At 37.3% G+C, this 61,387-nt stretch overlaps 5 protein-coding genes across 6 annotated transcripts; 1 reads left to right on the top strand and 4 right to left on the bottom strand.

Moving 5' to 3' along the window:
• Positions 1-3,210: 3,210 nt before the first annotated feature.
• LOC129755042 (serine protease inhibitor swm-1-like) lies at positions 3,211-30,634 on the bottom strand. Of its 2 annotated transcripts, none has more exons than XM_055751342.1 (3): positions 30,507-30,634; positions 30,233-30,433; positions 3,211-3,436 (listed from the first exon to the last, which is right to left on the bottom strand). In XM_055751342.1, exons 1-3 carry the CDS (start codon positions 30,583-30,585, stop codon positions 3,234-3,236), a joined length of 483 nt encoding a protein of 160 aa, XP_055607317.1. In that variant the 5' UTR covers positions 30,586-30,634; the 3' UTR covers positions 3,211-3,233. The 2 variants fall into 2 exon arrangements, with proteins under 2 accessions (XP_055607317.1, XP_055607318.1); XM_055751343.1 differs by lacking the exons at positions 30,233-30,433; positions 30,507-30,634 and adding exons at positions 29,348-29,545; positions 29,616-29,721.
• Positions 30,635-37,477: 6,843 nt separating this feature from the next.
• Positions 37,478-40,383, top strand: LOC129752667 (uncharacterized). Its single transcript, XM_055748435.1, has 5 exons — positions 37,478-37,822; positions 37,857-38,196; positions 38,258-38,383; positions 38,900-39,162; positions 39,623-40,383. Exons 1-5 carry the CDS (start codon positions 37,478-37,480, stop codon positions 40,283-40,285), a joined length of 1,737 nt encoding a protein of 578 aa, XP_055604410.1. The 3' UTR covers positions 40,286-40,383.
• A 357-nt stretch (positions 40,384-40,740) lies between these two features.
• LOC129752669 (uncharacterized) lies at positions 40,741-42,590 on the bottom strand. Its single transcript, XM_055748436.1, has 2 exons — positions 40,837-42,590; positions 40,741-40,790 (listed from the first exon to the last, which is right to left on the bottom strand). The coding sequence occupies exons 1-2, from the start codon at positions 42,344-42,346 to the stop codon at positions 40,741-40,743; spliced, it is 1,560 nt and encodes a 519-aa protein (XP_055604411.1). The 5' UTR covers positions 42,347-42,590.
• Positions 42,591-47,079: 4,489 nt separating this feature from the next.
• Positions 47,080-53,138, bottom strand: LOC129755118 (patj homolog). The gene is made up of 3 exons (XM_055751449.1): positions 52,417-53,138; positions 50,692-52,177; positions 47,080-50,631 (listed from the first exon to the last, which is right to left on the bottom strand). The coding sequence occupies exons 1-3, from the start codon at positions 52,939-52,941 to the stop codon at positions 49,886-49,888; spliced, it is 2,757 nt and encodes a 918-aa protein (XP_055607424.1). The 5' UTR covers positions 52,942-53,138; the 3' UTR covers positions 47,080-49,885.
• A 2,216-nt stretch (positions 53,139-55,354) lies between these two features.
• LOC129756429 (dnaJ protein homolog 1-like) lies at positions 55,355-57,688 on the bottom strand. Its single transcript, XM_055753304.1, has 2 exons — positions 57,471-57,688; positions 55,355-57,403 (listed from the first exon to the last, which is right to left on the bottom strand). The coding sequence occupies exon 2, from the start codon at positions 57,362-57,364 to the stop codon at positions 56,291-56,293; it is 1,074 nt and encodes a 357-aa protein (XP_055609279.1). The 5' UTR covers positions 57,365-57,403; positions 57,471-57,688; the 3' UTR covers positions 55,355-56,290.
• Positions 57,689-61,387: the final 3,699 nt, after the last annotated feature.

Genomic DNA, 61,387 nt, shown 5'->3' on the forward strand with positions numbered 1-61,387 from the left:
CCTCATTTTGAAGGTGTGTGTGTGTGTGTGTGTGTGTGTGTGTAGAATTTTGCTCCTATTTTGATTTTCGAATTCACTCTTCAGTTGTCAAAATGCCGCCCAAGGAATAAGAGCAGGGTATCAAAATTTTGCTCACGCATTGCGAAAATCCGAGCTACTCGCCCGCAAAGCTGGAAAAATCGCTAAAAGTTGCCAAATCAACCGTTACAAATGTAATTAAAGTGTTTGGGGAAAGTTTGTCGACAGCCAGGAAGTCTGGATCGGGGGGAATCGGAAGCCGCTGAGACGACAAAGAGAGTTGCCGGTAGTTTCAAGCGAAACCCTAACCTCTCTCTCCGAGATGTCGCAAATAAGCTGGGTGTATCGTCTTCAACCGTGCATCGAGCCAAAAAAACGAGCCGGACTATCGACTTACAAGAAGGTATTGACTCCAAATCGCGATGATAAACAAAATACGACGGCCAAAGCGCGATCCCGGAGGCTGTACACGACGATGCTGACGAAGTTTTACTGCGTGGTAATGGACGACGAAACCTACGTCAAAGCCGACTACAAGCAGCTTCCGGGACAGGAGTTTTATACGGCAAAAGGAAGGGGAAAGGTAGCAGATATTTTCAAGCACATGAAACTTTCAAAGTTCGCGAAGAAATATCTGGTTTGGCAAACCAAGAAATTTATGTGAAAGAGTGTTTGAATAATCGTCTGCTGCCTTTCCTGAAGAAACACGGTTGTTCCGTACTGTTTTGGCCGGATTTGGCATCTTGTCATTACGGTAAAAAGGTCATGGAGTGGTACGCCGCCAACAACGTGCAGGTGGTTCCCAAGGACAAGAACCCTCCCAAAACGCCAGAGCTCCGCCCAATTGAGAAATACTGGGCTATTGTCAAGCGGAACCTAAAGAAGACCAAAAAAACTGCTAAGGACGAGCAGCAGTTCAAGGCAAACTGGCTTTCTGCGGCGAAGAAGGTGGACAAGGTAGCTGTCAAAATCTGATGGCAGGGGTTAAACATAAGGCCCGGCAATTCGGATTTTTAAAAACGGAAGCCTAACTGAATATTTTTCCTGAATTTTATACTAAATAAACTTGAAAAAGAAATTTAATTTGATTTTTTAAACAAACGATTTCACCGATTTACACGCGTTTTCCCTTGACCAAATTTTGACCGTATCACCCTTTAAAGCTCCAAATGCAAAAAAAACAGATTTTTCTTGAGTTATACTCAAAAAACTGTACAGTGGTCCTTCCAGGGACACAGGTTTGATCATTTTCGCGGAACAGGCTGGATAGTTTTTGAGGGATTTTTTTTTTTTGCTGTAGAATGCCTTTGCTGACCCTACTTGGGCAATTTTTGGTAATTAAGTGACTTAGGGTTAGTTGCCCTACTTTGGACCCTTTAAGCGATGGTTATGAAATAATCATGATTTCCTCAAAAATGGACGGGAAATTTATATCCTTAAGGGAATTCATTTATAAGTCATGATCTTATCTGCAAGTTTCAATGAAAATTTTCAACATATGTTTCGCCGTTATTGAGAGATTCGCAAAGATATGGATGATCCAAAGTTCCAACATTGAACCTACTGTTCCTATTTTGGTACTGGACCGGTTCCTTTAAATGGACCTAGAACTAAAATTCATATCAAAGTATGATTTTTCGAAAATAAATAAACAAATTTATTGAAAATGTAATCTGCAATCAATTATTATCATACAAAAGTATTACAGCTTATTAACCTTTAGAAAAAATTAAATTTCTGTTATGAATATCACAAACACTTTCATTCCCCGTCAACTCTATCAGCAGAACAATAGCTGAAACTTGTTTGTGTCTACTTACTTGTAGTTTATGTGCGTTGAGCTGGCAAAAACTGTTAGAAATATTCAATATTGGGTCGGAATTAGGCCTCAGTCAAACATTTGCACCTTTGTTGATTTGTTGGTATTGATACAAAGTTTTGGTGATGATAGGTCTAAGCATGGACCATCAAAGTCGGAAGTTTCCTATATTTGGACCCGTTGCAAATTTTCCGAGTTTTCCATTTATTTTCATGAATTTTAAGAAAAATTGGTAGGATGGCTCATAAACTTCACAGTGAAAGTAATTTTCCTTTAAACTTTGGCGTGGAAAGAAAAAAATCGTATTTTATCCTTTAACACTCTATTTTTTCAAAACGCGCCCCACTAATTGTGCTGTCTGATTTACTACTGATGAGGGGGTACATTTTTAGTAACGTTGAAAATTTAATCAACAAAGTTTTTAATGTCAAAAAACGGTATGGTTGGGTTTAGGAAGAATAAGAGTTCATTGTGTGCATAGGAATATATTAATTCTATGCCAGCAAAAAGAATAATTTACAATTTTCGACATTTTAGGACTAAAGTAGGCTCTAGGTCCAAAGTAGGAGCACTCACCCTAGTTTTGAAAATTTTGGCTTTGGTGAAGAAAACACTGTGAATTGTTGTAGTAGTGAGCAGTGTCGACAAAATGATTCCACTTTCTAGCTTGTGAAGTATTCATAAAAAATGTACGGGAAATTTATTGTCATCCTGTAGAAACAGGATCTTCTTAGGAATTTCGGACAATATTAATGTTAAAATCAACTCTTATGTTACAAACTAAATGATGATGGACATTATCATTTTTAATCAATTATATTGACATTCACACGTTTGCTGGCATTCCTGTGGCTTAACGCATTTGTTTTCATGGTTGCGAATGTATCCCTCCTGGCAGACACATCCGATGAAGCAACTCAACACGCATACCGTTGCATTTTGGGTGTAATACTCCCTGCAATTTGCCGGACAAGGCGATCCACAGCTGCTGAAGACCTCGTTTTCACCACATGCTGTAGATAAGAAATCGAAAAAAAGTCATAATAACCAACATTGCAGTAAAGTTAACGGCCTCGGGATTTCTCATGCTGCTTGTCGATTTGAGGTAATATTTGAATTTGTCAAACAGTTGCGTCTCAAAAACATTATTTTGGTTCAAAACTCATACATGATTTTTTGCAGATTTGTGGAAAATCATGGTTAAATTTTGAACCCAAACGAAGCTTTTTAGACCCCAAGGTGTGAAATATTCAAAAATGGCCCTAAATCGACTCAGTCTAATGGACATGCCAAAATCTCAGCTGAGTTAACCTATGATTTGAGATGGATATCGGATAATGATTGGATGCTGAAAATTATTCATACCATCAGATAATTTTATTAATTCATAACACGATCAATTGTATTGACATTCACATTTCTGTTTGCACTGCTTCGGTTTCACACACTTATTTTCATGATTGCGGATGTACCCTTCTTGGCAAACACATCCGATGAAGCAACTGAAGTTGCATGCCGTAGCGTTTTGCGTGAAATATTCCTTACAGTTTGCCGGACAGGATGATCCACATGTAGTGTAGACCTCATTTTCGCCACATGCTGTTAAAAAGAAAAATTGAAAAATAAAAATATAACTGAAAAGAAGTAGCAAAAATCAATTTAATTATTGCATCGGATCCCCTAAAGGAATAAGAAACAAACTTGAAATATTGATCTCTTGCACTGGCAAACAACATATCTGAATCATTTTACAAAAAATAACCTTTTCTTGTTTCCTCTTCGAGGCAGATAACTTTTTTATGGATCAATTTTTATAAAAGCAGCTAAATTTGATTTACTCCTACAGCTGGCCTTACACACAGGGATGTATCATTGGCAAAAATGACACATGAGCAAAAATTGAATCAGAACTCCAATGTAGGGTACACACATTATTGGGAACAATCTTTCGTCCAGCTCGAAAATGAACGACTGTGTGAGGTTACGGGTGCAAAAATAAATCTACCTTGTGTTTCCACATCCGAATAATCGAATCGCTTTTTCCCAGTTTATAAATCATATTTTATCCTCAGATTACTGTCATTCGGGCCGAGTAAAAATCCACCCTCCCTTATGCGGATCACAGAACCAAGAGAAAATTCATCCCCTTGCCCGGAGCACAGATAAAGTGGTCTGAGTGTTTGGTTTTTTGCCATTGTAAACGCTGGACCAACATTCGTTTTACTTTTCTACTAAATCCGAAGGGGAAACAAGGTGTTGATAGGTGGTTGTTAATTAAATGTGCATTTTTCATGCGCCCCCTCATTGTTGCACATTTTAGTGCGCTCGTTTTGGCGATCCACAACTACCGACGGCAAAATTTTCTATGAATATCCAGTTTTAAAAAATGTGGAAAAATCAATAAATATTTAGCTTCAATATGTTCAACTCCGCCTTTAGACAGGGTCATAAAACCGCTTCGAATAGATTTTTTTTTTATAAATTCTTTATTTGAAACGGCTCATACCTTGAGGCTTTAAGGAGCCAAACTCGTTTTGTATTTTTACAATGGTTTTCTTAGGTCTACATCACTTTATAACTTTTAAAAGAGAACAGAAAATAGATAGGGAAATATGAAAATAAAAAGAATTATGAACGAAGATCAATAGCTTTTAGAAAAAGGTATAGGTATTTCGAACATGTAATCAATGTCTATCATCGAATAGATAGTTTTACAAATTTTTTTTATTAAATGGTTAACAATATGTTTATATATCAATCCTTTTAACTGAAAACTTTTTGACAAGCAGATGTCAAAAGTTACAGCTGAGACTGAAAGAAGTTTAAAAACATGAAAAAACTGATAATTGACTTATTTTTCGAAAAACGATTAATTTGGAAGACTCAGAGATCCTTGGTCAATGTGTTTTTAGATCTAAAAATAATGATTGACAGTTAGGTCAAAGAAGAACCGCCATAGCTATGTATATAGCTATGGGTCAGTGTTAAAATTCTTCAAAATATTAAGAAAAATTAATTGAAGTGCGTAAAAGCTACAACCAAAAAGTACTGAAAGTCAAATTCCTTAGCCCCTGTGCTCATGCAAATTCCCAAAAAAAATGTCAAACATATTTTTTCTTTCTATTAAGTTTGTCGTAGAATAAAAGGATAAAAGTACCACCTACTGTTTGACTAATTGTACGACCTCAAATCATGAAATGTAACAACTGCTTAGCAAAGAAAAGGAGGTAGCTTGCTGGCCAAGTTCAAATCAAATCTCTCAAATCTGGTATCGAACAATCTATCCAACTGTTAAAAAAATAACAAAGTAATTGGTAAACTATCAACCCAGACATTTTTGGGCGAGAGTACCTGAGCAAGTCTAATAATTGCTCCATCAAGTCATGGCCGTAGGAACGGGGGGGGTTTTGGGGGTTAAACCCCCCCCATGAAGGACCAAAAATACCAAGTGAATTTTTTTTGCTAAACATAAAATTTGAAATTTCTAATCAAATTTTGATGAACAACTAACATCATTCAAGAGTAGCAATAGTGCAACAATCTCGACTCAAAACCTCATTCTAAACCTCATTCGAAGACCACAATTTCACAACAGTTTTTAAAAAAATTTCAAAAAAACCACAAATTCAGAATCAAATAAATTATTTCTGGTTTAGGATTCTGATACAAATTTCGCTTTTTGAATTGAAATTTAAAAAATTTCATGTCTGGAATTTAGATCAAGGTTCTGAATTTGAGTTCAAAATGCAGAATTAAGACTTGGAACTAAAATTCAAGCTTTGTATTCGGGTTTAGGTCAAATTTAAGTTTCATATTCAATTTTAAAATATCAAGAATTAAATTAAACGAGATCGCAGTTTCATAACTTTGATTTTTGATTCAAAATAAAAATTGTGAATTCATTCAAAGTCAGTTTAGAAACATAAACCTGGTGAAAATCACATATAAAAAATAAGATTTGGATTCATTTCAAATAATTTGTTTTTTGAATAATCTAGAATAAAATTTTGAAAACATTAATCACAGGATTAAAATTATGAAATATAAAATAATCAATGATAATTTTTTAACCCGTTTTTTTTATCTTCAAGTAAAACTTAAGCTGGAATTTTCATTTAACATTTTTTACATATATTGCAGATTCTTCAAAATCAAACGTTCTATCTAAAATCTTCAACTTTATTCGGTTTGCAAGAGTAGAGAATAAACCTTATTTGAACAGTAAACCTTATTTTTTACTTTTATTTCTGAATATTTGATACATTTTCACCCATGTTTCAAATAGTTATGCTTCTGGTTCAAAAGAAATAGCTTACTAATGTCTGTGAGTAAAAAAGATGTTTTTTTCTAAATAAAGCGTTCGAAATCCTTTTTTTTAAGTTTCGATTATAGTCGTTTCCACATCATTTTTCAACTCTCGACTTTTCTCAACGATGCAGTTGGCACACCAATAATTGAGAACTATCTGGAACAACTGTGTTCGATGTTTACTCGTGGGCTCAAACTCACGGACATCACCACAGAAGGCAATTGATTTACCAACTGAATTATTTCACAAATCCCTATATTTTTTAAAGCTTCATAAAAAAATTGCCATCTCCTAAGATTATTTATAAAATAATTAACTTTGAATGCAAAACAACTTTTACTTAATACTTTGTATTTAGAACCTACATACCTATACATTTTTTTCACTTGTGTGTACATTGTTCAAGTAAAAATGTTATGGGAAAAAAATTGTCATCAAAACCCCCCCCATGAGCCGGTTCTTCCTACGGCCCTGCATCAAGTGATATGTCACACACAACGTCCAAGTTGTGTTCGATTATAGAAACTATCTCAACGCGCCATACAACCACCAAATTAAAAAAAAAGACATTGGATCATTGTAAATAAGGTCTCAAAAAAGCGTGGAGAAATGCAGCCATTCAAAGCTTATTCATATTTTGGTCAAGTGTCGCACTGCCATTTTCATTACATACTAGAAATGGTACAAAATAGCGTATCTTGTACATACAGTTTTTTTTGCGAAAAGCTTGCGTTTACATACTAAAATTTCTGATACTTTTTCTTCCACTTTGAATAACGTTAAAATAAATAATTGTTGCTGAATATTGCCTTAGTTCAGCGTTACATATTTCAGTCTCGTAACAAGCTTCCCAAAGCTATAATTATTGTAAAAATCGGTTGAGAAGCAAAAAAATTTTAGTTGTAGTTAAGAAACAATCATAAAGGGTGATACGGTCAAAATTTGGTCAAGGGAAAACGCGTGTAAATCGGTGAAATCGTTTATTTAAAAAATCAAATTAAATTTCTTTTTCAAGTTTAATTAGTAAAAAATTTAGGAAAAATATTCAGTTATTCTTCCGCTTTTCCAAATCCGAATTGCCGGGCCTTATGCTTAACCCATGCCATCAGATTTTGTACAGCCACCTTGTCCACCTTCTTCGCCGCAGAAAGCCAGTTTGCCTTGAACTGCTGCTCGTCCTTAGAAGTTTTGTTGTTCTTCTTTAGGTTCCGCTTGATAATAGCCCAGTATTTCTCAATTGGGCGGAGCTCTGGCGTATTGGGAGGGTTCTTGTCCTTGGGAACCACCTGCAAGTTGTTGGCGGCGTACCACTCCATGGCCTTTTTACCGTAATGGCAAGATGCCAAATCCGGCCAAAACAGTACGGAACAACCGTGTTTCTTCAGGAAAGACATCAGACGTTTATTCAAACACTCTTTCACGTAAATTTCTTGGTTGACAGTCCCGGAAGCTATGAAAATGCTGCTTTTCAAGCCACAGGTACAGATGGCTTGCCAAACCAGATATTTCTTCGCGATCTTTGACAGTTTCATGTGCTTGAAAATATCTGCTATCTTTCCCCTATCTTTTGCCGTATAAAACTCCTGTCTCGGAAGCTGCTTGTAGTCGGCTTTGACGTAGGTTTCGTCGTCCATTTCCACGCATTCAAATTTCGTCAGCATCGTCGTGTACAGCCTCCGGGATCACGCTTCGGCCGTCGTATTTTGTTTATCATCGCGATTTGGAGTCACTACCTTCTTGTAAGTCGATAGTTCGGCTCGTTTTTTGGCTCGATGCACGGTTGTAGACAATACACCCAGCTTATTTACGGCATCTCGGAGAGAGAGGTTAGGGTTTCGCTTCAAACTACCGGCAGCTCTCTTTGTCGTTTCAGCAGCTTTCGGTTTTCGATTTCCCTCCGATCCTGACTTCCTGGCTGTCGACAAACGTTCCCCAAACACTTTAATTTCATTTGTAACGGTTTGATTTGGCAACTTTTAACGATTTTGCCAGCTTTGCGTGCGAGTAACTCGGATTTTCGCGATGCGCGAGCAAAATTTTGATACGCTTGATCTTCTTCCTTGGACGGCATTTTGACAACTGAAGAGTGAATTCCAAAATCAAAATAGGAGCAACATTCTACACACACACCTTCAAAACGAGGGGTGTTCAGGTTTTTTAAATGCAAAATTGAAAGAAATACGTCAAGTTGATATTGACCAAATTTTGACCGTATCACCCTTTAGTCCTCTCAAATTGGAGAACAGATGCGAGGAACCGAGTGAATTGGAGGAATATTGGAATATTGTTCAATTGGTTATGTCGGGAGACGGCAAACCATGTAAAAAAAAATAGTCTTAAGTAGCTTCTACACACTAATTCTGAGTTTTAGCGGCTCGAGACCACGATCCTTCGAATCACAGGAGAGTTGCTCGGATTACACGAAGTTCGTTAAAAAACAGGAAGGGTTTCTAAGATACAGGAAGATATCCATGCGAATCTCGTAACAATCGTTTGATTCTGAATTACGAAGGAATCCCCTTTAGAATGCTCAGGAAATCGAACAGATTCAGAAGAGAAATCACCTGTATCTCGTTTCGTTGCTAAAATGACATTGGAATTTCGTATTCGTTTTTGTTTGCAAACATTTTACTAGTTCCGTCGTGGAAGTGAAAGTATGTGGCTTTTTAAATTAAATACCTTTTACAATAATACGAATTTGGTACCTTTCTTAGCCGTTCATGGAACAACAAATTGGGTGCTGTGTTCAGCCTACCCGAAATAGCGGAGTCGCAGAAGGCCTTGCTGGAAGAACGCTCTTTCCGAAGCATCCTCCGAGGGAGTTATACACTAAACTCAACCCCCCGGGGGAGTGGGATTGTAACGTTCAACTTGCGGCTTATTTCGTGACACGGTTCCATTAGAATCAGAACCAAGAGTGTTGTTATAACCTGGTCAATAATTAGTTTTCATAATGAATCATAAATTACTTAGAATTTGACGTTTTTACACTTTCTTTTTCAGAGATAATAATAAACGCCTAAACGTGTCATCTGGACCATTAGCGACGTCATCAAAATAAATACATATCGAAAAAAGTTTAATTATAACAAATAAAAATTTGTTGTTATTTTTTTATTGCAGAATAAAATTTCAGAAGCAAACTGTCGTGAGCCTACAGGATAATGTTTAAACTCCCTGCTATTCACAGGAAAATCCCGCTTTGATTATACAGGTCATTTTTCCACTTTTTTTTCGAGTTTTTTTTCTGTCCTGAAAACGTCCTGTATTTTCAGCTGTTGAAAATACAGGACAAAATCATCTCGACCACAGGAGAATAGATTAATTGTGTAGAGCGACGAAATGAGTTTTAGTGTAAGAACCTTATTCTTAAAAAATTATTTGACAATGTGTTACTTTTTTCCTGTCAAATGTCGTGGAATTGCCGTGAAATCTAACGAAATGATTATTATAAAAATTACATAAAAAAAAGATTTTTTTAATAGACCTTACACTACAAAATGTCGAATTTAACAAACTTCTTGTTTTTTTTTTTCAATAATTCGTTTTTTTTAAACGGCTCAAACCTATAAACTGTAGACATTTGCTCGATTTGTTCATTCTAGAATATTTTTGTCAAACATGAGAAGGATGACTCTCTTAAGTGTTTTATGATTCTGAACTAGGAACACTTAAGCATTGATTATTTAGAGCTAAGGATTTTTTTTTTATCAGAGCAATGTTTTTCCGCTCATTTTCACCATCTTTAATTTCTTTTTGCTTTCAATCCGTCTATAAAATTTCATAATCTCGAGATGATCTTACTAAAAAAGACATCACTTTTCACCGATAAGACTGATAAATTAAAAAACAAAATGTTTGCTACTGTCAGTACATGGTATAATGCCGCATGCCGTATCCCAAACACAACAAATTTCGGTTTGCCGTGATTTGTTCATTTTGCTGTTCCATTACTTCTTTCCTCCATAATATAAAAATCGCATCAGAATGTTCACTAAAGTAATCCAATTTTATTGAAAAACAATTCTATCGGCTTCGGAATCGAACCTCGACCTTCGTGATGACAATGGAACACCCTAACACAAGGCCACCCCTAGATTTTGTTCCAGATGAAACAAAACCCCGAAGTGGTAATATGACTTTGTAGCATACCTGCAGGCGCGAACGCCCATCTAGCCAGTCAGCCAGCAAGAATGAAAGCACATCAATGCACTTTTTGTGACTTGTTTTGAATTCCATTTTGACTGCTTTTGTGCACTTTTTGTGACTTTAGTCCCCTACAACGTACATATTGATCGCTTTTGCAACTTTAAAGTCCATAATGAATAGGGGAGCGTGGGGTAACGTGGGCTACGGGGAAACGTGGACCACTCTACATATCTGAGCTGTGTATTGAGATAAAAATCTTAATCCAACTGTCATCGTCGGAATTTGAAATTTTCCTTAAATTATCAATAAGTCACTAAAACGTAACCAATTTGCAAATCATATACCGTGTTTTTTTCACCTCAGAGGCAACCTAGGCTCGCTCTAACTGCTGTCATCGTGCTCATTTATTGCTCTAGAGCAGGGGTGAGCAACCTTTTGAATCAACGGGCCAATTTAAATTTGAAATCTTGTCGGCGGGCCGCACTTAATTTTTTTTTTTTTGATAATTATCAGAACTTCACATCATTTTTCATAATAACAAATTTTTGGCGAAAACAAATCTGAAAAGATAAAACGAATTCACGTGTTCAGAAACAGTAATTCAACACGGCTTTTTAAATACCCGATATTGAATAGGTAGGGGAGATGAGGGCATAACGAGCACCCGAGGCATAATGAGAACTACGCTTTTCTAAGAAAGTGCGTATTTTCTTAAATAAGTTTTCATGAGGATTTGTTTCGTATTTCCTATAGTATTAATTTTTTACAAAAAAAGGAATCTCCTTATCATCTTTACAGAGATATTTTAAAAAAACAAGCTTGGTTCTCAAGTTACGAAAATATTATAATTTTTGAGCACCACGAAATAAGCTCTTATGATCTAAAAATAACCTTGATCTATAATGTACGCACTGCCACATGATGTACACATTGTTTCTCAATTTTTACCATCAAAAAATTTTTGATTTTTCACTTTTATCAATTTTAAAACACGTTTTTACTTAAATTTGTGGACTAGGGGCATATAGAGCACCATATTATCGAGGCATAATGAGCATTTTCTGCCGTAGAATCTAGCAGCGAATTAAAATTGATTTATAGCGCCACACCTTGACTAGTTTTCATCCGAAAATTTAGCCTATTGGTAAGGTGTCGGAGAGGTAATCAAAAGACTAGAGTTAGATTTCTGTTCGAGGTGAATTTTTTCCATTCACAATTCATGATCGATTTTTTTTATTGTAACATTATACGGCTAGTAGCATCATCCTCCAAACAAAGCACATAATGTATGAGCGTGCGTGAATTGTTTGTATTCTACAAACAGACCTAGATTATTTTGTTATTGCTTTGTTTGATGAATCTACGACTCACCTGACTTCATCGAATTGAATTCGCTGCTAGATTCCCCGGCAAAAACGCACATCTTGCTCTGATTAATGGTGCTCATACTGCCTCAGGGGGGGTTCTCATTATGCCTCCACAGTGGCTGGTTTTCAGCTTTTGGCAAAATTTTTTAAAATGCATTTTTTAACGTTTTCATCTAGTTTTTCACGTTTCAGCCCGTTAGGGAATAGGCTTTTCAAGTGTCTGAACACGAAACAAAAATGTAACCTCCATATTATAGCTATTTTCTATGGTTAAATAACCGTTTTCCTTAAGGTGGCCATTATGCCCCCATCTCCCCTACCTCGCTAAATCTCTGTCTTTTTTTAATTCTATCAAGTTTTTAATAGTACTTCTTGGCGAATATTCGTTCTTACAACATTCTTGTTTATGCCGATGATACTATTCGTTATCACTTCCATTTAAAAATCTTTTGGAGCTTACCACAGTGATAACTAACAGTGTGGTAAATATATGTTTAAAGAAATCACAGTCTTCTTAGCTCTGGACGTTGAATCGCTATTTGACTTTCTGTGATTTTTTCACTATTAAAACTTGCCGTGGCCGTTGAAAGATCTCACGGAAAAACACTGATTGTGTCAGACTCGGCAAGCTGTTTACAAGCTTTTGAAAAAGGTAACAACAGACACGCTCTCATACAAATAATTGAAAAAGAGTCATGGGGCAAGCAAATTACTTTTATGTGGGTGCCTAGTCATTCAGGAATACAAGGAAACGAGCAAGCTGATGTGATGGCGAATACTGGAAGAACAAGTCCACTGTGGAATATCCCCATTCCTGCTTCTGACGTTGTGAGATGGGTGAAGAAGGAAATTATGTCCAATCAACAACAAATTTGGATACAAAGACCTTTTCAAGGACTCCGCAAACTGAAATTCATACTAGAACCATGGGTAGACCAGCCAAATCGTAAGGAACAAGTAATACTAACAAGATGTCGGATTGGTCACACCAGATTGACACAGAAACATCTTGTGGAAAGGAATTGCATCAATGTCTGCGACGCATGTAATATCGATTTAACCATCGACCACATATTTACCATTTGCAGTAAATACGAAATATTACGCCGACAGAGTGGAATCGTTGGAGATCTTCCATCCATTTTGGCAAACGTCAAGGGAAAAGAAAGAAAAGTGATAAAATTTCTAAGAAAATGTAAATTGTTTGAAGAATTGTAACTACTCCTAATCCAGAGGGGGAATGACCCTGCGTGGTTAAACTCCTCTTTAAATAAATAAAATTATCTATCTATCACTATTAAAACTTGTCCTCAAAGCTTAGATTTTTTTTTTCCTACACACGTAAAAAAACTCGTTTCTTTACATTGAAGTTCTGCATTGGATCATTGCATTCAGATGTTCAGCAAGGTGGGCGAAATAACAGAAAAATGTACAGATTATGTATTTTTGAGCAACTATCTTCAAAACTTCATTCTTGGTTTTAGAACTTTTATTCACATTTTAATAATTTTTAATCTTATTTTGATATCATTGCGATAGGATTTCTTAAGCTATATTTTGACTCTGGTAATGTGGATTGCGAATTATAAATGAAATAACTCAATTCATCGATGTTTGTGATAAATTTTCTATTAATTTCTGAAAAAAGCATCACAGATAATCGTCAAAGATATTTTGGGTGCTATCACAGAATTTTAGATATCAATTGTTTTTATAAACAACTAATAATTTTTGTGGGTTGATTCATGTTGATAAATAATCTTAAATCGTTCACCCAGGCTTTATACTTTAACTTTCGTAATTTTCGTCAATATTCAGAAATAAAAAATATATCACAAGTTTTTGGTTTAATTTTTTTCCAGTATTTGAATGCTAACAGAACAAGCCTTTTAGTCGTGGGCATATTTTTTATCATTCCACTTTATATTTTTGCTTGAAATGAAAATAGGTAATGACTTCACTAAACCGACTTCGAAATTTCTTCGACCATGTATTTTTTAACCCTTCATTTCATGATTTTTTATTTTTTCTCGAAAAAAATCTCAATAGTGCGCCATGATGAATACATGAAGGGAAAAATAAGGAAAAAATATTATTTTCACATATTTCGGTTATTTAGCAAAAATATTAATTGTTGCAAATTTGCAACAACATGAAACGGTTACACCTTTTTTTCTTCACACTCGACAACTGGAAATAAATGCTTATTCCTAATTTCTTTTGCACTAATCATAGTTTTCGCACAGGAACTTCGCAAATCTAGATTTCTGGACACCGGAAAGTTAAGAATTTATCTGGGAGTAGTTATGTATGTTGGTTTTCCACCATGGGTGCACGGATTCACCGCAGTTTCTGCCTAAGTATGTGCTCACATGCATTCTTGGACCGACCCCATGGTTTCGTATGTAGGTATATTTTGGAAGAACGAGTCAATCAGGTTACTTAGAGGTATTCCGGCATCCGTGCATATACCTGGCCAGCTGGCAGCTGGTTAAACATTCATATAATCAGTTATAAGAAAAAACACATCTTACCTGTCGGCTTCTTATGGGATTCGAACCCAAAAGTTGTCTCGCCGCTAACGGGAATCGAACCCAGCCTGGCACATCGGAACCAGACTCGCACCAGCTTATCCACTAGACTACAAAGATTCTCGAGAAATTAGCTAGGAGTAGTTATGCGATAATATACCACCTACTGAGGAAATTATTCCTTACGTTTGCTTGAAGGTGCTAAAAAAAACGAACACACACGTATAGGATCTCAGTGAAACTTCATGTTTCATTGAAGAGATCTAATTTACTTAACTCTAAGGCGTACATCTTTCAAGGATTTTATGGCTAGCATCTTACCACCAGACCACGGAAAGAGCATTATATGTGCCGTGATCGGGATTCGATCTCATGGACTCTGGCTTAGATGACTGGAACGCTATCCTCTAGGCCACGACCGGCGGCAAAATGGAAAGCTTCTTACCTATACAACTTTTCTGAACATAACCTTGAACAAATCAACACAAATCAATTCCGAAAACGTATTTAAATTGGTTCTGATAAAGATTCTTAATCTTAAATCATACCATAACTATATGTCAGTTTTAATAAACAAACTTGATATTGAAGAGCAAAGTCTCAATTTAGTTTTGAAGGAATGATCCAATTACAAATTACATTAAACTATTAAATATCATTTGTTGGCAAAATTAAAAGAACAATAAAGATTTCTGTACCAACACGTGAAAAGGATCTATCTCCAAAAGTAAACAAAAACCATTTTCAGTACCTCGCGATAGGCCAACACTTGCACTACTTAAAGGTAAAACCCTTTTGAGAAAATAATATTCCGTTACATTAAAAACTCAATTTGAGTAAAGGATCTATAAACATTCTTAAACCAGAACTGCCATTACATGGATATACATCCTTTACTCCGAAACCATTTTTCGCTACTACTCCGCCAACAAACTCAAAATAATCAATTTAACTCTTTATTCAACATAAAAACATAGTTACAAATGAATGCGAGCTTGAACCTTAGGCTAAAAATAAGAAAATAGCAAAGGGTGTATAAACAGGTTAGACAAAATGTTACGTGAAGTAGGTTCTATCTACGATAGCGCGTTATTTTTTCGTGAAAATTGATATTCCTCTATTCCAACATATAGAGGATGCTTCTAAAAATCGTTTGTCTTTCATAAAAATCAAAAATTTCAAGTTATTTTTAATTAGCGATTTGAAATAGGTTGTATTTTTTTCAAATGCGTTTTTCTCAATACGCCATCATGGATATAGATCCTTTTTGTGTGTTGTTAAATATTTAACACTTTATTCAAAATAAAAACATAGTTGCAAATGAACGCGAGCTTAAAACTAAAGCTAGGAATGAGAAAATAGCAAAGGGTGTATAAACAAGGGAGATAAAATATAGGTGAGCTAGGTTCTATCTACGATAGCGCGTTGTTTTTTCATGAAAATTGATATTCCTCTATTCCAACATATAGAGGATGCTCCTAAAAATCATTAAGCTATCATAAAAATCAAAAATTGCAAGTAATTTTTAATTAGCGATTTAAAATAGGTTGTATTTTTTTCAAACGCGTTTTTCTCGGTTCGCCATATATGGAGATAGATCCTTTTCACGTGTTTGTACAGATTTCTTCGGAATGAGCATTAGAATTTGGAACATGATTCTAAAATTTGAATTCAAACTTGAAATCAGTTTAAGAATAAAAAAGAAATAAAAATAAAACTAAATTCGAGAACAAAAAGTTTCAATTTAAAATCAACTTCCAGAGCTTCCAGGAAAAGGTTGAATAGTATAAATAAAGAGCATTTTTCGTCGATCGATAATAAGAAACGGCTCATACTTTAGTAAAAAATAATGAGCATTGTAATTTTCAATCAAATCATTCATTCATCTCTAAGAAAAAAAAAGGCAAAACAATACTTCAAACCTCGGTTATCGAATGTTGGCAGATAGTACTGAATTTTCAAGTGGAAAAATAAAAAAGCGTATTCGTTGTTTGTTTTTAGATTTTTAAACTCTCTGGATAAAGCCCCGTACTTGAGTTTGAATCACGTTGAATAATATAGAACTTTTGAAAATTGGTGTATGCTTATTTTGCAAGTTATGAAGGCATCCGACATTTTTTTTATTCAAAATATGTATTTGTTATACCAATGGGCCGCGGAAAAAAAATCAAAATAATGTGTTTTACATACGCTGAATTACAAATCCTAAATAAGTTAATTATTCGGACCCGTCCTAGTTTAAAGTTTGATAAATTTTGAACTTTTTATAATATTTTTCTAGTTTTGATAACGGTTTAGAGCAAAACTTTAATTTTTTTCACCTCGGGGCCCTCTTTATTCAGGGGGGGGGGGGCAATTTTTCTCATCCCTCCCCCCTCTTAATACGGCCTGAACATGATAATAAATCATTAATAACGAAAACATTGTCGTCGGGAAACAAATACACTGTTTAACGATGCAAGTTTCGAAAACACACTATGAAACCCATATAACTAGCTAAGGTACTACCGTTGCATGGTGTTGCATATTTGCAACAGTTATTGAAAACCCATTATATCAGAGAAAAAACAAAAAAAAAATCTCAAATTTTGTTTATTATGTAAATTACTTTAGTGGGAATACGAAAATATTTTTTTTGAGTCGAAAAAAAATTCTCAATATGAATTACACTAGGCCAAAAATTTGAAAAATTAGGCTTTTTCCACATTCCATATTTTTCAGATTCAAGTGGGTTTTTTTGGTTCCTATAAACACTAAAAATATTTTTTTTTGATTGAACGTGATCTTGAAATTATAAATATTATTCCCATCGAAAAAAAAAATTTACTTTTTAGCTAAATGTGAAGTTTAGAACAGTTTTAATTAATTGTTGCATATTTGTAACTTTATGAAACGAAGGGTTAATGTTCTTCCGACTCACTTTAATGGATTTTGCTCTCAAAGTGGTAGGAGTTTAATAATAAAAAAAAAAGTATGCTGAATAAAAAAACACTCCAATATTACGTTATGCCAATAAACAATATTGCATTTAAGCCTTGAACAGATCATAATAAACTCTTAAAATGCCAGAAAACAGTTAATAATCTGAATTTTTCTTTACTATTCATTGTAGAAAAAAGGCATAAAAATTTGAAAAAAGCTTCGCGGGCCGCACACAAGGGTCTTGCGGGCCGCGGGTTGCTCACCCCTGCTCTATAGGCAATCCAGTTTCGCTCGAAAAACGGACGGAGTCGCCTTGAGAAGAAAGTCAGTTTTGGGAGAGGTTCACCAATACTCTCAACGTTGTTGTCAAAACAATTAACAGCTGTTTCTGACTGAAAGCAAAACAATTGAAATAGTGAACCGAAAAATTATTATTGCCGCGATTTTGAACCTCTCAGCCAAGCAAAATCGTACTATCTGCTGTCCAGTGCAATCCGGATACTAAAAAAGACATTCCGGATGTGAAGAACCGAGTGAAGAAATCCAGAAGGGAAAACAAAATAACAGCTGCATGTAGGTAAACATTGCGCTCGTTCTCACGCACACCTACCTGTGGAATAACTCGAAAATCTAAAGTCGCTTTTTTATACGAATGGATCCAGACTCCAGAGGCAAATCCAGAATAAAAAAAACACGCTAATAGTTCGTGAGGAATCATGGGCCACATAATATGGGGTATCTTGGGCCACCTATATTTTGGTGTTTATATACACGTTCATCACTTAAAATACATTCATCCTATCTGTAAGGCTTTCTCATGCCAAATGAAGTGTTATAAAATATTCTATCAATTTAGACAAACATAAATCCTGTATAAGGAGTTTTGCCAAAACGTTCGCGAGCCAGGTTATTGAAATTATTCGACCATACACAGCTCTCTTTTGTATTTCCTCACCTGAAATTACATTCAAATAACAACATGAATTATGAAATTACAGTTTTGAGTGAACTCATAAACTATGCATGTTATATGATCAGTTCGGATATGGTGGCCCACGATTTTCCACAAAAAAATACTTTTTTTTAACAGTCAGAACTCGGGAAATAGATTTACTTAAAAAATAAAAAATTGCTTAATACCATTTATCTTTTTTATTTTATCTTTTATAATAAAAAGTTATGGATCAAAGAAAAAAGTGGCCCGTGACTCCCCACTCTCCTCTACGTATAATTCACAAAAGAGAGTTGGGCAGTTGTTTCTTTTCTTCAGCCAATACCTATGCATTTTTGAAAGCCTTCATTTAAGTAAACATGTGACTTTTGGTTGCTTGGGTTGCTTCTTTTTAAATAATCAAAAACTAAAATTCAAACATCGTTAAAATGCATTCAGTTTTCAAAATTTGACATAGGGGAGATGGGGGCATAATGGCCACCTTAAGGAAAACGGTTATTTAACCATAGAAAATAGCTATTATATGGAGGTTACATTATTGTTTCGTGTTCAGACACTTGGAAAGCCTATTCCCTAACGGGCTGAAACGTGAAAAACTAGATGAAAACGTTAAAAAATGCATTTTAAAAAATTTTGCCAAAAGCTGAAAACCTGCCACTGTGGAGGCATAATGAGAACCCCCCCTGAGGCAGTATGAGCACCATTAATCAGAGCAAGATGTGCGTTTTTGCCGGGGAATCTAGCAGCGAATTCAATTCCATGAAGTCAGGTGAGTCGTAGATTCATCAAACAAAGCATCAAACAAAATAATCTAGGTCTGTTTGTAGAATACAAACAATTCACGCACGCTCATACATTAAGTGTTTTGTTCGGAGGATGATGCTACTAGCCGTATAATGTAACAATAAAAAAATCGATCATGAATTGTGAATGGAAAAAAATCACCTCGAACAGAAATCTAACTCTAGTCTTTTGATTACCTCTCCGACACCTTACCAATAGGCTAAATCGTCGGATGAAAACTAGTCAAGGTGTGGCGCTATAAATCAATTTTAATTCGCTGCTAGATTCTACGGCAGAAAATGCTCATTATGCCTCGATAATATGGTGCTCTATATGCCCCTAGTCAACAAATTTAAGTAAAAACGTGTTTTGAAATTGATAAAAGTGAAAAATAAAAAATTTTATGATGGTAAAAATTGAGAAACAATGTGTACATCATGTTGCAGTGCGTACATTATAGATCAAGGTTATTTTAAGATCATAAGAGCTTATTTCGTGGTGCTCAAAAATTATAATTTTTTCGTAACTTGAGAACCAAGCTAGTTTTTTTTAATATCTCTGTAAAGATGATAAGGAGATTCCTTTTTTTGTGAAAAATTAATACTATAGGAAGTACGAAGCAAATCCTCATGAAAATTTATTTAAGAAAATACGCACTTTCGTAGAAAAGCGTAGTTCTCATTATGCCTCGGGTGCTCGTTATGCCCTCATCTCCCCTACAGGTGATAGAAAAAAGGTTGATTATACTTTTTTTTTCTACATTTTTTGTAAAGAAGGAAACTTTGAAAAATATCAATTTATTGTATACCTTCCAATTTCAGTTCAAATAATACATTCTAAAATACTCGGAAAGTTTAATGAACAGATATTTGGGTTATTGGTGAAATAAGATTTTTAAATTTTATTTTTACCTGAGGTGTAACGCGACCTTATGCGAAAAAAAGAAACTACATGACAAAGGCAATGCATTGTCTGCAGTCAGTGAAAAAAAAATTGTCTCTCAGTAGCTCAAATTTCTCAATTGAAAAAAAGATAAATGGTCAAAAATTCAAACTTAATACTCGATAACTAAGTAACTCGATCATAGTTATTTGGTGTAATTCGGCGCAGTGGGTTGCAGTTACAGCTGCTTAAGTCCGAGTGAAGGACCGTGAATCGGAGTAAGATTGATCACTTTTTTCAATATTTTCCGATTATTTTTTCTGTTAAAAGGAATGTGGCATGTTTTATATGACTGATTCAGAATTCGGAACCAAAATTACGATTCAAATTTCATATGCATAATTCAGATATATTGATTTATTACTTATGATGGGAAGACATAAAATTAAACCAGATAAAACGCTGTTGCTTTCTAGAACTTTTAAAAATTGCCCTTTGCATCCATAAAATTTCTTAAGAATCAAGTAAATCTTACATGGAATCAAACTGACCCCAGAACTCTTCTGGATGCATTTCACAAATGGCCATGGGAATTATGCAGGATACTCATGTGCTGTTAACCTACGTAAAATTCTACGATCTTTGTCAACCGAAAATGACGAGAGCGGTAAATAATATTTCCGTCCCAATGGCCACAATCCGGTGAAGTTTGTCTATCCACCACGAGGGCATCAGAAAGCATCCGGTAGCCGCAAACCAACCCTAGAGTTGTCAACAAGCAATGCAAATCGGCTTATTTTCTATTTCCTATTATTGTGATTATATTGTACCTTGATATTTCGAGCAGAATTTATATATCTCTGCGGCACATGCACACGACCCATGGCCCATCATTAGCACTTCATATTTGCCCGAAGCCCGAAGGGACTATCAAAACCGGATCAGCAGACGAGGAAGAGACCGAGTGTCATTTTCATCCCTTCCGGGAAGAACCCCTGATAGGCATCATCATCATCATCACCATCGTTCCCCGGACAGACGAGAAGGGATGACCTCGAGTCATATTTTACGCTTTTGCGAAACAGATTCAATTTTCCCCTTCGTCTCTCCCGGGCGAGGGAATAAAATCCGGAACGGCCCGGATGGCAGGTTCTTAACGAACCATTCGCCTGACGGCGGGGGATGCGGAGACAGTTTTCGGAAGCCGCTTTGCCAATCGGGAGGAATGTGAAAATCCGTGAACGATGATGACAATTGAAATTTAATGGGATTCGGGGGATTTCGGTTGGGGAAACTTGGGATTTGGGAATTTGTGATCTGGTAATACGATTGAACAGGTGATTTTTGCCTCAGCTGCAATCTGAAACTAAAGATTTATGTGCTACGATTGTTTAAGCTCTGGCCTGCATGGTTGTAGAGAACATATAAATTGTGCTCCACAAAATTTACTAAATTTTAAAATACAGACCCCGTTCGTTTTTGGCAAACACGCTCGAACATTTTGTGTTGCCAAAATCGAATGTTGGCAAAATCGAATGTTGGCAAAATAGAACGGTTTTTTTTCTAAAATTTTTTTTTCTATTATTTTTACCAAAAAAAAATCTTTTTTTGTTATTATAAACGATATTTTAAGTCAATTTCCGACCATTTTCAGTATTTTTTTAATATTTTTTCTCATGTTTAGATGCGTTTTGCACTATTCTTGTTTTGTTTATAATATTTTTGTTTTTTGTCTTATTCGCTGTTTTTGCCATTCTTCATCATTTTTCAGTAGTTGCTTGTCATTTTTATGGCGTATTTTTTTTTGATTCCGGATTTGGCTCTGGAACCGTCAGAATAAAAAAGCAAGTTTCGGGTTTCGAGTTATTCCATACGTAGGTGTGCGTGAGAACGAGCGCAATGTTTACATGCAGCTGTCATTTTGTTCTCCCTTCTGGATTTCTTCATTCGGTTCTTCACATCCGGATTGCCGTTTTTCGTGTCCGGATTGCACTGGACTGCAGATAGTACGATTTTGCTTGGCTGAGAGGTTCAAAATCGCGGCAATAATCATTTGCCCGTTCATTATTTCAACTGTTTTGTTTTCAGCCAAAAACAGCTGTTTAATGTTTTGACAACAACGTTGAGAGTATTGGTGAACTTCTCGCAAAACTGACTTTTTTCTCAGGGCGACTCCGTCCCTTTTTCGAGCGAACCTAGGTTGCCTCTCGAGCAATAAATGAGCACGATGACAGCAGTTAGAGCGAACCTAGGTTGCCTCTAGTTTGCCTCCAGGTGAAAAAAAATACGGTATTAGTCTTTCGCTTGTATTTGTTTTTTAATTTGTTTAATTTTTCATCTTTCAGTAATTTTAAGTACTTTATAAAGGGTGATACGGTCAAAATTTGGTCAAGGGAAAACGCGTGTAAATCGGTGAAATCGTTTATTTAAAAAATTAAATTAAATTTCTTTTTCAAGTTTAATTAATATAACATTCAGGAAAAATATTCAGATAGGCTTCCGCTTTTCCAAATCCGAATTGCGGGCCTTACGCTTAACCCCTGCCATCAGATTTTGTACAGCCACCTTGTCCACATTCTTCGCCGCAGAAAGCCAGTTTGCCTTAAACTGCTGCTCGTCCTTAGCAGTTTTTTGGGCTTCTTTAGGTTCCGCTTGACAATAGCCCAGTATTTCTCAATTGGGCGGAGCTCTGGCGTGTTGGGAGGATTCTTGTCCTTGGGAACCACCTGCATGTTGTTGGCGGCGTACCACTCCATGGCCTTTTTACCGTAATGGCAAGAGGCCAAATCCGGCCAAAATAGTACGGAACAACCGTGTTTCTTCAGGAAAGGCAGCAGACGTTTATTTAAACACATTTTCACGTAAATTTCTTGGTTGACAGTCCCGGAAGCTATGAAAATGCTGCTTTTCAAGCCACAGATACAGATGGCTTGCCAAACCAGATATTTCTTCGCGAACTTGCTTGAAAATATCTGCTACCTTTCCCCTTCCTTTTGCCGTATAAAACTTCTGTCCAGGAAGCTGCTTGTAGTCGGCTTTGACGTAGGTTTCGTCGTCCATTACCACGCAGTCAAACTTCGTCAGCATCGTCGTGTACAGCCTCCGGGATCGCGCTTTGGCCGTCGTATTTTGTTTATCATCGCGATTTGGAGTCACTACCTTCTTGTAAGTCGATAGTCCGGCTCGTTTTTTGGCTCGATGCACGGTTGTAGGCGATACACCAGCTTATTTGCGGCATCTCGGAGAGAGAGGTTAGGGTTTCCCTTGAAACGACCGGTAACTCTCTTTGTAGTCTCAGCGGCTTCCGGTTTTCAATTTCTCCCCGATCCAGACTTCCTGGCTGTGGACAAACGTTCCCCAAACACTTTAATTACATTTGTAACGGTTGATTTGACAACTTTTAGCGATTTTGCCAGCTTTGCGAGCGAGAAGCTCGGATTTTCGCGATGCGCGAGCAAAATTTTGATACGCTGCTCTTCTTCCTTGGACGGCATTTTGACAACTGAAGAGTGAATTCCAAAATCAAAATAGGAGCAACATTCTACACACACACCTTCAAAACGAGGGGTGTTCAGGTTTTTTAAATGCAAAATTGAAAGAAATAGGTCAAAATAATATTGACCTAAATTTGACCGTATCACCCTTTAATTTAAAAAAAAAGTTTTGTTTTTTTGTGTATTCTATCATTATTTAAGAACGTAAAAACGTATTTTCGGTTTTGTCTAAATTTTAATGGCCCTGTTATAACGAAAACTAAAAGGTGATGTTGTTTCTAAAATCCGTTCGATTTCGGCAATCCGTTCGGCACATGTGCCAAAATCGAATGTTGCCAAAAACGAACGGGGTCTATAGTATCTATATGTATCATCATGAAATTATGTTATAGACATCTTCAATCCAAAATTCTTGAAATAGATGTCTTAATCGGACTTGATTGTGGACTCAAGGTTTAATGTTTTTTACCCTCAAAAACCACTTAAAAGGCGCCAAAGGAAATCGAGTATATTTCAAAAATTTGTTTCATGCCAAATGACTAAAAAATGCATCGTCCAAATTTGGAGTTAATTCGAAAATAAAAAGTGGTTAGCCGAAAATCGGCTTTGTGGCTTACCCGTTTTTTGTAAAACCAATAGATTTCAATAGAACTTTTAAGAATTTACTCGTTGTAAATCACAACTCGCTCCAAACCTCGCTAAATATGGAGAATCTAAGAAATAATGTTTAACAACGGTGGTACATTTCAGTATGTTATAATGATGTGTTCCTCAAACTAGTTATGAAAATTAATTAAATAGAAAAGGAAATAACCCAGCAAACATTTAAGAAGTTATATCGCAGAACAAGAGAATTATTCAAACAGATATACCAGATGAAAAGATTGTATTAAACTTACCAAAATAGCATATAGCTATTCAATAGCGGAGGCGATATACCTACAATGAAAAGATTCCAAAGATTTGAATTCCCCACAAAAAGCAAAATAAACGAGTAATTTGAGTAAAACGAACAAAAAATCCTCGATCGAGATTTGAACCCTAGTCATCCGAGTTCGCTGTCCGATATCTTACCACGATGCCATATGATCTACGAGTTCATATGATCCACGCTATAGCTGAGATTTTCTTTTTACGAACCGGTCAAAGGAAGAAATTGGAGACCGGATAGAGTTTCAATTGAAGGACCGCCCATAGAGCTGTTTTTGACATTTCTTACGCACACTTGCTGAGCGTATACAGATGAGACGGGACAATTAACCTCAAAAACTCTCGGTACAAAAAACGGGCAGCCAGTCCTAAACGTCCTGAAATTCGGTAATCAGCTTTGGAACTCATTCTAAAAATGCAAGATTCAGATTTATAAAATAAGTTAACCACCGTTGATTTTTGTAATTTTTTTTCAGCATATCGGTGAAAATTTATATTTTCGGAGAAAGAAAATCAGAACTTCCTCGCATAAATGCTCTTTCGCTCTTTTCAACATCTGTAACTTTTCTATCCATCTTTCTCAGATTCAGAATAAAAAATAAAAAAAATCAGTTTCAGCTCGAAGTTAAATTTTATTAAAGATTGAAACATTAATGTAAGGATTTCAATCAATGTGCAGGAGATTGCGCAGTTTCATAAATTTGATTCTTATTTCTTAATCAAATCCTCCCTTCGGGTTTTTCGTAAATTTCGAAGGGGGGGGGGGGGGGGTGACAAATGAAGTGAAGAAAGTGATATTTGTTCCGGTCTAATGATTTTTTTTTTGTAAGTTAAAGAAATTGGTCTTAATTTTTCACTTCAAGATTAAGAACTAATTGCAGTTGGATTTATTTGGTTTGGTATATACACAATTTCTATTGCAGGCTCTTCAAATGCAAAATTTGAAAATAATATCTTAAATTTCAATCGAGTTTACAAGAGTAGATAATATATCTTTTTTTTTTTTAACTGCAAACTTTATCTCTTACTTTTATTTCTAAAAACATATTTGATACATTTTCACCAATGCTTAAAATGGTAATGCCTGCATGTGGTTAAAAATAATTAGCTTATGATTTGCTACTTCATTTAAATATGTTGAAAATTTTTTTTAATGAAGCCTTCAAAATTTTTATATTTTAAACTTCATAAAAAAAACAGGTAACTTCTAGGACTTATTTCCGAAAGTTGGGACTAAAAATAAATAACTTTTAATAAGAAATAACTAAAACCTGAATAATAAGATAGAACCTAATCATGTTTTACTTTTCATTATGTATGCATAGTTCAAGCAAAAACATTATTAATATTTACCCAATGACTAATATTTATCTAATAATTTCCAAATAAAAAGGACTAAAAAATTTTCTTTATATAAAAAAAAGTAAATAGCGCCTTTAAATATGCAATGACTTTAGGGAAGTAGGGAAACTTTATAATTCGTTTTGGCTGACATTAATAAACTGTGAAATAAAAACTAATATGGCCTAATAAGTCCATGAAACTTTTATATTTAGATTTTGCATGATTTCTGCCAAAGCGTACCCTGATTAAAGGATCAAATATTCTCTAATCAAGGATCAAGTCTCTTTTAACTTTCAAAATATGTATCACTTTTTTTTAGTCCTTCAAAAACGCTTCTAGTTCATCAACGGGTGGATTTATCGATCTAACTTTGGCAGCATAAACTTGAAATTACACGCTGTCAAAAAGTGCAAAAGACAGCGATCTGAAAAAAATTTTAAAGAAGATATGATAAATATGAGAAAAAGAGATCAAATAACCCCATTCTCCCCTTATTTTCATTTTCATATTCCTGCTATTACAATTTAATACCTCACTGAAGAGCCATGAATCATTAAACTAAAAATCAATATTTAGTGATAGATTCAACCGAATAAAATTTAGTTTAGGATTGAATTTTTAGTTTCAGATTCAGGAGGTAATTATGAATATTTGTTTCCTAAGTACGGAACAATCAGAAAATTTGTACCCAAAATCCCAAATAAAATCGAGGCCGCAAGTTGGAGGACCTGAAATACAATTTATCTTAGGGGAGATAAGGGTATAACGAGCACGCAGGGCATAATGAGCACTCCTTTTTTCTACATAAGTACGTATTTTCTTAAACAAATTTTCATAAGGACTTATTTCGTACTATCTATAGTTTTAATTTTTCACCAAAAAAGAAATATCCTTTTCATATTTACAGAAACATTAAATAATAACCAGCTAGGTTCTGTGATGAAAATATTATAATTTTTTAGCACCACCAAATAAGCTTTTATGACCTTTAAATAATCTTGATCTGAAATGTACGCACTGCAACATGATCTACACATTGTTTCTCAATTTTCAACATCATAAATTTTTTGATTTAATCAATTTTAAAACGCTTTTTTACTTTAATTTGTTCACTAGAGGCGAACAGAGTACTATCAATGAAGGCATAATGAGCATTTCCTGCTGTATAATCTAGCAGCGAATTCAACTCGATGAAGTCAACTGAATAATAGAGCTACAGCTTGACTTGTTTCGTCTGTCGATTTGGCCTATTGGTAAGGTGTCGGAGAGGTAATCAGTAGACTTGAGTTCGATTCCTGTTCGATGGGATTATGTTCTGCACATACCATTCATGATTGATTTTTTTTATTGTTCCATTATACGGCTAATAGCATCAAAGCATCATCCGTCAAACAAAACACCAGAAACATAATGCATGAGCATGTTTTCATTCTTTTAATTCTACAAACAGACCTAGATTATTTTGTTATTGCTTTGTTTGATGAATCTACGCCTCACCGTTTAGTGCAATCATGATCATGAATGATAAATGAAAAAAAATCACCTCGACCAGGAATCGAACCCGAGCCTACTAATTACCTCTCCGACATCTATCCAATACGCCATATCGTCAGACGATACGAGTTAAGCTGTAGCTCTATTACTCAGTTGACTTCATCAAGTCGAATTCGCTGCTAGATTCCCCGGCCGAAAACACTCATGATGCCTTCATTAATGGTGCTCATACTGCTTCGGGGGGTTTCTCATTATGCCTCTACAATGACTGATTTTCAGCTTTCGGCAAAAAATTTTAAAATGCATTTTTAAACGTTTTTATCTACTTTTTCAAGTTTCATCCAATCAGGCCATAGACTATTTGAGTGTCTGAACACGAAACAATGATGTAATTCACATATTACAGCTGTTCTCTATGGTTAAATAAGCTTTTTCCTTAAGGTGTACTTTATGCCCTCATCTCCCCTACATGAAATTTCTTTCGGAATCCAAATCTGCATTTGGATTAAACCGGAGGCCCTTTCAAGGGTGATCATCATTGTATAAAAAACTGAAAAAGACTGAAACCGTCATCATCGCCAGGCCCTGATGGAATTAAAGCCATTGTTTTCAAGAATTGTGCTAATAATCTTTGCCTCCCACTGATGCTCATTTTCAACTGGTCGCTGAATTCGGCCACGTTTCCAGCGCTATGGAAAAAATCGAGAATGTTTCCCGTATACAAAAAAGGTAACAAACAAAACGTACAAAACTACAGAGGCATTACATCTCTCTGTGTTGGTTCGAAACTCTTTGAAATATTAATAGCCCAAACGATTATGTTCAATGCCAAGTCGTACATCTCATTCGGCCAACATGGATTTTTTCCAGGACGATCCATGAGTACAAATTCAATACAGTTCACTTCTATCTGCCTCAAATCTATCGAGAAGGGATTTCAAATAGATACTATCTATGCTGATCTCAAAGCAGCTTTTGATCGTGTCAGTCATAACTTGCTTCTCGCTAAGCTTAAAAGACTGGGTTTTGCGGACCCATTTGTCTCATGGTGGACATCTTATCCCAAGAAGAGAAAATTGGCAGTAAAACTTGGATCCCAGATATCTTCTGCATTTAGTAATTGCTCGGGCGTACCACAAGGCAGCCATCTTGGGCCACTCCTATTCGCGCTTTTCTTCAACGACGTGTTGCTGATGTTACCGAATGAATGCCGACTAGGTTATGCGGACGATCTCAAACTCTTCCACAAGATCGGGACCGTGGCTGATTGTTTGATACTACAAGATTGTATTCATATGTTTACCAACTGGTGTGCATTGAATCATTTAACTATCAGTATTCCAAAGTGTGCAATTATCTCGTTCACACGAAAGCCTAGTCCAATCTCGTGAACTTATCAAGTAGCAAGTGTCCCAATTGAGAGAGTGTTTTCCTTCAAAGACCTTGGAGTCATTCTGGATGAAAAAATCACTTTCCACCAACATTATGCCACCATCATAGTCAAAGCCAACAGAAATCTTGGATTCAACACCAGATTTTCAAAGGAGCTTAGAGATCCATACTGTCTAAGATCTTTGTACTATTCCTTAGTGCGATCCGGCCTCGAAATAGCTTCTGTCGTCTGGAGCCCTTATACGACATATTGGACGAAACGTATCGAAGCAGTTCAATCAAGATTCGTCAAATTGGCCCTGCGACATTTACCTTGGAACAATCCAGAGGCACTTTCAGACTGCAAACATCACTGCTTGCTGATTGGAATGGAAACGCTAGCTGAAAGGCGCATAATTGCACGAGCTGTCTTCGTGAAGAAACTCATCGACGGCGACATCGATTGTCCAGCGTTGTTGCAGCAAATTAACATGAACATCAGACCCCGGCCCTTCAGAGGAAGTGAATTCCTGCGAATCGGATTCCAGCGGACTAATTACGGTGTACAAGACCCACTCCGTGCCATGTTCAAAGTGTTTGACAATTTTTATAACCAATTTGAATTTCGTATGCCAACTCATGTTTTTAAGACAAAGATTAGGAAAAGTGATCAGTTAACTAACCTAATTGTTATTTGATTGATGAAAGTTTTGTTAGTATAATGTACAGCTTAGAAGTAGTTTCAAAATTCATGTAGACAATATTGTCAGATGGAATAAAAATACAAATACAAATACAAAAAAAGCATCTTCTCAAATGGGTAAATGGGGGCAAAACTGCGTGATATGTTCTTTTAACCTGTAAATGATTTCCTTTTAAATAGTTTTTATGTTTGAGAACCTTTGTTCGTTGTATGCAATTTCAATAACAAAAACTCGTTTAAGATTTTTCCCCAAGCTTATGGGTAGCACTTTTAACTTACTCGGCTGGCTGCAATCCGAAGGCACCACACAACTATTAGTTACCGTATCCAGCACGTATCCCTCGAGACAGGCACAACCCTCAACACACGTGCTCACACACAAAAAGTTGATAACTTTGTCATAGTTTTCACAGGTCCTCGGACAAGCCGTTCCACACGTGACATACTGCGAGTTGGGTCCACATTGTCCAGCAGCAACTAACCGGGGTTATTAACGATAACGAACGTTAGAGATTTTAGAAGAACAAAATAAACGCCTCAGCCTTACCCTTTTCGTTCAGTATATAACCGGCTCTAAGGTTTGCAATCGCCAAAGAAAGCACCACCAGTCCCAAAAATAAACGCATCTCTCAAGCAACGGAAAATTGGCAATGAATCCGATCCGAGGAATATAAGTTTTCTTATACTAAATTTTTTCTTACCGGTTTTGAGCCATCCACAAAAGCCGTCAAATTTTGAAATTATTCCTTTAAATACAGAATAGTTTAAACCTTCTCAGTTGAGAAGGCAGTCTTTAAATTACTATTACTTGAATTATTTCTTAAGATACGCACGGCGTTCATGATGAGTATTTCATGAATTAAACCACAGGATGGTACCATTTTCGATGCTTTATCATGAAGTCCAAAAAACTAACCCCCACTCAAAGCATCTTCTTTTGCATTTGGAACCGGTTAATCAGGAATATTTCTGATACATTTGCATGATCGAAAGTGAATACTTTCTTTCCATTTTTTCAACCACTTTTTTTTTGCAAGGAGATGGAAATCATACATTCTGCCCGTTTTAACTAATTAACGGTTTAGAAAGGGCATTCATAAGTGGTCTGATAAATCCATAATAAAAAATATATTTGTATGAAAATTATTCAAGAATGCTACTCACTTGGTTGACCGCATTGCGAAGGCAGCACACAACTATTGGTAGCCGCATCCAGCACATATCCTTCGAGGCAAAAACATCCTGCTACACAATTGTCAGTGCAAAAACCGTATCCCGTAGGGCTTAGAACATTTTCACAGGTCTTAGGGCAAGCTGTTCCACACGTTAGGTACTCCGAGTTGGGTCCACATTGCCCGGCGGGTACTACAAAAAAAAATTCAAAAGATGGAAAAGTTAATAAAAAATTGATAAAACTGCTTTCACACCTTAGTCTTACATTTTTCGCTCAGAACGAAACCGGCCTTGACAATTGATGCTGATAAAGATAGCACTGCTAGACCCAAAAATAAACGCATCTTTCTAGCTCAACAATGTAGGTATAACAGCACAAACCGAAGTAAAAATGACAATAAACCAAATTCGTCAAACAACTTATATATATTATACTGCATCCATTCGTCCATTCATTATAGATTCTCAACTTTCTGACTCGTGACGTCAATCGGTAAACCAAATACATGGATACCATAATTAAGCAGTCGTAAACATAATTTCACTCAAAGCTCCTTTTACTTAGAAACCGGTTGGAAGTGAAGCTATATTCAATATAATAGCGCCAGCACTAAATTTTACTTCGGAAGTCCGGACTTCCGACTTCCGACAAGAAAAAGTGAAGTACTAGATTGTCGGAAGTCTGTGTTTTGTTGCCAGTTCACCAGCGATGTTTCTAAAAATTTTATTAAAAAATTCACAATACATTGCGATAGTCGGCAGTAAGTTTTCTTTCTTGTTAAACGAAATGCATAATGGCCACCTTAAGAAAAACGCTTATTTAACCATAGAAAATAGCAGTGTTCGGCACAAAATCGCTAATCCGCTAATCGCTAATTAATCCGCTATTTTTTTGTTAGCGGTTTAATTTTGCCGCTAAGTTTTGATTAAGCTAGCGAATTAAAAAGTTTCGCTTTTTTTGGGTTCCGCTAATTGAAGACCGCTAACCACCGGCTGAGTGCAACGCAAATTTACTTCTCATCCTCTAGCACTTCTCTTCGCAACTTAAATAGAAGAAGAACCCAATTACATTAAAACAGTAATAAACTATTTTTAACTTCCTTCAATCAGCTTATTGATTTTTAAGTGGTTAAGTTATTTACTTTTCAAAAGTTTTATTTTACAAATTCTGCAGATCAGTTAATTCAAACATAAGATAATATTACCATAGAAAGAATTGGCATTGTTAAGCTGGCCATTAAACTGAGTCAATTGGTATCATTTTAAAATTTTCTCAAACCCTGAGGTCTAAAAAGCTTAGTTTCAGTTCAATACTAATCGTTGATTTTTGCAGAATTTGACAAAAAAAATGTCGATGATCGTGACTTAGTATGTCTTCAGATAAACGAGTCATATCGTGTTGAATGCAAGAATGTCTTTAAGCATAAAGGGCATTGCTCAAAATATCATAGATGAGTTTTGAATTAAAACAAAGGGTTTTAGGTCTTTGGATCAGGGTTTGAGAAATTCCAAGACCCCAAATCGACTCAGTCCTAAAAGTTAATTCAGCCCTCGATTTAAGCACAGTTAAAAAAAGATTTGCGTTGGGCAATGCTCCTATGATAAGAATTATACATTTCTATCATGAAAGTTTGAAAAAGGTGAAAACTGATTGAAGATTCAGCATAGAAAACAAAAAAAAAATCTGGACTGCGTAAAGTATTTGAACCAAAAGAAATAAGATACAGCCATAATTTATGCTATAAATAATTGATGTTTATTATGTTGTTGCTAAACGTATTTTGTATTTTCGGGTGTGACATTTGTACTGTAAACTTAAATAACATGAAATTTAAAAAAATATAAATGTTTTTTATGTACGTTTTCTTGGTCAACAGTTAGCGGTTAGCGATTAGCGCTTTAAGTTTAAGCGACAACTTTTTCAGCACATCTAGCAGTTTAAATTAGCGATCGCTAACATTGACTAAGTTAGCGATTTAACTAGCGGCGCTAATTTTTCTGTTAGCGATGCCGAACACTGGAAAATAGCTATAATATGGAGGTTACATTATTGTTTCGTGTTCAGACACTTGAAAAGCCTATTTCCTAACGGGCTGAAACTTGAAAAACTAGATGAAAATGTTAAAAAATGCATTTGTAACAATCCCTTGTGTTACAGCCCGCTCAGTCACATGGACTCTTCAAAGAACACCCAGGGTCGGCTTTCTAGCACAAGAAAAGATTCAAGAGTTAGAGTGCCGGAACCAAATCGATTTATTTAACTAATTAACTTTTCGGCACGTTCCCTGAATCCCTAACCTGAGCTTTGTCCCTAACTATTTTTCCAATTATTGACTTACGGCCCGAATAGAATTGTACGATGAAAAGCCCATGAATTCCATATTCACAAACCATAAGTTTTATGGTTTACACAATGCTTATTATCGTCCACGATACCGTGAATACACATTGGAATTCATAGTTTCCGACCATACATTTCATTGTTTTGGCGAAAATAACCATGAAAAAGGGGTATTGTTATGCAGCGTGACCATGAAAAAAATGGCGATTTCCCACAAGGAATATCTAAATAAGGTAGTGTCGAGAGCCATATTGGATTTTTTTTGTGACGTCACAAAAACGAATGTATCGAAAATTTATATGCGATTGGCCGAAATTTCAAAGAAAAACATGTTTTAGAACGAAAATGAATTCCAATTTCATTTGGATTGTGTTGTAAGACCTCTATTTCACTATGTTATGAAATTTTCTGGTAATTTGAAGATTGCATTATGTTTTTTTCTCATATTTATAATGGACGCAATGTCATCTTGAAACTAAAACGTTCAAAAACGAAGAAAAAAACTTCTTTAAAAAGGTCTAGCTGGTAGTTATTGAGTGTTCAACAGATTGTCATGATTTTTATCCAATCGGTTTACCATATTCAATTCTTATGTAGAACTTTTAACATCAATTGATGGTTGTTAACTCGATTTACTAAAATGCCAATAAATAATTGTGGTTTTGTATAAAAGTTTGTTTTTTGATAAATTTTTTGTAATAAGGACCTTAAACTGCACTGACTTGATCATTTTCATGGAAGACTTTGAACTAATTTTAAAGTTTTGCAAATTTGAGTAAGGAAAATCCACCATTTTTTCGAACTTCGATGGTCTATTTCATACGGCAATTACTCGAAAATCCAACTTTTTTCGTACCGATCTTGAAGAGCAAGAATCCTTCTAAAATAACAGGTATTAAAAGTGGAACATTTCCATCAAATTCTTCAAATTATCTACGAAAAAGGCAAATTTCCTAGTAATTTAACAGATTTTTCGTGATTGTGACGTCGCAGTATGTACTAATACTAAAGCAGGGCTGCCTCGACACTACCTTCTTTAAATATTCCTTGGATTTCCCATACATTCGGAAGCTAAAAAATATGAAGTTCATGGTGATAACAGCTTCCACTTTTTCATAGTGAAACCATGAAAATCCGACAATTTACATTGTTCGCCCGCTGAAATAAAAATTGTTGCTCTTGGTGGGTTTTTTTTGTTGTTGTTTTTGATAATGTCATAGATGGAAAACAAATGAATTTATTTATATTATTTATTAAAATTATCTTACCATCAGTCGAACACACAAACTTATTTTCACAAATCTTTTCATCTGAGTTCCACGGTAGCTGGGGTATTTTAAATGCCACTAAAACTCCCTTTTTTCGGCTGACATCCGGGTCTGCCTCCACCGGGATTCCTCGGGGACTCGATCTGCCACAATCTTAAGTCTTTGCCTGAAAAAAACATCCATGAGATACAAGCAACTTCAGTTTAATTGTTTGATCACTATTTGTACTTACCTTCTTTAAAACAGCTAGCTCTTCGGATAAATTTAGTTGGAAATTTTTGTCAACACCAAACATGAAAACATAGACTTATTTTTTTATTCAACATCAAATGATACACGCTCATTTCAAAATCAAACAAACTGCGTAAGACATACAATGAATTAATATGAATTGACTTTAATTTTCACGGTTACTGTCATAATCATGGTGTTTTCACCGTCATCTACAAATTTTACCTTGAGAAAAAATTATAATTTTACATTGAAACTCACCGTTACCATAAAAATCATTGTTTAATTACTGTAAAACCACGGTCTTTGCTATTCGGGGGTTTAGTGTGTGGTGTGTCGTGTGAGGGCCCGTCGATGCGCGCTGCTACTCGTCCAGTTATCCCGATGCTAGGTCCTGTAGCGCCGCCTGCGGCACCGCGTGAAAGACCGCCAAAGCTCTCCAGGGGAAATCGGTACCTCGATGCCAGACTTCAGATTCCGGAAGGATATACGCCCCCCCGGCACCGATCTTTGGGAAGCCTCCTGGATTCGCCGTTGGCCTTTGTGCTCGTCACTCGACTGTGCCCGATATTGCTTGACGATATCAGCCCAGACAACCATTTGGTGGGTATTTCGAATTTGCAACGCAAATATACGTGCAAATATACGTGTAAATATATCGTATATAATGCAGCAAAACCAGTATATACGTATTATTTTGGAGGCCATATAGGTTAAGGTTGCCAGAATTTTTTCCACTCCCATCCGGGCCTAGCAATTCCGGGCATTTTTTCAAAAAAACCTGGCAAAATCCGGGCATGGATTTAAATTTTTCAAATCCAAAAACCGGGCAAAAACCGGGCACTATTTAGGTGTTATTATATATAAAAGCAAAGAAAATTGAAATTAATATTTTATTCATGTAATTGCAGACTTTCAACAACTTTTTGAAACACTTAAATATTTACAGGTTTATAAAAGTAAATCAGCGAAATTATTTGAAACAACCGTTGAAAATTTCCATATCGTTTTGCTGAAACTTTCTCAAAATTTTTGATTTTTTTTTTGTTTTCTTGGTGAGAATTGTGAAAAAATCCGGGCAATATCCGGACTGTTTTCACGATATCCGGGCAACCGGGCCGGACCGGACTTTCTCAAAATTTTGCATCAAATATCCGGGCAAACCCGGATAAAACCGGGCAATCTGGCAAGCTTAATATAGGTACATTAGCACACATATTCTTGATGTGGATTGTATTGAATTACGATTTGCACGATTTGTCATGCAAATCATGTACGACTACCCTGATTCTTTTTGGAATATACTATGACAATTTACATCATCATATAGATGATTGAGGTTGTAATCTTGTAGGTTTTCACTCAATATGCGATTGGGAATATCTTTATATAAGACATTTTTCGTAACAATATGGAAAGTTTGACGACTTATTTGGTTGTCTTTTGCGACTTGAGTGCAGGGCTCTTATTTTCCGTCAGTTGAATAAAAATAAGATTATTATTTTTTTTTGGATTTTAAACCAATTGGTTTATTCATCCACAAAAAAAAAATAAAAATAAGATTATTTCAAAAAAATGCGTTTTTTGCTGTAATTTATTATTGGCCTGATTGTTGATTTTTTTAAACGTTCATGAAGTTATTGTTAGTACCTGGACTTGATCCCCTGATGTTACGATCTGCAGCTCATGACGGTTCCTCGACGCTATCTGGAATACATAAATTCAAGGGGATTTGCTTCAAAGACATTAAACCAAAAGCAAATCGTATATTTCTATAGGGGAGAATGAGGATACTTGATCCCTGGGGATACTTGATTCCTTAGCTATATCTCGAAACTGGAATGTCTTACAAAGATCAAATGTTCTAGAAAAATGTGCCAAAATGAGCAAAATAACAATGCTTGTAGTTTAAAAAATTTTAACAAAATAATTGTTTGAGTAATTGAACTTTGATTGAAAAATTTCACAAAATGTAATTTGAAGATCTTTTTTCATCACTTTAAAATGTTTCTTACATGGGAAACTTATGAAAAAAATATTTGTTCCAATGTATCAATTATTTGAGCGTAATATGAACTTCATAATGCCATATTTTCAAAGCAATGGAAAACTCTCAACTTTTTTCAGAAAAAGTTTTCTAAAGTGTTGATTATGGGTACAATTGATCCCCTAGAGTTGGGTACAATTGATCCCCCTTCCAAACGGCATATTCTTCTTCTGAATTGATCGTTATGATTGCTGATTACGAAAATACTAATATTTATCCAAAAACTAGTATTTATCAATCAATTGTCTGAAGGAAAGAGCAAAAAATAATTAATTTTCTCTTAATTATAAAAAATAGCGCCTTTAAGTATGCAATGTTATTAGCGTTGAGACAAAGTTATAGAATTTTCTTCTTATGTCTGCTATAAATTGTGAAATGAGAACAAACATGACCAAAATAGTCAAATAACATTCTATCTTGGGGTTTTGTTTGCTTTTTATACAAGGATTATGGCATCCTGAATAAAAGATCAAGTCTCCTTCGAAAGGGGATCAAGTCTCCCCTAACTTCAGAAAAATCGCAATTTTTTTACTCCCACGAAAATGCTTCTAGTTCATCAACGGGTTCAAGTATCGTTCTAATTTTTGGAGCATAGAAATTCGAAGTTACAAGCTGTCAGAAAATGTCAAAGACGGCGAGTTGCTAAATTTTCCCAAAAAGATATGGTGAAAATAAGAAAAGGGGATCAAGTATCCCCACTCTCCCCTATCTAAAGTCTTTTAAATCGTAGAACACATCATCGATGTCTAAAAATAGACCAACATTTTGAAGCCTCCTTAAATTCGATTTAAATCATTGATGTCTCATTATCATAAACGATTTTATTGAACTAATTTGTATTCTTTTACGATTGCCAGCAAGTACGTTCTGCGAAAATCAACCATGCGAATTAATTCGCATAGGTATACGATTGCATGCACATTATTACGAATCAATGCAGTTATATACGATTTTATAGCATATATCTCCAAGTGGCAAGCAGAGCTGCAAGCTTATTTTTTGTTTTTCAGTTTACAAGTTTTGTTTAAATAGCGACAAATTTCATTGTTTCAGTCAAAAATATATTCACGACGTTTAAACAAATATAACAACAAACATTTATGCTATCACAGAGTAAATAATGCTTTTTAATTTCATTTCATAATTTATAAATCCTTGTAACTTAAGAAACTTAAGTTTGAAGTTACATTTGAAACATATTCAAAATTAAAATTAAATTTTATTACTAGCTATTTTATTTAGCTATTTATTATTTAGCTTGTAAACAAAACGGAAGCGCAAATCACCCACACATTCTGGTTTCGCTTGTGAACAGTTTTGTTTTGGTTTATTAGCTGTGCGCGATAAAAATGTTTGCCGTGGTGCAATTCATCGAAAATAATAAATTCCAGGTGTTGGCTGTGCCGACCTCCTGGATCCAAAAGAACGTGCTGATGTGGCCAAAGTTGTCGGTCGAAAAAATTGAGCGGTTGCGCGTAAGCGGTTCCGAATTCAACGGACCAACCAAGCGGATTCCCGTAATCGTTTGGAGAAAGCTCCGGAACTTTAAAGCAGCTGAAAAAGCTGCGGAAGAGCTCGCGAGAAAGGAAGTGTCCGATGTGGAAGGGAAGAAAAAGTTATTAAAACCAGAAAAGAAACCAAAACTGATTGATGCCAAGAACTACAATTTGATGTGTGCAGGTAAGAAAAGTAAAGTAAGTTTTTCAAGACACAAATAAGTAAACACTTTTTCCTTCAGCGCTCCAGAATCCGCCACCCAACGCAAACCGTGACCCACAATGCAACTTCAAGCCGGCACTTGACCATCAGCAAACGCAAAATTTACCGAGCCAAAAGACAACACCGTCCCCGTCACATCTTTCGATTACGCACGTTCCGTTGGAGCAGGCAACATTCATTCAAGTGCCGCAAACATCTTCAGCGCTCTCGTTACCGGTGGTTCAACAACCGATCGTGACGCCACAGAGAAACGCACCTCAGGTTCATCAAGCTGAAACGTACAAGCAGACTACATCGCTACCACTGTTCATCAATCAGTCCGCCACCACACCACCAGACCAGTTTGCAGGTAAGGATACTTTTCATATGGAATCTCCATTTATTAATTTGTGTCCGTGTTTTTTTTTCAGAAACAACATCGACGCACTACATGCAGCAGAAAGTAGAACCAATGTATTGTTCACAAAATGATATATATTTTCTTTCGACGGATTCGGCGACTGGCTACGGAAATTTGGATAAGCATGTCATAGCAGGTAATGAAGTTTACATTTTTGGGCCGGATGAAGCATTACGTAACAAGAAAAGCTCTTAAGTGTTTCTTCGGAAGTGTCAATCTGCGAAGTGGATCCCTTCCCCAAAGAGTTTTTCTCTCCACAGATTGGACCTTATATATTTTCTGTTTGTTCGTCCTAGGAATTATTGAGTCAGGCTATCTCTCTCTTTCTCGAATTGGAACCATCCACAAACTACGTTGATAATGAAATATCCATATTTTCCGTGTTTTAGACCCCTCGCCTTCATTTGTATAGATTTTGTTTTCATATATGTAGAATTATTTTGTTTGACCTTTAAGCAAAAAGTTAGACCCTTTCTTCGCCATAAATGCTTACGTAATTTGTGGATGACCCATCATGCAAAATATTTAAAATTAATTGATTCCATAGTCTAAGCTCCAATGCTGGAATACGATGTAATATTTCAACCAGCCCTTATTTTATATTTGTTCAACTGAAACGTGTCTTACACACACACAATTTTGATCTCCACAGGTGGCAACGATACTGTGACGTACGGCGAGTTGAAGAAGGACTTGCAGCAGTTTATTCAGACTACAATGGAAGCAACAGTACAGAAATGCTTCGAGGATCATTTTGCACGATTGGCCGCACTGATGGAAATCCACTCAAAACATCCCAGTGAGTCGTCTGAACCATTTGAGGACCCTGTTGAAAATCACAAAAGGATTAACAATGAATGTGAATTGCATGACTGGAATTTGAAGCTGGGAAATCAAACTCTTTGTGATAAATATGTAAGTATAGACAATTTCAACTATTTTTCAAAGTTTTTGTCCCCCTCCCCTCTCCCTCAAAAAAATCATTCAGCTCAAGTGATCCAGTCCAGAATTGCGCAATTGAACTTTACCACATACCACTAATGAGCCCTTATTGCTCAATTTCAGTAAGGTATAGAAATTTAACCTAAAAAGTATGTTACAAATCATCCACAGACTGTGGTCAATTGCCTGTGGTTCATTGATCTGTGCCAATTAATGGGAGAGATTTAATTTTAATAGTTGTTTGTAATTTTCATTATTAATTTTAATGTTTTAACATATTTATATTAAAATAACTTTAACCATGCAATACCCTGCAACCCCTCCTCTCCCCCTTTGCGTGCCTGTATGTTCCGTGCCTGTATGTTTGTCTGTGATTAAACTTTAAACTTTTTTGTGATTTCAAATCCATTAACGTTCATCAATTAAATTACAGCTTACTTACTTCACCCGAATCATTCCACCGAGTTCGTACCATTCGAATGGAAATAATGCGTGCTACACGATTGTGGATTGCTTATTTACCAGAGATTTCTGGACCCGCTTCACCTGGACCGGAATCAACCGAGGCGAAAAATCGAAACGTGGTTTCAGAGAGTTTGGGAACGTTCTACATCTTCTTCTCAAACTAGTCTGCATTGGTGATCCAACATACACTGCTCAAAAGTTGGAGGACTTCATCAGATCTCGTTTGTTCCGGTACTGCAAACCCCGTTCATCCAGTAAGAAGTTACGCCGATCTGCAACCCGCCCTTCGCGAATCAAGTATACCGAAGAGAATCCTGTGGAAGCTATGGATGCACCGGAATCAGCTAGTACTGATGTAGTTGTGGAGCAAGCTGGTGATCGTGAATCGGTAATGATTCTGGGTGACTTAATGGACGATAAAGAAATGTATGCTGGTGAATATGTTGATATTGAATATTATGATGATGAAGATGCTGGTGGTGAAGATGCTGGTGATGAAGATGCTGGAGGTGAAGATGCTGACGGAGTACATGATAATGGTGAAGATGACGGTAGCGAAGATGATCGTAGCAAAGATGATGGTAGCGAAGACAATGGTAGTGAAAATGATTATAGCGAAGTTGATGATTAACTTTTTTTTTTTTACTGTTTTTTGATAAGAAGATTTCATTTGACAATAGAATTAAACAAACTTGTTGAAGCATTTATTTTCATTTGATCAATACACAAACTAAGAAGGAAATATCTTACTAAATGAACACTCGGAGATAAGATTCTATTTCACAGAGTGCATGAGAGGGACAAAAATAATTTCATTTTTCCTCCGAATTGCAACCAATTTGCACATAATACATTTGATGTCGTACATTTGATCTTTAGAATAGTTTGTATTCTGTTCTCCAGCTGCATAAATAAAAATAAATGAGGACCTGAAAGGTTTACTGAAAAAATCATACTTGCAAATAATAGAGCGACCCTGGATTTTCCAAACAGAATTTACCTGTTCAGCATTATACATACAAACTATTTCGAGATCTTTAGTCAGAATCCATTTGTCTTCGAAATTAGTACTTAAAGTAAAATCTGTTAAAGAGATTGTTGTTTTCTTTTCCGTCTTTTCAACTGATTGAATAGTTCTGAAATGAGATGAATAAGTTTCTCTTATGCGATTAGAAGCTTCACTGTCTAGTTCTGTTAGACGATTTGCAATTTGGTTTAGAGGTAGTGGCCCTGAACGTAGCATTTTCTTGAGTGAATGGAGGTAGTTCTCGAAAGGATAAGCAGACAGTGTGAACAAAGGTCCGAATCTTTCCACCTCATCCACGATGTGGCAGAGGTTATGAATATTGCTAGTCAAATACTCTATGCCGTATAGAGCTTTGTATTCATCAATGAAATCATTGAATAATTCTCGGGCTACCGGAAGTAAACTTTTATGAGTTTCTACCGAGCAGATCCTAACTGCACAAAACAATTTGAGAAAGTGTTCATAAAATTTTTCGGACAGATGGTCCTTGAGAAGAATGAAGCCAACATAATTTAAAAAATTCCGGTATTCTAATCCTTTCCACAGAGACACAAAGTCCAACGATCGCATTCGCCGATGAATTTCTTTGGGGAAACGAATCTGCACCAAAAAAATTGAAATTTCAGTTTTTTCTGCAGTGCTCCACTTTGCTCGCTTCGTCATTGAACCTGTGCGCCATCCATTCAATAGCTTACGCATTACACCAAGTTCCAGTAGATGAAGTGCGTCGGCGACGATAACATCTTCTATCATGTCGATGGGTAACCGGATCAATGGTGTCTCACTCAGCTGATGTTCAGGATACTCATTGTTCCGAAATTTTTCGTTCGTTCGAGGTTGTGCATTATGGTCAGGAAATACTACTGTTCCAGCTGAATGACAATATTTCCCTTTTGTAGTGCACTTCAGGCAGCCATGCTTACCGTTGTAATTTAGTACTCCCTTAATAAATGATCGTGCGGGCGAATCGCACACAAAACACCTTATGCTGACCGCAACTTGGTAACCATTTATCATCATGCCTCCCTCTAGAATTGGCAACAGCTCGTCAATGAGCGGGTTAAGGAATTCAGAAGCACTTTTTGGCTTACTGGTCCCATAGTAAATTCCGATTGCCATTGGGGCAACTTGCGGCAGTTCATGGATGTTGCAAAGTATCGGCCAAAAGTTCTTTGAACTGCTCTTATGGATTGGCAGACCGTCTACGTTGATGTTGAGCGATATTGATGAGGGCTTATTAATTGAAGTCAATGCTTTGCGCAGGCAGCTCTCAACACCCTGATGCCAATACTTTCCACCATTTCCCATACTGATTATGCTCAGATTTCTGGGTGTCCTCAAAATGGTGCGGGCGTCGCTTGGAAGATTTAAATGTAAGTCAGAGTTCAGAATTCCTACAAGGGAGTTCAAAGCAGCGTGGGTAATATGGAATTCGGTAGACCAGTTTCGAATTTTGTCAACTAGTCTTGTGCTGCCAGCTAAAAAAATAGGACTGTAATTTAAGCATATAGTATAACAACAGTATCTTACAGTTTTCGGAGGCTTCCTGATCCCAATCGGAAATTTCCTGTGAAATTTTATTTTCATCGACAGGTACGATATTGGATACATCATCGGCCTGGATTTCGGGTAGAAATGTTTCGCCGCCACGCTCAATGTGAACATTCTGGGAAGAATTTTTATTACCAGCAGATACTTTATTACTTTTGTATCGCTGAACTAATCGACTGTAGGTACCACTCTTCCGACATTTTATATTTTTTCTTTTTAAAATATAATCTCTCATTTTAGCAATCTTGTTCGATATAAAAATATATTTCTGCTAAGATCTAACACCTGGTTGTTATGATAATATAAATCGTATTTCATGTTAAAGGAAATCTTGATTTCGAATTATTTTATGCATAGAACGACAAAATCTGTCAATCACGGCTGATCATGGTATATCGGTCGTTTCACGGATTTTTTGCGAATTGTCGTACACAAAGGTTGAGTTCATATGTACATAAATACGAGTCTCTTTTTTTGTCGTAATAAAATCATGCATTGCATTTAAATACGATAAAGAATATACATGGGCCGCACAATGTAGGTATAGATATACGAAAAGGAGTTTGAGTACCATTCTATACGATATAATCTGTTAAATAAAATACGACTTCTGGTTGTCTGGGAGGTAACCAGTCGGAACCGTCTACGCTCCTAGACTCGATAGATTTTGGCGCTATCGTGATTCTAGCCCCGGTGTTGACCTGGCTCAAGGAGCGACGCCGCTGAGTATGGCCAGATTATTGGACCTCGTGGAGTCACCTTACTCAGATTCGGCCAATTCCTGGCTGAGCCCGATAGATATTGGCGCTATCGTGGCTACAGCCTTTCGTTTCCTCACTCGGATTAACGCGACGGGTAAAGATATCCCGTAGTAAACGCGCGAGACACTTTTTATAAAAAACTTCAATTTTGTTCTTCACCGCTTATGATTTCGGGTGTTAGCTGTTCTCCGGTCTCGATCCAAGTGGAAGAGGAAGTTGCTCAACGCAATTTTCCCTCCTCCTAGATTTTCCTCCAGACTCGTCTAAATTGTTTTTAGACGACTCCTGGAGTTTCCAGGGGTGTGTCGTGGTTCGTGTGGTGTTGTAAAAGGCTGTATACAGTACCTGACATGTGTATCTTGTGTGGTTTTTATTTATTCATTGTGCCATTTCTCCTTTTAGACATTCTAGCTATGAAATTTCACTGTTTTTTATTTATTTATTTATTTTTAGAATATTTATTATGGTTTTAATTTGTTGCTTTGCTAGGTGAAATTTCCTTAAAACTACCCTAACTCCTAATAAAATAAATGATTTGGTTAGCTCCCCTGGGTGCACCTTTGCTAGCGTGGCCGTAACATAGTGAACGGTCACACATTTTAAAAAATTTTGCCAAAAACTGGAAACCAGCCACTGTACGGGGCATAACGAGAACCCCCCCCCCCCCCCCCCCCCCCCCCCCCCCCCCCCCCCCCCCCCCCCCCCCCCCCCCCCCCCCCCCCCCCCCCTGGGGCAGTATAAGCACCGTTAATCAGGGCACGATGAGAGTTTTCTGCCAGGGAAACTAGCAGCGAATTCGACTCGATGAAGTCAGGAGAGTCGTAGATTCATCAAACAAAGCAATAACGAAATAATCTAGGTCTGTTTGTAGAATACAAACAATTCACACATGCTCATACATTATGTTTCTGGTGCTTTGTTTGGCGGACGATGCTTCTAGTCGTATAATGTAACAATAAAAAAAAATCGATCATGAATTGTAAATGGAAAAAAATTACCTCGAACAGAAATCGAACTCTAGTCTTTTGATTACCTCTCCGACACCTTACCAATAGGCTAAATCGTCGGATGTAAACTGTTCAAGTTGTGGCTCTATAAATCAATTTTAATTCGCTGCTAGATTCTATGGCAGAAAATGCTCATCGTGCCTCGATCAATGTTGCTGTATGTGTTTTAAAATTGATAAAAGTGAAAAATCAAAAATTTGATGATGGTAAAAATTGAGAAACAATATGTACATCATGTTGCAGTGTGTACATTACAGATCAAGGTGATTTTAAGATCATAAGAGCTTATTTCGTGATGCTCAAAAATTATAATATTTTCATTACTTGAGAACCTAGCTGATTTTTTTTTAATATCTTTGTAAAGATGATAAGGAGATTCCTATTTTTGTGAAAAATTAATGCTATAGGAAGTACGAAACAAATCCTCATGAAAATTCATTTAAGAAAATACGTACTTTTGTAGAAAAGAGTAGTGCTTATTATGCCCTGGATGCTCGTTATGCCCTTATCTCCCCTATATTAGATAATTTGTTCAGATTATACACTTAAAAGAAAAGCATAGTAAAATTACTAAATCCGTGGTTTAAATGAACAACACGCAACCATATTTTTGAGTAAATAATGTTTTGTTCTTAAAAGTACTACGCGCATGGTAATTTTACTACGTGTTGATTTTTGCTGCGCATAGTAATTTCGACTATTATTTATTTTTATTTTATTTACATAGTATACCGTCTCACGACATAACTTGACGAACATAATTCCTATAATTCACTCGGTCCATGGCAACCGTTCTTCAATTTCTCGGGCACCCCACGTTCGCCAGATCACGCTCCACTTGGTCTAACCACCTCGCTCGTTGCGCCCCCGCTTTTCTTGTTCCTACCGGATTCGTAGCGAACACCTGTTTTGCAGGACCGTCGTCCGGCATTCTCGCAACATGTCCCGCCCAGCGTATCCGGCCAGCCTTCACCACCTTCTGGATACTGGGTTCGCCGTAGAGTCGCGCGAGCTCGTGATTCATCCTTCGCCTCCACACTCCGTCCTCCTGTACGCCGCCAAAGATGGTGCTTAACACTCGTTGCTCGAATACTCCGAGTGTACGCAGGTCCTCCTCGAGCAATATCCATGTCTCGTGCCCGTAGAGAACAACCGGTCTAATGAGCGTCATATACAGGTTACACTTCGTGCGAGGGCTAAGTCTTCTCGACCGCAGTTGTTTGTGGAGTCCATAGTAGGCACGACTCCCGCTGTTAATTCGCCTCCGGATCTCACGGCTGCGGTCACCAGTGAGCCGAGATAGACAAAGTCTTCGACTATCTCCAGCTCGTCGCCGTCGATCGTGACCTTGTTATTACTGGACAAGCGGGTTTGGTCGGTCTCGGATCGTACCCATGTACTTCGTACCATGTACTTCGTCTTGGACGTATTAATCATCAATCCAATCCTTCCTGCTTCGCGTTTCAGTTTGCGGTAGATGTCTTCCACCGCCGCAGATGATCTGCCGATTATATCAATGCCACGTTGAACATCATGCAGGATAGATCATCACCTTGTCGAAGCCCCCTGCGCGATTCGAATGAACTCTACAATTCACCCGAAATCCGCATACAGCTGTGCGTTCCATTCATCGTCGCCTTGATCAGTCTGATCAGCTTCCCGGAAAAGCCGTTCTCGTCCATGATTTTCCATAGCTCGTTACGGTCGATCGTGTCGTATGCGGCTTTGAAGTCGATGAATAGATGATGCGTAGGGACTTGGTGTTCCCGGCAATTTTGGAGAATTTGTCGTAATGTGAAAATCTGGTCCGTCGTAGACCGTCCCTCCATGAAGCCGGCCTGATGACTTCCCACGAATCTGTTTGCTTGTGGCGTTAGGCGGCGGAGTAGGATTCGGGACAACACTTTGTAGGCGGCATTGAGGACAGTGATCGCTCGGTAGTTCTCACAGTCCAATTTGTCGCCCTTCTTGTAGATGGGGCATATTACCCCCTCCTTCCACTCCTCCGGTAGCTGTTCTATGTCCTAGATCCGGACTATCAACCGGTGTAGGCAATCGGCCAACTTGTCCGGGCCCATTTTGATGAGTTCAGCTGCGATGCCATCCTTCCCAGCCGACTTGTTTCTATTAAGCTGGCGAATGGCTTCCTTCACCTCACTCATCGTTGGGAGTGGCTCCTCTACGTCGTTGGCTACGCCGGCGATGTACCTTCCCCCACCGTCTTGATCTCCTGCATGTGCGCCGTTCAGGTGTTCATCAAAGTGCTGCTTCCACCTTTTGATCACCTTAAGATTGTCCGTCAGGATGCCCCCGTCCTTATCCCGGCACATTTCGGCTTGCGGCACGAAGCCTTTGCGGGATGCGTTGAGTTTCTGATAGAACTTTCGGGTTTCTTGGGAACGATGCAGCTGCTCCAGCTCCTCGAGCTCCTCCTCCTCCAGTCGGCGCTTTTTCTCCTGGAAAATTCGGACTCGCTGCCTCTTCCGCTGTTGGTATTTTTCCACGTTTTTACGGGTGATTCTTGTACTGCTGCCGCCCGCGCGGCATTCTCTTCGTCTATTACCATCCTACACTCCTCGTCGAACCAGTTGTTCCGTCGAGTTCGTTCCACATGTCCGTTCTCCGCTACGCTGTTGATGGCTGCCTTGCTGGTATCCCAACAGTTCTCGAGAGGGGCTTCGTCAAGCACCGTCCTCTGTCGGCATCGCTGCTACGAGCGATTGCGCGAAGTCTGCTGCGACCTCAGGTTGCTTCAGTCGTGCGATACTCAACCGAGCCGGGCGTCGGTTTTGTATGTTGATCACTACGAAGATTTTCGGGCGCCTCTTTACCATCACCAGATAGTGGTCTGACTCGATGTAGGCGCCTCGACAGGATCTGAAGTCGATGATGTCCGAGAAGTGCCGGCTGTCTATCAAAACGGGATCGATCTGTGATTACGTTTGGTACGGTGATCTTCAGGTATACTTGTGTGGGAGGCGTTGCTGAAAATAGGTACTACGTACGGCCATTCGTTTGGAGGCGGCGAAATCTATGAGACTGAGGTTGTTGTCATCGGGAGCGATTATACACTATAGCATGACTTTAAATATATGCGTTTATTACCATCAATATAGTTCCTTGAATAGTGAGTCTGCTATGGAAATGTCATATAAGTATAATAAGTATTGTATATAATTGCAAGTTTCGTTTTAGCAATAAACTAAGTGGAAATTGGAGCTCTCAACTTGGATTTCCTCATCGACTAAACAGTGTATATAAATAAATCAATCTGTACTATCACTATTACTGCTAATATTTTTTTAGGTACTACTACTACTGCTAATTCTACAAGAAAGAATGTGTGTTTGTTTATCGGTGCATGATGACTTTTACTGTTGAAAGAATTCATTACGATTTTGCCACTATTACTAGACACATGTTTGGAATGTTTGCATTTTAGCTGTTAGATACCATTTATATTATAATGTGATTCTAGGCATGTTTATTTTCAAAGTATGGGATTAACAAATTTGATCAAACTACATGATCTTCAAACTGTAGTAAAAATTAAGTACAGAAGGTAGGAAAGGTGATTTCATTTCAACGTTTAATTGAAAATGAAGTAACAGTAACACGTCAAAGTTTGACAAAGTAAAAATGTAATGAAAAGATACGGATTTATGTTGATAGTATATAAACTTTTAAAATATAGAAAATACTGAAAATTCTTTTAAATTTTTAAATTTGATTTTAAAAAAAACTTGAATACACGATAATATGCAGCAGGGAATGTGTTGGTGTTCATATTCGAATATTGATACTCTTGTTAGGAAAATAGGTTCATTTTTTGTTTGTTTTCAAAAGGTGCTTATAGCTCTAACGATTAGATAGTAGTCCTACTGTTTTTGTAATTTTTAGAAATCACAATGAGCAACAACTTTTGGAGTGGGATTGTTTCATAAAAGATTCAGCAAAAACCAACATTTCCAATGAGTATTTTTGCAACTGTTATTCAGTAATCCTAACTAAGATGGTATCATTGGTGTTATAAAGATTCGGTGATGAAAGATTCAGTAAAACTAATGGAATGGAGAATGTTTTCCCTAAGATTGGCGCATAAGTATGAGTGTGAATTTTTGACCGAACTGCTTTCCCACCTTTAACACGTCACATATCCCCACAGGCTGTTTTGTTATCATCATCTTAAAAACGATTTTTACTTTGCACCATTTGCGTTAATTTTTTGTTTGGTTTTGGCAGAAAATGTCTACTTCTGAGTTGGACTTTGCACAATCTAGTTTTTAATCATGTTTTTTGTGTTTCTACATATTTCAAAAAGCTATCCTACTAAGCTACCCGAAAGTAAACGTTCTCACATTTAGGAAAAAACGTGGAACTCTTAATTTCTCCTTGTTAAATTGTAAATTTAGTAGAATATTCATTGGCCAGGCCCTGTGCCCTACGGAAGAGGTAAATGGCTACGAGATTAACGTTTTTGATTTGCATTTTTCTGCTGTTGGCAAGATTTTCAAAACTACACGTCCGAAACAGGATCGTTTCACTAGAACATCGATAACTTACACTCGCACATATCTAAATTTCAATTCAATATTTCTGATTTTCTCAACCTATGCGACTTTTCTTCTCTTTGATTCGTTTGCCGTCAAATTCGGTGTGATGTTGTTGATTTGATTCTTTTATTTTTTGTTTTGTTATTTGAACTTTGATTTCTAGCCAATTTACGTCATAAGTCAGAAACGAATTTCATGGAATTTGTTTTTGTTTTCTTTTCAATAACTCCCTCGGATTCTGTTGATAGTAATGTTTTTTTTTATAAGAATGTCTTCGAAGAGGCGCAAATTTTTTATGAAACGAGATAAAACCGCCGAAATTATAATTTTCTAGATAAGTTTTTGGGAACGAAAATTGTTTTCAATTTTGTTACGTTTAATGACAGTGAGAATGTTACAATTTTGTTTCGATACCCAGCCGTCTGAAAAAGTGAGTTTCCATTGTTGCCCAGTGTTCATGTTCCGTTCGTTCCTTGCCAGTTTAAAATATAAAATTTCATTTCATAATAAAATCTCTGTGAATCTAATGATTTTCAACAAAAAATGTTAAAAAATGAAAACCACACCGAAAATTTAACAATTGTATTCATTATGAGTGATCTTAACTTATTGAAATTCCAAGCTTTTCCATACTCAGATTAGTCAAATTCAAAATTTTAAAAGCATCATTTTAAATAACACAAATACTATCCTAAAAATATCTTATCTAAAATAGAATTAAATGTTTAACAATATCTTTTCTGATTTTGTATCGTGCAAATTCAATCACATACTTCGAGCGTTTTGTTAAAATTTAAACCGAAAAAAAAAATCGAAAACCTTTAGGACGACAATCGATCGTGTTGGTGATGCTCTTGTTTTGGTTGCTTCAGCGTGTTACTCGAACTTTTGGGTAGATTGGGTTGGGTTTTTATATGAGGTTTGGTGAATGTTCCAACTAAAGAAAATTTTACAGTATAACAGCAATATAAATAGTCTTTTTCCATAGTTTCATCTAAGTACTTTTAGCGTTTTGTTCCTGTTTGAAAATAACCGCATAGATCGCTGATGACCTAAGCCGGTGTGGAACACAGCTTTCAAGGTTTGATCGTAGGAACGAATCTTGAAAGCCGGTTCCAGCTCTGGAAAATTTGTGGAAAAAGCGAAAGCTCGTTGCTTTAAAGCGGTACTGTGTGCATTGAAGGGAGGTTTAAGATGGACAGGACAACCTTAAACCAAATACTTGTCGTTCATAATAGCGCTAACATAGTCGATAAACTTCAACAGATCCGATAGGTGCTTGAACAAATCCATACAACGTTGATATTCATCTCTGCTTATGACTAAACGTTCTCATTCCATGATAATGTCCGGTTTGCTCATCGATAACATCTTACCACTGGTAGCGCGATTTCCTTCGCTTCCATGATAGCTGGTCGCTACTCCTTCCCCTCCCCTATCTTCGAAAGGTGTGATCGAGGAATCTTGCATGGGCAGCGGTTTTGCTACTCCTATTTTGACCACACCTTTCGGTGCCCCTTTTAGTGCCTGAACAGCCTGATCTAGGGATGCATTTTCTAGAATCGTATCGTTGACAAACAACAATCGATCTCCAGGAATCAAACGACCATCCAACTGAGCAACTCCTCCCGGAACCAGGGATCGAATTACAATCAAAGTATCGTTCGGATCTAGAGGATCCTGATAGTCCAGAATCGAAAACCCTAGTCCTCGTTCACCCTTAACCAGCTCGATGATTTGTGGCTCCGAGCTCCACATTGCCAATCCTGTCAACGGCTCCAAGCTACGCGATTTAATCTTCGAGAAAGCATCGTTGCCACCTCCGGTCGTAGCCAAACTTCCATCGCTCTTGGCTTTCACCAAGCGCTCTGATGGAGTCAAACTTCCTCCTTGCAGCCCAGCTACCGCCATATTCTTGGCCACTTCCTCCTCCAGTGTATTGATCAGTGCTTCCTCAGTAAACTGCAACATTTCTGGATCGCCCCGACCACAGACCATACAAACGTCCTGAGGCAACTCCTTCAGAATAGAAACCACCTCCAGGTGGTTCATTCCAAGCAGCCGCTGACCATTTACCTCTGCGGAAGAACGGCAAAATGTTAAACCTGATTTTTACAAACAGCAATAATTTCACTCACCAAGCAATTCATCTCCGGATCGGAGCAATCCATTCTGTCCCACTGGCCCCTCGGGCAAAATCGACCGAATGTAGTGATGTGGTCGTACTTCCTTGCCACCTTCAACGTCTACGGTGCCCTCCAGGGATATACCCAACCCACTGGAAGCTGCAAATTTCCTAATATTCGCCACAATAATCTTCACGTTCGATCCCAACATAGAATTCCATTTCTTAACAATGAACGCCTCGGTTTCCTCGTTCACTTTCAACGAGCTACGCTGCTTGCCATGCTTAACGAAAGCAGCATGAGGATTCGTAGCTTCGGCCATCAAAATATCCAGATCCGCCTCCATCTGCGGAGGTGGAGGAATTATCGAGGGATCGATCAGCTTATCACGGTACTCGTGAGCTTCAATCGAATCCTTAGCCCGGGCTAACTTCTTATGGGCCGCTTGTTGATCGACCTCATTCAGCAGACTCATTGGATCATCGTCGTTGAAAAGAAGCTTCGATTCTGGTGATCGCTTATCAACAGTCCTCGGTAAGATGTCTAGAATGTTGTTACCGTACTTCGACAAATCGGTAGTACCTGGAAGGTTCGGAGGTGGTGTGGTCGGTGCCGGAGGTTTCATTTCGTTGGCAGCGATAGCCTGTTGCAGCTGATCATACTTGGGACCTCTCAAATATCGCTCCAAACACAGCTTCACCACATGGCCACTCTGCTTCAGCACATCTACCGCCTGATGGTTTGAAAAGCCATGCAGTGATTGACCATCCACTTCGATGATTCTATCGTTAACATGAATCTTTCCACTCAAATCCGCGGCACTTCCCGGGGACACACTCTTGACAAATATACCAGACAGTTCTTCCTTTTCACAAACGTATCCTGCAATTGTGATTCCCAATCCGTTTTGATCCTTACGTAGCTCAACCGTGAAGATTTCAGTTTCGGGGAACTCCAAAGGACTATCCTTATCGTAAGCGTCCTTGTCCAAATTCGCCACCGAATAAACGTTGTAAATTTCCGGGAATCCAGAATCAGCCAGATATTGTTTTAGCTTCAAAGGATTAGCCAACAGCACCGTCGGTACAACGGCCGAGCTTTCAAACTCCTCAATGGCCCCATTGACTGTTTCGATCGGTCTGGCAACCACCAACTGCACATGAGTTCCCGATTGCCGCAAAACCGAAGCAACCTGCTCCGAGACCATCTCGTGCAAATTGACATCGCCAATCTGTAGAATTTGATCTCCAGACTGTAACCGGTTGTCACGATCCGCTACTCCACCGGCCAAAATGGTTTTCACCGTCACTCCGGTAGCCCGCGATCCGATGATGCCGAAACCCAGCCCGGTTCCATCGTTTACCAGTTCGATATCAACGATTCGGGACCACTCGGAAGACCCAATGGACAAATTGCCTGTTGAATCGGCGGTCGAACCCTTCGAGGTATCGTGCAGCAACAAACCGGAATCATCCAGGGCATCTAGGTTGCGAAGATCCTGCAATCAAGGATTGAAGCTATTAGATAGAACTTTTGACTTGTACAGTTTGGTAAGCTGAAGGTCGAGAATTTTAAGTCTCGTAGCCGCAAAGCGCATTCTAAGCTTGAAGAAACCATCATGTACAATGAGTACTCATGATGGCTATCATCCTTACTTACCCCGGTGTACCTTATGCTAATTACTCTAATGTGATTTTAATAGTTTCCATCGATACAATCCCAAATCAAAACAATTACCTCGACAGCCTTGCCCTCCATCAGCTCGTTGGTGATCTTGAGTGGAGCATGCTGCAGCAATCCCTGGGAATCCCGCCCGACCGCTACCAGTCCAGCTGTCGCTGCCGTCGATGATTGACTGGGAACCACCGCCATCGCTGCATGTTCCAGCAACTTTTGCTGTTGCTGCGGTGGGGCGGGACTTCCGGGAGAAATTTGGGCCGATGGCACCCGCTGCTCGTCCGGATAGTCGGCATCGAACAGATCCGAAACGGGAGGAACGTTTAGAATCAGCTCCCCACTGTTGGCGATATCGAAATCCCCGGGCAGAATCGACGGATGTTGGGTGATTTGATGGTTCAACTCGGCTAGCGAATCCTGTATCTGGACGATGTTCCGGAAAACCGGATCCTGAAGCAGGTCGATAACCAGCTTCAAATCGTCCATTACGTTCAACTGCAGCTTGTTGGGTTCCATTTCCTCCACCGTCTGTTTGATGACTTCAATTTGCTGCAGCGCACTCGACACATCCTGGGAGAGATGCATTTTGACCCCCCGATCGAAGCAGCTCAATTCCTCCGAACTGGTATCAGTCGCGCGCGCAAACACTCGGATTCGATGAACGGCAACTTAGGTGACACGCATTCGTTAGTTTGGTACCGAGTTTTGGACGCTTAACTACTAAATTTCAAGAAAATTTTCACAAATTCGATTGTTTAGCTTGCAAAATTATGAAAGTTTTTTTTTGTGATGATTTATACTGACAGCTGACTGCGGGATGACACATCGCTGGAATTTCAATCAGGGCCGTACTCGAGGAAATGCTGTCAGTATATTGCTAACAAAATTTGTTAACAGAAGCATTTTGCTAGACAAATTTGCATTAAAGAATTTTGTACAGAATTGATTCATAAAAAATTTGAAAATAATTTATTTTTTCCTTTTTCTATATACAAAAAACATATTTTAATTTTTATTAAAAAAGAATAAAATCATGGAAGGAAAAGAATTTTGAAGAATTTGTATTTGTTAAATTTCGAGCAGTTTTTCGAATCGATAACACCTAATCCTTTTAGTTGTGATTTCAGAATCAATGTAGTAACATACATGTTCTAATTTTAAATTCAATCTTAAAATTTGTTCCGCAGATTCCTTTCGATTCTTTTAACTCAACTATGAATGTATTTTTTGGTTTCCACCTTAATGAATCTGTCTTTCTTGAAATATTCTTGGGAATATAGGACAGTATTTTGTTATTTGATTTTGCAGTTTTGTTGTTCTTGCTGTCATTTTTCTCAATGATTTTTGGAATACTTGGTGTATTTTTTGTTTGTTTTTATTGTTATTCAAGTAAATTTAAGTTGGAAACATGATTATTATAAAGATTGTGTAATTCAAAATTTAAATTAAAAAATCAAACTTTAATAAAGTTTTTTCCATTAATTTTTAAAAATTATAACATTTACTTTTTAATTACACTTGTTTAAAAAATTAAAAAAAAAATCGTGAACTTTATTGACTGACCTATATTTTTAATGTGAAATCGGGCGCTGAATCCTAAAATGAAATTTAAAAAAAATCTCAGTAGAACAGTTTTTGAGTATAATGCTCCAAATATGAAATTTTGGTAAAATTAAAAAAGTACTTGTACTCAAATTAAAATATCTCTGATTGCATGACACTAATTTTAAATCTCTTTTCTGCATATTAAAGGTGAATAAATTTGCTACTGATCATTTGAACTTTATTTTTGGGAATGATCAACAGTATTGTTGATATTAATAATACTAAAATGCATTTTTTTAGAGAAAATTTTGTTTCAGCGAAAGATTTAGACTCGAAGGTTATATTTGAAAAACCTATAAAAACCAATTGGCTTGTGAAGAAAAAAGTTAATAATCAAAAACCAGTAATTTTTGTTCTTCCCGAGCAAAGTTCCTCAAAATCCTATTCACGTTTGGAACTCAAGCAACTTCTCCCGCATGGTCAGATCGTTCTAAAATTTGGCATGTGACCTTCTGGTAAGCTAATAATTGAGGCGCTTGGGATCAGAGGGGTGGAGGTGGTGGTGCAAGTACCTAAATGGTAGTTTCGAGAAAATGCGCTTCAAAGTTGAGAAGGTGCTCGATTTTTCATATATTTTTCGAATTCGAGCAGTTTTAATTCAATCAAAAAAGTGTTAAAAAAAAAATTATAAAAAATCTGAGTTTTGCACTAGATGTACATTGAAACCTGAAGAATCGTAAGGTATACTTAAATCAAAATTGATGATATTGGCACTTGCACCCCTCTGATTCCGAGGGCCTCATTTGTGAATTCGGTTTTATAAAAGTTTCTATAGAAGACCTGCGATTTCTACCGATAATCATCGGTTTGATTGATTAAAGATATATTGATTGAATATTGTTATTCCTAAAGAATTTTAACCAGTGAGTCTCCTCAACGTTGAGGCTCAAATGTTTGCCATATAACCAATATAACTATCGCTTGAATACCTATACGCCAAAGTATATTGCAATCAAGATAAACAAACTCAACCTATTTTTATCGATGGTTTCATTTTACATTTGCGCGTGACCCACAAACGCATAAATGTCTCATGTGAATGTTTATTTTTAATTTTTACCTGCGAATATTTATAAATTTAACTTATAATAATCAAACGATGTTTAGCCGGTTTTTTTATTCTCTGATTGAAATTTCAGAAATTTTTATTGAAGGCACATTAACGATTTACTTGTCCTCTGAAAATTTCGTAACCACACTTGGAAACACCCGAAACTATTACCTAATACAGTTTCATCATCGATTCAACAATTGGCCATGAAACTTCTGTCTAATGGGGAACTACTAGGCAGCCTCAAATGAGATTACCCACCTACCTAGTTACCTACCTACCTATCGGTTATTTTTAGTCAACGCGAATAGCATGTGATATAGGCAAAAAAGTAGTTGAGGATTTTTTTTTCAATTCAATGTTTTATTCAGCTATAATTATCATTACAAATATACATTTCGTACTAAAACGTACCATAAATTAAAAACATACGACTTCTCATCATCGAAACTTTCAGCAAAGTTGTTACTTTCAGACATTCAACTATTTACAGCAATTGGCAAATAAACAATCTAAACATGTTATAATAATCACAACATTCTAGTATATTCTCGAACGAGATGTACTTTGCCAACATCATCATAAATTTTTAGTGTTGTGATTCTCTATACACTAGCATCTGGATTGCTACACAAACTCACTTTCTCTCTCTCTCTCTCGCGCGCGCTCGTGTGTATGCAATTAGTCCCTTTTTTCCCCCGACCCCGGATCTGTTGGTACTTCATCAGTCTCAAATTCATTTTACTCGGGAATATTTTTAGTTTTGGGTTTACTTCGCTTTCAGCCAGCAATTCTCCTCAATCAAATCCACATAAAACGCAAACTTGAAATTTTTAAAGCTTCATAGTAATAATATTGTTTATAACGGAGTTATGTCCAAGGTTCTTTCACGCGCTCGCTCGCTCTCTCGCAATTTAATCCCGAACGATGTTATCATAACCAGTGTGAAAAGAACAAGGTGTGGAAAACTTTTCTCATTTAATACGTTCACTGCGTGTCTTTCGCCGGATTCCCTGTGCCAGCGGGAAAATATTCCGCACACATTCCCACCAACAGTCCAATACTTATTTACACTTTTGTTGGCATGCTTGCTTCTCACTTGCTGCCATGTGGCTTACGAAACGTAGCACACAAAAAACAACAACAATGTTACAACAAGAGAAGCCTCTCTGCTCTATACAGCCAAACCGCTAGACAAGCGACGACGACGTATTTTCCGTTGATCTAGAATGTTCCAGAAACATTTCTTGCGCGCCTGATACCAATGATTGTTTCAGTTTAGGAACCCCCTTCCAGTGGCAGTAAATCGGCCAGTATATCCTTGGCGTTCTGGTTCAAGGTGGTGGGGAACTGGATATCGAACGCAACCAGAAGGTCACCTTTTCTAGAAGGTTCCTTGGGGAACGGAAGGCCGCGACCCTGCAGCCTTTTGACGGTGTTTGGTTTTACCACTTCTCCGATAGTACTGATGGTTAGCTGTTCTCCAGCTAGGGTCGGAACTTTGACCACCGTTCCGCAGAGCGCCTGCCTTAATGTTATCTTCGAAGTGTACTTGATGTCACTTCCTTCGCGCTTGAAGTTCGGATGAGGTTTATCTCGAATGATGAAAACAATATCAGCTGGTACTTTTCCCGGGACTTGGTCGCCTTCCTTGGGGAAAGTTATTTTCGTTCCAGCTTTCCAACCTGGCTTTACATTGATGCTGAGAATCTTCTCCTCCTTTCGCGCCGATCCGTCCTGGGACATTACCATTTTAGAGATTTTCATCTTTTTCTGGCAGCCGCCATAAACATCTTCCAACGTAACATACAGATCGTGCTCAATGGCTGGATCTTGCAGTTTATGTTTTCGATTAGGCGATCCACCTCCATGCATGTTGAAAGACTGCGATCGGAATGCTCCTGGGAATCCTCCTCCCATTCCTCGGTCTCCAAATCCGAACGGATCATCCATATCTCCTCCTAGTTCTTGGTAGAAAATGTTCGACCCTCCAAGGTTGTTTCCAAAGAACGAACCAAATGGATCACTCGTTCCGAAGAACTGAGCAAACGTGGCCCTCGGATCACCATGGAACTCATAGGTGAACGATCCATTGTTATCGTGACTTCCTCCGGGACCACCCCCGATTCCTCCCTTCAGCCCTTCCTCACCATACTGGTCAAAGATGTCTCGCTTTTTCTTATCCGACAGCACCTCATAAGCTTCCGCAACTTCCTTGAACCGTTCCTCGGCCTGTGGACTCTTATTCTTGTCCGGATGATATTTCAGCGCCAACTTCCGGTACGCCTTCTTGATTTCATCGTCCGAAGCTGTTCGGGAAACTCCCAGAATCTTGTAGAAATCTTTTCCCATCCTTCCTGTTGTTCGCTGATTTACGCGCCTTGGAAACTTCTAGAACGAAAAAATGGAAGACGTCAGCATCTATTTCACTTAACACCTCCCGAATACAAAAACTCACCTATCAGCGACAATTTCCGAAGCCAAACAAAGATTCGTTCACTTGCGAAACGTTTACCAAATTCACCGTGGAAATCCTCCGCGACCTTCAAAAGATTCGATTATAAGGACACTACTTTTCTTCTTGATTCGAAAATTTTCACAGTCAAGCTCGAACTCTCGATTACTTTTGACGACGAGCACTCGCCGGGCAACTGGTTTTATAAGACTGAGCAAAGCTTCCAGAAACAACGGCCTCGAACTTTCTGGAACAAAATTGTGCTCGAAAAAGTGCCAACGCCGGTTGTGTTTTGCTGAGCTCGAAGGTGTGACCGAATAACGTTTGCAAAAGTGTGTGTGCATGAGTAGGCTGTCAGCAGGGGTGTCAGGTGTCCTGAATTTTTAAGGATTTGTCCTGATTTTTGAAAGGCCGTCCTGATTTTTCAAAAACGCTTGAATTGTCCTGATTTTTTAAAAATGACCTTTAAAATGTCCTGATTTGTCCTGATTTTTGAAAAATATCCAAACTTTAACTAAATTTATTGTTAAATGGTGAGAAAATCAAACAAATCTTCTATAAAATAGTTTAACTAATTTAACCGATGATAATCTTTGGTTCAAATGATATTTAAATAGTGTTTTTCGATGTTAACTTCAGGACATAAAGAGTTCTTCTCGCTGTAGTTGCATAACTTTAGGCGTCTTCAGCACCTGTATTTCGCCTTTAGTTATGCAATCTAAGCAGAGCTGCATGTTATTATAAATTTAGTGAAGTTCTGATAAATCCTGATTTCTATCATTGCGGTGTACTGATTTTTATCAAAATCACTTGGCACTTGGCTGTCAGTCAGATTGTGCATGCATCAGGCGCTAACAGAGGTGCCAGATATCCTGATTTTTAGGATTTGTGTAAAAAATGTGTAAAAAATAATTTAAACGTATTTAAATGATGTTTTCGACATAAACTGCACGTCAGCAAAGGCTTACTTACTTTACCAAAAATTAAATGCTATCAAAGCAGACCTGCTTATAATTTCCATTAATTTAGTGGTGTCCTGAAAAATCCAGGTTTTTCTTTGCGGTGTCCTTATTTTTGACGATACTTCTTAGAACGTCATGGCGCGAAGGAGAGAGAAATTTTCAGAAATGCCCTTTCTTTTTGAGTGGAGTGGCGAAACAAAAAGCTCATCCGAAATAGCGGTTCCTCTGATGCTTAATAACTTTTGAAATATATTTCCCGTGAGCTTTCTATACGTCGTTTCGTTTATTTCGTCTCCACGTTATCCGAATCACCGGATTCTTAAAAGATCAAAAAGATGCAAAACCGGAGGAGAAGGATAGGGTCTATCGATAATGTACATTATAACTCCTCTTACCCGAGCTCTGGTTGTTAGAGCTCCCACGTTATCCCAGCCAGCTTGTTTATAAAAAATAAATATGTATTTACTGAACTATGCGCGTATATTATGCCAAACCAGAGCAAAGGGATAAATATTTCGTGTATTCCGAGGTGATCCATCCTCCGACTATTTCAGATTAGCCGGGTGTTTCTGTATATTGAAAACACTATCTTTTTGTTCCGGATTTGCATATTATCCAGGCGCGTTGCTCGGTAAGTATAACTCGGAGACACGAATACCAGATTATAAATAAGCGGGGTTTTTTGTTACGAACACAATCACTACGACAAAAAAAAAAAAAGTTCGAACGGCTCGTAAGTTGCTTAAATTTACGATTAAAAGAGTTTTTAATCTTATATGATTGATTGACGATTACTTGACTAACGATTCTAACATTCTACACTAGGGCTACCATATCCCGTGACACCAAAAATAGTACATTAAGAACATTTATCCAAAAATCAGGAGAAACGTTGAACAGTAGAACCCCGTTCAGCCGAACTCAAGTTTTCTGAGCTCCCGCTTAATCCCAGCCATCAGGTTGACCCAAGATCCTAATATTTACCGAGCTTTGCGCCTGGATGGTATGCAAAAGGATGTACAGTAGAACTCCGCTTATCCGAGGAAATGGGGGGAGGGACCATCTCGGATAAGTGAAACCTCGGATTAAACGAAATACATTGATAAACCCAATCCTTATGCTCTGGTTTTGCATATCATTCAGGCGCATAGCTCGGTTCTTAAATACACGGATTTTATTTTTCTATTTACTTGGCGTTTCTGGCAAGTTTAGATTTTTAACTTGCCAAAAATGTCAATTGAATACCTTTTTTTAGGAATTTAACCCATTAAGGACATTTTTCCTCAAGATGTAATACTTTAACAATATATCGCGATGATAAAACACATTTTTTACATGGATTTCACGGAAAATAATAAAAAGGTAAAATTTACCGAGTTAGCAAAGGTAGCTCGTGAAAGCCAAAAAGGTAACTTCTACCTCTTCGAGGTGAAACTCACCTCACAGTGAGGTAAAATTTACCTAAATCGAGGCTGGAAAAAAGGTACAATTCACCGATAAAAAAGCTGAATCCAAAAAAGGTAAATCTTACCTCGTAGCGAGGTGAAGTTCACCTGAATTGAGCTCAACCCCCTGGCAACTTGACGTTTCCCATACAAATCGCGTGTGCCAGTTTTTTCTGGTTCTCTGGTTCTGTCAAATCGAAAATCAAGCGACTTAACATGTCGGAAGGACGCATATTGAAATATATTCTCTTTCAATTGATTCAACAAATGAAAAAATTATTCGAATTTAAAAATTTTTAGCTCAGTTATGTAAAAACGATCTGTTTTCAAAAGTAAAGTCGATGCAAACGACTCACAGATGTAAATCTTTGTGTCATTTATTAGGTCTAAAACTTCTGGACTGTTCAAAATAATCCACTGATAATCGGCAGTTTTTCGGAACAAGTATCCCTTCCACCGAAACTATTGTGGACAATCGTACACAATAAATGTAAAACAAAACATTATCACAACAATCATCAAGTGATTTTCATAAGCTGTGATACATATAAAAATTTTAGAATGGTAAAACTTTCACATTATAGCAGAACATTTCTTGTTTTATGGAAAAACTGTTTCTATACAATAAATGAATAGGTAGATTATTGAATGTGTATAATAAATCCGATTGAATCTTTTCTTCATTCATTCGAAAGTTATTAATTTGCCTGATTCGCACCACATTTGATGATGGGCCCTTTCCATACGCATGGCTCGAAAAGTACGTAAACAAGCGGTACACATGCGACATCTGCGATTTTGAATCAGGCACACGAAACTCGCCAGAACTGTCAAGTTGCCAGGGGGTTGATTGAGCTCGATAAAAAAGTATAATTCACCTAGAAAAAAAGGTAAATCCAAATAAGGTAAAACTTACCTCGTAGCGAGGTGTAATTGACCTGGATTCAGCTAAACAAAACGTACTTCTAAAAAAAAAGTAACTATTCGCCGAACCCGTTCATTGAGGTTAAGCTGTTTTGTCATTCTAGGAACAAGTTTTGCTTTGTGCCTAATATGTGAAAATCGGAATAGAATGGTAAGTGTTCTTAAATATCATTTAGTTGTGGTGGTTCTCGTCATAATACTATTGATTTTGTTTCAGATCGGCCCATAGAGCTTTGAGGTGTATTCCACGTCATCCTCCAGCCGGAAAAGCCGAACCTGACCGGATTAGTCGAACGGAGGAGGCCATGAATGTACGCAACGCAGGTGGATTCAGCGGCCATAGTGGCTCAGAAGAACGCGAAGCCTAATTACCAGTCCCTATTTATCTCCAATAAATATCATTTTTGAAAGAATTTTGCATTTTTTTAATTCTTATTGAAGAAAACAATCAAACCAACCAGCATTTACCTTTTAAATCAGTAAATGGAAAAACGGTATTATTTACTATTTTGCTAGGTGAATGCGAATAAGGTAAAATTTACCTTTTTGCTAGTTAAATTGAAAAAAGGTAAAATTTACCTTTTTGCTA

This window comes from Uranotaenia lowii, chromosome 3 (assembly GCF_029784155.1).
Source record: "Uranotaenia lowii strain MFRU-FL chromosome 3, ASM2978415v1, whole genome shotgun sequence".
NCBI classification, from domain to species: domain Eukaryota; kingdom Metazoa; phylum Arthropoda; class Insecta; order Diptera; family Culicidae; genus Uranotaenia; species Uranotaenia lowii.

Bases quoted from the DNA above. Each gene is read 5' to 3' on its own strand.
- LOC129755042 (XM_055751342.1), bottom strand. From the start codon at position 30,585: ATGCGTTTATTTTTGGGTCTAGCAGTGCTATCTTTATCAGCATCAATT. The intron at 30,434-30,506 runs GTAAGACTAAGG...TTTTTTTTGTAG, and splicing joins TTTCGTTCTGAGCGAAAAAT to TACCCGCCGGGCAATGTGGA. The intron at 3,437-30,232 runs GTGAGTAGCATT...TCTTTTTAACAG, and splicing joins TTCGCAATGCGGTCAACCAA to CATGTGGCGAAAATGAGGTC.
- LOC129752667 (XM_055748435.1), top strand. From the start codon at position 37,478: ATGTTTGCCGTGGTGCAATTCATCGAAAATAATAAATTCCAGGTGTTG. The intron at 38,384-38,899 runs GTAATGAAGTTT...TGATCTCCACAG, and splicing joins GGATAAGCATGTCATAGCAG to GTGGCAACGATACTGTGACG. The intron at 39,163-39,622 runs GTAAGTATAGAC...ATTAAATTACAG, and splicing joins AAACTCTTTGTGATAAATAT to CTTACTTACTTCACCCGAAT.
- LOC129752669 (XM_055748436.1), bottom strand. From the start codon at position 42,346: ATGTTCACATTGAGCGTGGCGGCGAAACATTTCTACCCGAAATCCAGG. The intron at 40,791-40,836 runs GTGAAGCTTCTA...ATCTCATTTCAG, and splicing joins TCGTCTAACAGAACTAGACA to AACTATTCAATCAGTTGAAA.
- LOC129755118 (XM_055751449.1), bottom strand. From the start codon at position 52,941: ATGCATCTCTCCCAGGATGTGTCGAGTGCGCTGCAGCAAATTGAAGTC. The intron at 52,178-52,416 runs GTAATTGTTTTG...CCTTGATTGCAG, and splicing joins TGGAGGGCAAGGCTGTCGAG to GATCTTCGCAACCTAGATGC. The intron at 50,632-50,691 runs GTGAGTGAAATT...GTTCTTCCGCAG, and splicing joins ATCCGGAGATGAATTGCTTG to AGGTAAATGGTCAGCGGCTG.
- LOC129756429 (XM_055753304.1), bottom strand. From the start codon at position 57,364: ATGGGAAAAGATTTCTACAAGATTCTGGGAGTTTCCCGAACAGCTTCG.